The 72,089-nt window shown below is 42.6% G+C and overlaps 1 pseudogene across 1 annotated transcript; it reads left to right on the forward strand.

Moving 5' to 3' along the window:
- The first annotated feature begins 30,555 nt into the window (after window positions 1–30,555).
- Window positions 30,556–56,644, forward strand: LOC147898913 (magnesium/proton exchanger-like; annotated as a pseudogene). The gene is made up of 7 exons (XR_015541533.1): window positions 30,556–30,723; window positions 31,349–31,569; window positions 54,864–55,024; window positions 55,158–55,306; window positions 55,494–55,708; window positions 55,845–55,974; window positions 56,105–56,644. The product of XR_015541533.1 is annotated as a magnesium/proton exchanger-like (transcript).
- Window positions 56,645–72,089: the final 15,445 nt, after the last annotated feature.

Genomic DNA, 72,089 nt, shown 5'->3' on the forward strand with positions numbered 1-72,089 from the left:
TGAAGGTCTTACTCAAATATGAGCAGTGTCTAGTCACTTTATGTATTTTATTTAATTTTGTACAAGCGTCATGATGAAGGTCTTATCCAATTGAGGACAGTGTCTAATCACCATGACCGAGACATAGGACTTCTGGTTGTCCAGTATCAAGTGGAAGTAGTAATCCGCCATTGTGAATGTCCCAATAAGGTGCTCCTTCACAGGAGAGCATGTCTGGGAGCACATTTGAGGAGCCTTTTTTCCATTCTACTTTGAAATCATACATGGTAAAGAATTCCTGCCAGCGAGCTAAGCGTCCTCTACCAATCTGTTTATCAATTCGACGGGTACAGAACGTCTTGAAGTTCTGGTTGTCGGTGCGGATGAGGAATTCTTTATTTAAGATAAAGAGTTCTGGCTTTTGAATTGCCCTTTTGACTGCTAGAATCAGTGGGTGTCTTTTCAAGTAAGACTGCTCCCCAAAAATGGTCAGATGCATCTGTTTCGATTACCAGCTGTCCTGTGGCTGATGGAATGGTGAGAGATGGTAACTGTTGAACCTTTTCTTTGATGTGTTGCACTGCTTCTGTTTGGGGTGGACCCCATGTCAAACCATCTTTTCTGAGACAGAGTTGGAGAAGATGCCGATCTCGGGCCAACTGTTTATAAAAAGGGGATATGTAATTGAGACATCCCACGAACCTTTGGAGTTGACTTCGATCCCTGATTTCATCTGGAAATGCAAGAAGGCCCTTTAAGACATGTTGTTGCATTTGAATATTACCCTTGTGGATGTGGACTCCTAAGAACTCAATCGTTTCTTGGCCAAGGGTGATTTTTTTGGCAGAAAGGGCCAACCCTTTGGATTTGATGAGATCATACACAATTTGGAGATGGCGGAGATGTGAATGGACATCCTTGCTGTACACTAGTATGTCATCAATATAAACTAAACAAAAAGAATGATGCTGACTGAATATGGAATCCATGAACTTCAGAAATTCTACAGGAGCGGTTTTGAGACCGAAAGGGAGCACGTTCCATTGATAGAATCCCTGAGGAACGACAAATCCTGTCTTATGACGATCATTAGGATTAAGACCCACTTGCCAGAACCCTGCCTTGAGGTTGAACTTCGAGAAGATTGTAGCACCAGAAATTTTTTGCATAAGATATTCTTTGTTGGGAATCGGATAAGAAACGGACAAAAGACATTTATTTAGTGGCTTGTAATTTATGACAAGGCGCTTCTTACCCCTCTTCTGCTCGGAGTGTTTATTTACATAGAATGCCGCTGCTGCCCACTCAGAGCGAGATGGTTCAATGAGACCCATATCCAAGAGTTCTTGGATTTCTTGGTTGCACAATTGTCGGTCGGCTTGGGTAAACCCATATGGACTTTCTTTGAACGGTTTGGAGTTTTCCCGAAGAGGGAGGTCGACTTGATGCTGGAACACTTTCTTGAAAGCCGTAGGTGAGTCACTGCTGCAATCACGAATGAACTTCTGTTGCATATCCTGCAGTGCTGTCATCATATGAAGAGTATGAACAGTTCGGCGGAGCTGCTTACTGTTTTCTACCTAGAGGAGGCTGTTGATATAGTCGTCGAGCTCAGCTCCTTGAAGGGGTTGTTGGGCATCTTGAGGAGAAGGTTGTGGGCTAAATGACTCGGCAAGATTTGGAGAGGAATCTGGAGTAGAATCATATTCGGGCGGAGCTTTGACATATTGGAGGTCAACTGGGGAAGAACACTGTCGGACAATCTCTAGGTCCTCTTCAAATGGCTTGAGGACACGCTTGAGAGATTCCCTTGCAGGGATATGTACCAAGACATTATTTATGGTAAGGACCATCTCTTTAGTAGAAAATCCGAATGGGAGATGTTGGTTGAGAAAAGCATTACCAATGACCAGATCTACCCCTTGGGATTCCAACTGATAGAAACTAATATTGGTGGAATACCCAGCCAAAGTGATAGGAATTTCTGATGCATACCTCTTACATGCAATAAGCCCACCACCCATTGTCGAACCACGCATCTGATCCTGGGTCTCAAGTTGTTGCCAAGAAGAAGCAGGAAGAGCCCGATATTTGCAAATGTTGAATCCAAACCCTGTGTCGACTAAAGCAACCAAATTATAAGGAGGTACCCCCGGGGGTTTGAGCTGAACTTTTACCAACCAATTTTTCATAGGATTTCGGACTGCTGGTGCTGGTGACGAAAAGAAATTTTGAAGAGATAACACATTTGGAATTGGTTCAGTGTAGAGCTTGCACTGAGTCTAATGTTCACCAACCTTACGATCCAATGATTCAATGGAATTTTGAAGCTTGGCACAATTGTCGGTGATCGTCTTTAGGTGGATACGAAGCCCATCAATGCTGATGCCAAGGCTCTCAAATTGGTCAAAACAGGGGGGTCGTTGAGGAGATTGGATCATAGGAGCAGGGGCAGAGAGAGTGGTGACTGGGGATTTCCAAAAAGGGGGAGGAAGAAAGTTAGGGGAGGAGTCATGTACACTGTGGAGAGGCCGAAAGACCGAAGGTCCGGAATAGAAATCTGCTGAAGGTAATCTTCTACTTGGAGAAGGAGCAAAGGAAGAATCAGAAAGATCTTCGGACGTATGTAAATCACAAGATGGAAAATTTCAATGGGAAAACCCAGGATGTCAGCCGCAACCTCGACTGTGACCTCGGAAATTGCTACAACCGAAAGCTGGAGCAAAAACTTCTGGGAGAGGAGGTTCTTCTGGGGGCTCTCCATCAGAACTTCCTGAGGAAATTTTGATATCAACACGGAAAGGTTGTCGTCGGTGAGGAAGATTCATCAGGCTATATACATTGGGGTCGTCATCTTCGAATGCTGGAGAAGCATGTATCTGGCAATGAAGACATTCTGGAGTATCTGATTCAGGACATTCTAGAAGAGACTCATCAGACTCACCTTGGGAAATGACCTCCCATTGTTCGGGGTGTGCTACCATTGCGAAGAAACCTTTCGGTTGCTTTTGCTGTGGATTGCGGGGTTTCTCATGACAGTCACGAGCAAAGTGGCCTTTCTTGCCACAGATGAAACATCCTGTAGATTTGTTTTGTCGGAAAGAGCGGCGGCGAAGAAAACATTGAGGCCTTCTAAAGTAGCAACGACGCCATTGGAGCTTTCGAATTTTGGGAAAGTTCGAGGACCCACATGAACATTTAGAAGGGCGAGATTTTGATGATTGGGAACGCCGGGAAGGACGACCATAACTAGAACCTGGAGGGCAAAAATTCTGATGTCCCACAAACTGTTCACATATGGCCGGAGAAACAATACCAACCTTTTTAAGCTTGTGCCGGAGAGTGTATTCTGTACATTGTCGGCGGATGTATACTTGGACCATCTGGAATAGGTTAGCAAAAGTATAATCTCTGACTGTCTTTTGGATTTCAGTCAGTTGATTGTCAATGTTGACAATCTTCATCTGCACTTCGATGACCGTCATGACTGCTTCTCCAAGTCGGTGTGGTAAGCTGTACAGGTAATGACGCTTTGCTGCGGTGTCAGAAAAAATGCCAGCTCTATAAACCAGCTGTTGCACATGTGCATTGTAGGCTTCCAACTGAAAAAGATCGCATAGCTTGAGAGCAGAAAATTCATTTGCTGCTTGGGCACGATCATCCGTGAAAGTAGGAAGAAACTGATTGGAGATTGCGGCTATAAGGGAATCCGGGGCATTAGGTTGATTATTAGCGTCAGCACTTGCAAAGATTTGCTCTTTGGATTCATCTAGTAAGAACTCCCACCAATTAGCAATAACACCGGTGAAACCTTTGGTGGTTTCAACTGCTGCATCTCTTGGATTCCATCTATAGATCGTGACTAATGACATCATGTGTCCGTAGAATATTTTGAGAATATCCTTCATTGCATGTGGTGAGACCGCATCAATATTTAAAATATAACCAGGGAAGGATTTGTGCTGAAGCCGTTTCTGCAGATCAGTTTGCTCATCAAGGTCACCATCAATGAAGTGAGTTTGGAATTCACCTCTCATGAATTCAGATCCAGGCCCGCCAAAAAATGCTGTGCGCTTGCCTCGCCATTGCTCCCGAGGGGGCTGTTGTGAGGTGGATGCTTGGGGTGGATCTTCTTCCATAGGCTCCGGTTTAATTCCAGAGTTCATGTAGAGAATGGGACCAAAGGAATTAACTGAGGAAGCTCGGGGAGAAACTGGCAGAGATGGAAATGGAGATTCTGGGAGCGGTGGTGGAGAAGGAGGCGGTGAAGTTGGCAATGGCAGAGGTATTTCCATATGAGGGGGTAGAGGTTGGAATTGGTGGAGGTCATCTCTGTCCTCCTATAGCATATCCCGTTCATCAATGCAAAATGCTCGATAGAAAGGGTGTTGGTTGTCAGCCCACCAATCTGTCGTTTCGAGAGGAGAATCAACTACTGCGCATAAGGAGAGTCAACCATCTCGATAGAATCAGAAAGCTGGGGCCAAAACATAAGACTGGGAGCTTTGGAAGGATAGCAGGGCTCTGTGAGGGGACTAGCCGAAGAGGGGGGTAATGATGGAGGAAATGACTTATATACAGACCGGGTTGAAGAGGATGCATGGCCCTTCCGAAGTTGCTACAGCTCATCTAGCACTGTGTGGATACTACGATCTAGTTTGCCCACAACAAGTTGTAAATCGTACAGGGCAGAGTGGCAAGCATCCAAACATACTTGAGTAGCAAGGTTGTGCGAATTGCACCAATTCAACTGCTGCTGCTCGACAGGCATGCTATGGTCATCTTTGTCTGTTAGGGCGTAAGGGGCATGAACAGACTTCAATGAACCATCTTCAGTTGTTACCTGAAACCCTTTAGACTGTGGCCACTTGACAGGTTGGAGCATCATCATTGGATATATGCGATCAACTGATGCAGTGATATTATCAAAATTGGAATGCGATTGTACAGGCGGATTTACGGCAATAGAGCGGCAATACTGTAGACTGGCATCAGCAGGAAATCGGGATGCAGCTGTAGAAGTTACCCAATCTCTAATAGATTCAACTTTGTCAGGGGAGAGATCAGGAGCAGTATCGGAGACACTAGTTCGGCTCTCATCAAGGATTCCGGCAATAGAAACATGAGAGGTTGATGGGAAAGATGAATGCATAACGTGCTTACCCTTTTCACTTGGGGTGCTACGGCGAACCACCGATTTTGTTGGAATATCCTCAACCTGAAACATAGGCATTTTGGAAAAGGAGGAGGCTTCATCCGAGACTTGCTGATAATCCATTTCCCACTCTGCTGGCATAGGCAGAGCGTCGAAATGGAACCTAGTCACTTCTGCATTAGTTTTGCCGTAGATAATACATTCATCATTAGCAGTGACATGGCGAGGGACGGGATTAATGGTAGACACTAAATAATTCATAGAACGGACATGGATAGCATAGTGCTCTGATTTTGGCTTCATGGCTAGACCTTTAATCTAGACGTACAAGCACAGAGCAGTGGACAAGTGGGGGTCCGTGAGAGACATCTTGAAATTAGGATAGACTACTGTATAAATAGGCTCTCGATTGAGGCTAGCATGGATGAGTCCTATGCGGGCATCTTTAATATTATAGTGGTGAGTATCTACCAAACTAACCATGCAAGTAGCATTTACACCCATGCGAAAAAGCGGTTCTATAGCTAGGATAAAGCATCCATAATGTATATATTTATATCCAGAAGACTGAAAAGAATCAATCTTGTGGGGGTAAAGAGAGGGAGATAAACACCGGTGGAACCCTCATCAGCCACATTGATCACTACTTCGGGTACCTTTACATTTTTGAGAGCCTTGAAATGGAACGCAGAGAACTTGTAAATATCATCAGCATTGATCATTGGCATATTCCATGCCGCCTTGTTGTCCATAAGTTCGGTAGATGAGGAAGCAGAGGAAAAGGGGCGGGGAGCAGAAAAACGGGAAGAGAGGGATCGAATCACCATGGCCATTTTGGGGTGGAGAACTTTGTGATAAGGAATCCTCAAGCAGGGCGGCTCAACCTCAACACGGCTTCTCTGCCAGCCTTTAATAGGGAGCTCTCAATACTCTCTTGGATCATCTTACACACAGGCTCTGATACCAAACCCTAAACCCTAAACCCTAACCCTAAACCTAACCCTAAACCTAACCCTAAACCTAAACCTAAAACCTAAACCCTAAACCCTACCAAAAAGGAACGGTGCTGGGTGGAAGAGGATGGAAGAGGATGGGTGCAAAAAGGAAGGTGGGTGGAAGAGGAAGGGTGCTGGGTGGAAGAGGATGGGTGCAAAAAGGAAGGTGGGTGGAAGAGGATGGAAGAGGATGGGTGCAAAAAGGAAGGGTGCTTGGTGGAAGAAGAAATAAGGAGATAGGACGACGTAGAGCAGGAAAGAGAAAGCTAAACGGAATAAGAGCGAGAACCCATGATGATGCCGAGGGGTAAGAAGAAGACGAAATCTGGAGATGAAGCGTGGATGAAACAGACGTAGACAGGAAAGTCGGTAGGAGGAGAGGTGCGTAACAGCGGGGAAGACTAGTCGGGGGCGAAGAATAGGACGTAAGAGATGGAGAACGGTGGAATAGACAAAGGCATGAAGGAAAATTGAAGGTATGAAACTGAGAACAAGGGAGTGTGAAGCAAGGTATATTGCAAAAGACTGAGGATACAAGAGCTCTCGGAGGCAGACTCTGCCTACAAATGAGCCAAGGATGCTCTTATATAGGAAAAAGCAGAGTGGAGGGTTGAGCTGTAATCCACTCTGAGCTCTCATCCATTTGTTTGTACAATGAAAAGATATGTAAAAGACATAAAAGTGAAGGTCTTACTCAGATATGAGCAGTGTCTAGTCACTTTATGAATTTTATTTAATTTTGTACAGGTGTCATGATGAAGGTCTTATCCAATTGAGGACAGTGTCTAATCACCATGACCGAGACATAGGACTTCTGGTTGTCCAGTATCAAGTGGAAGTAGTAATCCGCCGTTGTGAATGTCCCAATAAGGTGCTCCTTCACGGGAGAGCATGTCTGGGAGCACATTTGAAGAGCCTTTTTTCCATTCTACTTTGAAATCATACATGGTAAAGAATTCTTGCCAACGAGCTAAGCGCCTCCTGCCAATCTGTTTATCAATTCGTCGGGTATAAAACGTCTTGAAGTTCTGGTTGTCGGTGCGGATGAGGAATTCTTTATTTAAGATAAAGAGTTCTAGCTTTTGGATTGCTCTTTTGACTGCTAGAATTTCTTTCTCAATTGAATGGTAATTGAGCTCGGTGCCTTGAAAAGTTCCTGACCGGTACGCACATATAACTTCTTCAGTGGGGGTCTTTTCAAGTAAGACTGCTCCCCAAAAATGGTCAGATGCATCTGTTTCAATTATCAGCTGTCCTGTGGCTGAAGGAATGGTGAGAGATGGTAGCTGTTGAACCTTTTCTTTGATGTGTTGCACTGCTTCTGTTTAGGGTGGACCCCATGTCGGACCATCTTTCCTGAGACAGAGTTGGAGAAGATGCCGATCTCGGGCCAACTGTTTATAAAAAGGGGATATGTAATTTAAACATCCTAGGAACCTTTGGAGTTGAGTTCAATCCCTGATTTCATCTGGAAATGCAAGAAGGGCCTTCAAGACATGTTGCTGCATTTGAATATTACCCTTGTGGATGTGGACTCCTAAGAACTCAATCGTTTCCTGGCCAAGGGTGATTTTTTTGGCGGAAAGGGCCAACCCTTTGGATTTGATGAGATCATACACAATTTGGAGATGGTGGAGATGTGAATGGACATCCTTGCTGTACACTAGTATGTCATCAATATAAACTAAACAAAAAGAATGATGCTGATTGAATATGGAATCCATGAACTTCTGAAATTCTACCAGGAGCGGTTTTGAGACCGAAAGGGAGTACGTTCCATTGGTAGAATCCCTGAGGAACAACAAATCCTGTCTTATGACGATCATTAGGATTAAGACTTACTTGCTAGAACCCTGCCTTGAGGTCGAACTTCGAGAAGATTGTAGCACCAAAAATTTTTTGCATAAGGTATTCTTTGTTAGGAATCGGATAAGAAACGGACAAAAGACATTTGTTCAGTGGCTTGTAATTTATGACAAGGTGCTTCTTACCCCTCTTCTGCTCGGAGTGTTTATTTACATAGAATGCCACTACTGCGCCCACTCAGAGCGGGATGGTTCAATGAGAACCATATCCAAGAGTTCTTGGATTTCTTGGTTGCACAATTGTCGGTCGGCTTGGGTAAATCCATATGGACTTTCTTTGAACGGTTTGGAATTTTCTCGAAGAGGGAGGTCGACTTGATGCTGGAACACTTTCTTGAAAGCCAAAGGTGAGTCACTGCTGCAATCTCGAATGAACTTCTGTTGCATATCCTACAGTGCTGTCATCATATGAAGCATATGAACAGTTCGGCGGAGGTGCTTACTGTTTTCTACCTGGAGGAGGCTGTTGATATAGTCGTCGAGCTCAGCTCCTTGAAGGGGTTGTTGAGCATCTTGCGGAGAAGGCTGTGGGCTAAATGACTCGGCAAGATTTGGAGAGGCATCTGGAGTAGAATCATATTCGGGCAGAGCTTTGACATATTGGAGGTCAACCGGGGAGGAACACTGTCGGACAATCTCTAGGTCCTCTTCAAATGGCTTGAGGACACGCTTGAGGGATTCTCTTGCGGGGATATGTACCAGGACGTTATTTACGGTAAGGACCATCTCCTTAGTAGAAAACCCAAATGGGAGATGTTGGTTGAGAAAAGCATTACCAATGACCAGATCTACCCCTTGGGATTCCAACTGATAGAAACTAATAGTGGTGGAATGCCCAGCCAGAGTGATAGGAATTTCTGATGCATACCTCTTGCATGCAATAAACCCGCCACCCATTGTCGAACCACGCATCTGATCCTGGGTCTCAAGTTGTTGCCAAGAAGAAGCAGGAAGAGCCCGATATTTGCAGATGTTGAATCCAGACCCTGTGTCGACTAAAGCAATCAAATTATAAGGAGGTACCCCCGGGGGTTTGAGCTGAACTTTTACCAGCCAATTTTTCATAGGATTTCGGACTGCTGGTGCTGGCGATGAAAAGAAATCTTGAAGAGATAACACATTTGGAACTGGTTCAGTATAGAGCTTGCACTGAGTCAAATGTTCACCAACCTTATGATCCAATGATTCGATGGAGTTTTGAAGCTTGGCACAATTGTCAGTGATCGTCTTTAAGTGGATACGAAGCCCATCAATGCTGATGCCAAGGCTCTCAAATTGGTCAAAACAAGGGGGCCGTTGTGGAGATTGGATCAAAGGAGCAGGGGCAAAGAGAGTGGTGACTGAGGATTTCGAAAAAGGAGGAAGAAAGTTAGGGGAGGAGTCATGTACACTGTGGAGAGGCCGAAAGACCGAAGGTCCGGAATAGAAATCTGCTGAAGGTAATCTTCTACTTGGACAAGGAGTAAAGGAAGAATCAGAAAGATCTTCGGACGTATGTAAATCAAAAGATGGAAACTTTCGATGGGAAAACCCAGGATGTCGGCCGCGACCTCGACTGTGACCACGGGAATTGCTACGACCGAAAGCTGGAGCAAAAACCCCTAGGAGAGGAGGTTCTTCTGGGGGCTCTCCTTCAGAACTTCCTGAGGAGATCTCGATATCAACATGGAAAGGTTGTCGTTGGTGAGGAAGATTCATCAGGCTATATACATTGGGGTCGTCATCTTCGGATGATGGGGGAGCATGTAGCTGGCAATGAAGACATTCTGGAGTATCTGATTCAGAACATTCTAGAAGAGACTCATCAGACTCACCTTGGGAAATGACTTCCCATTGTTCGGGGTGTGCTACCATTGCGAAGAAACCTTTCAGTTGTTTTTGCTGTGGATTGCGGGGTTTCTCATGACAATCTCGAGCAAAATGGCCTTTCTTGCCACAGATAAAACATCCTGTAGATTTGTTTTGTCAGAAAGAGCGGCGGCGAAGAAAACGTTGAGGCCTTCTAGAGTAGCGATGACGCCATCGGAGCTTTTGAATTTTAGGAAAACTCGAGGAACCACATGAACATTTAGAAGGGCGAGAATGGGAACGCCGGGAAGGACGACCATAACTAGAACCTGGAGGGCAGAAATTCTGATGACCCACAAACTGTTCACATATGGCCGGAGAAACAATACCAACCTTTTTAAGCTTGTGCCGAAGAGTGTATTCTATACATTGTCGGCGGATGTATACTTGGACCATCTGGAATAGGTTAGCAAAAGTATAATCTGCGACTGTCTTATGGATTTCAGTCGGTTGATTGTCAATGTTGACAATCTTCGTCTGCGCTTCGATGACCGTCATGACTGCTTCTCCAAGTCGGTGCGGTAAGCTGTACAGGTAATGACGCTTTGCTACGGTGTCAGAAAAAATGCCAGCTCTATAAACCAGCTGTTGCACATGTGCATTGTAGGCTTCCAACTGAAAAAGATCGCATAGCTTAAGAGCAGAAAATTCATTTGCTGCCTGGGCTCGATCATCCGTGAAAGTAGGAAGAAACTGATTTGAGATTGCGGCTATGAGGGAATCCGGGGCATTAGGTTGATGATTGGCATCAATACTTGCAAAGATTTGCTCTTTGGATTCATCTGATAAGAACTCCCACCAATTAGCAATAACACCGGTGAAACCTTTGATGGTTTCAACTGCTGCATCTCTTGGATTCCATCTATAGATCATGACTAATGACATCATGTGTCCATAGAATATTTTGAGAATATCCTTCATTGCCTATGGTGAGACAGCATCAATATTTAAAATATAACCAGGGAAGGATTTGTGCTGAAGCCATTTCTGCAGATCAGTCTGCTCATCGAGGTCACCATCAATGAAGTGAGTTTGGAATTCACCTCTCATGAATTCGGATCCAGGCCCACCAAAAAATGCTGTGCGCTTGCCTCGCCATTGCTCCCGAGGGGGCTGTTGTGAGGTGGATGCTTGGGGTGGATCTTCTTCCATAGGCTCCGGTTTAATTCTAGAGTTCATGTAGAGAATGGGGCCAAAGGAATTAACGGAGGAGGCTCGGGGAGAACTTGGCGAAGATGGAAATGGAGATTCTGGGAGCGGTGGTGGAGAAGGAGGCGGTGAAGTGGGCAGTGGCAGAGGTATTTCCATATGAGGAGGTAGAGGTTGGAATTGGTGGAGATCATCTTTGTCCTCCTGTAGCATATCCCGTTCATCAATGGAAAATGCTCGATAGATTGGGTGATGGGTGTCAACCAACCAATCTGTCATTTCGAGACGAGAATCAACTACTACATAAGGAGAGTCAACCATCTCGATAGAATCAGAAAACTGGGGCCAAAACATAAGACTGGGAGCTTTGGAAGGATAGCACGGCTCTGTGAGGGGACTAGCCGAAGAGGGGGGTAATGATGGAGGAAATGACTTATATACAGACCGGGTTGAAGAGGATGCATGGCCCTTCTGAAGTTGCTACAGCTCATCTAGCACTGTGTGGATATTACGATCTAGTTTGCCCATAGCAAGTTGTAAATCGTACAGGGCAGAGTGGCAAGCCTCCAAACATACCTGAGTAGCAAGGTTGTGCGAATTGCACCAATTCAACTGCTGCTGCTCGACAGGCATGTTATCGTCACCTTTGTCTATTAGGGCGTAAGGGGCATGAACAGACTTCAGTAAACCATCTTCAGTTGTTACCTGAAATCCTTTAGACTGTGGCCACTTGACAAGTCGGAGCATCATCATTGGATGTATGCGATCAGCTGATGCAGTGATACTATCAAAATTGGAATGCGACTGTACAGGCGGATTTACAGCAGTAGAGCGGCGATACTGTAGACTGGCATCAGCAGGAAATCGGGATGCAGCTGTAGAAGTTACCCAATCTCTGATAGATTCAACTTTATCAAGGGAGAGATCAGGAGCAGCATCGGAGGCACTAGTTCGGCTCTCATCAGGGATTCCGGCAATAGAAACATGAGAGGCTGATGGGAAAGATAAACGCATAACGCGCTTACCCTTTTCACTTGGAGTGCGACGGCGAACCACCGATTTTGTTGGAGCATCCTCAACCTGGAACATAGGCATTTTGGAAAAGGAGGAGGCTTCGTCCGAGACTTGCTAATAATCCATTTCCCACTCTTCTAGCATAGGAAGAGCGTCAAAATGGAACCTGGTCACTTCAGCATTAGTTTTTCCGTAGATAATACATTCATCATTAGCAGTGACATGGCGACGGACGGGATTGATGGTAGACACTAAATAATTCACAGAACGGACATGGATGGCACAGTGCTCTGATTTTGGCTTCATGGCTAAACCTTTAATCTGGACGTACAAACGCAGAGCAGTGGACAAGTGGGGGTCCATGAGAGACATCTTGAAATTAGGATAGACTACTGTATAAACAGGCTCTCGATTGAGGCTACCATGGATGAGTCCTATGCAGGCATCTTTAATATTATAGTGGCGAGTATCTACCAAACTAACCATGCAAGTAGCATTTACACCCATGCGAAAAAGCGGTTCTATAGCTAAGATAAAGCATCCATAATGTATATATTTATATCCAGAAGACTGAAAAGAATCAATCTCGTGGGGAGTGAAGAGAGGGAGATAAACACCGGTGGAACCCTCATCAGCCACATTGATCACTACTTCGGATACCTTTACATGTTTGAGAGCCTTGAAATGGAATGCAGAGAACTTGTAAATATCATCAGCGTTGATGATTGGCATATTCCATGCCACCTTGTTGTCCGTAAATTTGGTAGATGAGGAAGCAGAGGAAAGGGGGCGGGGAGTAGAAAAACGGGAAGAGAGGGATCGAATCACCATGGCCATTTTGGGGTGGAAAACTCTGTGGTAAGGAATCCTCAAGCGGGGCGGCTCAACCTCAACACGGCTCTCCCGGCCTTTAACAGGGAGCTCTCAATACTTTCTTAGATCTTCTTACACACAGGCTCTGATACCCTAAACCCTAAACCCCTAAACCCCCCCTAAACCCTAAACCCTAAACCCTAAACCCTAAACCCTAAACACCTAAACCCCTAAAACCCTAAACCCTAAAACCCTAAACCCTAAACCGGTTTGCAGGCACCCTAAACCCTAAACCCTACACCCTACACCCTACACCCTACACCCTACACCCTACACCCTACACCCTAGACCCTAGACTCTAGACCCTAGACCCTAGACCCTATACCCTAAACCCTAAACCCAAACCCTAAACCCTAAACCCTAAACACTAAAACCCTAAACCTTAAACCCTAAACCCTAAACCCTAAGCCCTAAACCCTACCTAAGCCCTAAGCCCTAAACCCTAAGACCCTAAAACCCTTAAACTCTAAAACCCTTAAACCCTAAACCCTAAACCCTAAACCCTAAATGTCACTTGTTCATATGCCTCAAGTAAACCATCATATCTGAGCTTGAATTTTACTGGCATTTTCCCCAGTTTGGTGTTGAACATCAACACTAAATCTCCCTTTACAAAAAGCTTAAACTTTATGTTTCTATTCCATGCTTCTCTTCTTCTTTGAATAATGTCAACTGTGTGAGAGCTTGTCAATCTATCCTCATCCAATTGTAAAAGCTGCTCCAATCTTGCATTGATGGAGTCTTATGGGGAAAGTTTGTTGTCAATTGCTACTCTGAGACTTCCTGCAATAAATTCCATGGGTACTACTACCCTGTTAGATGCTATTTGTTGACCAAGTAAATTAAAGCCTGGTGGTCAACATGAAAATGTACTTTGTTAGCCAAAAGATAATGTCTAAATTTATTCAAAGCATACACCATACCAAGTGCTTCTCTTTCTGTTGTTGCATAGTTCTTTTCATGCTTTGTCACAGGATTCTGCTTGCATAATATATAAGGTGATTGTTGTGGCATGAGGATTGCTCCCACTTCTAAATTTGATGCATCCACAAAGACTTCAAAAGGAAGAGACCAATTAGGAGGAATACAAGAGCAACCATTAGTATCTTCTTGAGAATGTTGAAAGCTTGTTCTTGAGGAGTGTCCCAGATGAATGGTTCAGTATCCCTTATGAGTTTAGTAAGAGGATAACAGATATCAGCAAGGTATCTCAGAAATTTGTAGTGCCATTTTATTTGGCCAATGAATCTCTGTAGTTGCTTGACATTTTTAGGAGCTTTAGCATTTTGGATTGCTGAGACCTTGTTAGGGTCAATCTCCATGCCTTCTTGTGAGATAATATGTCCCAGTAGAATACCTCTACTGACAGCAAAATCACATTTTGCTGGGTTTAATCTCAACAAATTTGCATTTAGCAAAGCATAATGACAACAAATGATCCATCCTTTTTCCAAATACTGAGAAGTCATCCAGAAATACCTTCATGAATGAGGTCAGATACTCTGCAACATACCTCTTGTATATGTTTTTGGAAAGTGGGTGGTGCATTTTTCAATCCAAAGGTCATGACATTGGATGCAAATACACCCCATTCTGTTACAAATGCAGTTAAATATCTGTCTTTTGGAGCCATTCTGATCTGGTTATACCCACTGAAACCATCTAAAAGACTGTAAATCTCATGTCCAGCCACAACATCAAGCAATGAGTCACAAAAATGGAAGAGGGAATGGATCAGTGATGGTTGCTGCATTCAACTTTCTGTAATCAACACATATTCTCAGTTTCCCATTTTTCTTCGGAACAATAACAATTGGAGATAACCATGTCACATGTGTTAGGGGATATATAAAACCAACCCTCAGCAACTTGTCAAGTTCCTCCTTTACCAACTTGGGGATTCATTCTATATCTCCCTTGAATGATTGGTACTGCATCCATCTTTAGATTTATTCTATGTTGACAAAATGATGGATCTACCCCCTTCACATCAGTGTAATGGCATGCAAAAATGCCTTGTACTATTCTAATAACTTTCTGAGAGCCACTTTGAATGGTGGGGGAAAATTTGTACTTACCATGACTGCTTGTGGGTTATCATTGTCTCCCAAATTCATTTCTTCCAAGTCATCTTGTCTTACCCTGGCACTCCTTTGCATTTGCCCTTCAAACTGAATTTCTGCCTCTTGAATTGCTTGTTCTGGTGATGTAGAAGTAAGAGATCTTTTTGCATCGTTGTTGTCTGCATTAAGAGATCTTTCTGCATCGTTGTTGTCTGCATTTATATCCTTTTTTGTAGATTCTCCTGTCAGAAACTTTTTGGACTGTGTTCCGATTCTGGTCTATCCCACAGTAGCTGGAAGTGTGTCGGACTGTTGTTCTTGTTCATCTGGGTCAATATATCAATCAATAATATTCACAACATCAATTTCAAAAATAGGGAAGATAGTGGGGTTCCTTTTGAGAAAAATTTCTTCCTCATCTTCATCAATATCGGAAATCATATTGATGCCCTTTGCTTCTAGTGGCTGTGTTTTTTGGGAATACTTTTTGTAGAAGATAAGTTAACTTTGATTTTCTTTTTTCTTTTCTTGATAGTGATTCTCTCTGAGCCCCAATCTTGCTTGACTTTGTGGAAGCTCTCAACCATGGCCTTCCCAAGAGCATGTTGTAAGTAGAATCTTTTTCCTCCATTCTGAGTACCACAAATGTAACTGTGAATGTCATACCCATTCAATGTTCTTCCCAACTCAAGATTCCAAGAGGTTAGATTCTTTTTTGGTTAGCCATCCTCACTTGGAATGGAACTAGCTCATTACAGCAAAAAATTTTAAATATATCCTTTGATAGGATATTCACACCTGAACCTCCATCAACTAAAACTTTTGGCATTTTTTGCCTTTTGTATATGACATCAATGAGTGGCACTTGATAGTCCACATCTTCAATTGTAGATGTATAAATATCTGGAGTCTCTTCTTTATCATCACTTACTTTATAATCTTTGCATGTATCTGGCTCTTGTGTTAGCAATCCCTTGCAAATCTGATGTTTGAAGGCTGGGACCAAGTTCAATAACTGGTCAAGAGTGATTTGAACTTGGGACTCCATAAGCTTTTGGTAAAAGAGTGTATGGTCTTCTTGTTTTGTATTGATTCCTTCTTTCTACTCATTGTCAGTCGTCACAGGCATTAGACTTTTTTCTACTATGATGGAATGTAGCACATCTTACGGTTCTGCTGTTATATCTTTGTTTTGCCTTTTTGGTGTTTCTGACTCCATTCCGACTAAAGAATGCATATGTTGTTTTGCAAATGTGTCTTGTTCTGAGGAATCTTTTTCTGTGTAGTATCTATCTATTATAATCTATTATGATAGCTTTTGATTGCTTTGAGGAGCTTTAGATTGGTTGTCATCTTTGGTTTGTTGTGCAGACATATTACTGTTGGATCTATTTATATTGACTGATCCCCTTGCCTTTGTTAATGTGATGCTCTTTCTTGACATCCTGGGAAGCATTATTGGCAAGTACTTGTTGCAATGCTTTGTTTCTTGTCTCATTTTGATTAGGCCAATTTATTGCCTTGGCATTGTCTCTTTGTGTTTCTCCCAATCCTTGTAGAGGCTTTGTGTTTTGTGACCTTGTAATTGCTAATGCATGAGTAGTATTTGGACTTTGCTAATTGTTGTAATTGTTATCTAGATTATGAGGAGCTATATATACCATATTCACTCTTGGAGGTTGTTGTTGTTGACCATTTTGATTGTTTCTTCCATCTTAATGGATGATTTGCATACCTCTCTCCCCATAGTGTTTACACCAAAGTTCACATTGTGGGCCTTGCTTATGGCCATCAATGCCACAATAAGTGCATGCTTGGGTTTGTCCTTGTTGTTGTTGTTGTTGATTGCCCCATTGTTGCTGAAATTGCCTTCTAGGGTCTACATTTAGATATCTTTGTTGGGTTGGCCTTGCTACTGCTACTTGATTGGCAGGTACAGCTAGCTCTTGATTACGTTGTTGTTGTACATAAGGTGGTACCATCCCTCTGTAGTTTGGGTTGTACCAACATCCTTCTTTGTCATGGTTATCTTTCTTGCAAAATTCACATGGAATCTTTTGGGGTTGTGGTTGGTGGCTTCAAACTTTGAAGCTGCTCCTTGAATTTTCTCCAGCTTGGAAATTTTATATGCTGTCTTTTTTGCTGTGGATTTTTCATTATTCTTTTGCTTCTTCTCTTTCTTTTTCTTCTTCGAATATTCTTCATCATCCTCATCTTCTTCTGATGAGGTAGCTTCTTCTTCATCAATGTCTTCTTCTGCTTCACTCTATCAGTGTCCGTATCTGAATCTGATTGTGAATCTGAATGCTTTTTCCTCTTTGTCTTCTTGGACTTTGATATTGTACCAAGTCTCCTTTCTGCCCGTTGGGCTACTTATACCATATTATTAAAGTCATTGGCCCCTCCAAGCTGGTCCCGGCCATCTCTACTGTAGTTCTCAGTTCTTTGTTTAATCCTTTGCAAAAGTAATCCCCTAGTTGCTCTTGGGTGGGTTGTTGGTTTGATGTTGCTGTTAGTCTTCTGTTGAGGTTTCTAAACATCTGAGAATAATCTTCAACCATAAGATCTTTTTGTTTCATAGTTCTCAGTTTCTTAAGGATATCCTCTGGAGTTTTCTCTTTTCTAAAACGACTCAAGAATGCTACTTTTAATGTGTCATAGTCAACAAAATGAGCAACACTGTAATGCATAAACCAATTCATTTCTTTGCCATTGAAGGTTGCTACAAATTGTTCTTTCTTGGTAGCATCTGGCAATTGTCCAAATCCGCTAGCTGTCCATCTTGTCTTAAACTGTCCAACATGACTGTCGGGGTCTTCTTTATCTTTGCCAGTAAATTTGGATGCTTTGACTAGTGGGTTCTGCATCTTTGGTTTTATTGGTGCACTAGCTTGCACTTGGGAGGTCTTCTTTTTAGGAGGTTTGGGGAGGGGATTAAAATTCAGCCTCTGTCTTGTAGTCACGAATACATTAGTTGCAATATTTGCTGCAAGTGCTCTTTGTAGGAGTTCTTGTGTAGGACTGGGCAACATCAATTTTTGTAATTCCGCTTGTGCTTCATATAGTTCCCTGCTATGTAATGAATTATCTGAGGAACTTGTGCCACTTGCAATATAATCAGAGTCGTGTAGAATGTCGTCTGGATCTTCTGTTTGAGATGCAGTCTCTGCTTGACTTCTATTTCATGTGAAGTATGCAATACCAACGTGACATGGAGAGATATCTTCCTCAAGCCTATTTGACATGGACTGTGCTTTCGATGAAATAAATGGAGAAAGTTTTACTCACGGGATTTTAGTCGATTGATTGCTCTTGAGTTTGAAGCCGCGAATGCTGCTCTACCTATTGCAACTCCATGTTGATGTTGGATTGTATTTGTTGTAGTTACTTGTCGTTGTTTTTGATGTCGCCTCTTGCCTATCGTTTTTTCATCCCAGTAATCCGATTGTTGTTGTCTTGATTTGTTATCATCTGTTATTGGTCTTCTTTCCGCCAGTAATCCGACTGTTGTTGTTTTGATTTGTTGTCATCTGTTGTTGGTCTTCTTTCCGTCGGTAATCTGACTATTGTTGTCTAAGGAATTTTGTATTAATGCAACCTAGCTTGTTTGGCTGTAGCTTGCATCAGTGGTCATTTGCACCTGGCTATTCGATGTGAATGAATTGTATGCAACTTTTATAGTAATGCAAACTACGTAGATTTGGTGTGTGAACAATGAATGATCGTTCACTGCTCCAGCCTCGCTACCATATTCGGTTGGGCTATGGGTTTGTATGAGTGGCATACTCGCAAACGAAGATTATCTAGTACAATTGTTTTTGCTTTGACTTGGTTTTGTTTTTGTGGAGTTGTCGCTTTGATATCTCTGCTATTGTTATCAACGTGAAGCAGCATGAACCAAAGGCTTTAGGAATGAATGCTGTGAGGATCACCAAATGTGTTTAGGGTGCATTCAATAAATGAAAACATAGAATACACGTCAACCAAATGCAACAGGTACAAGGAGTTGGACAAGAGACTTACAAGAGTCAGATTGCATGTAGACTGAACTAAACAATGAAAGAATAGTAGAGAACTCTTGAATTTGCAAAACAGATATATTGTATTATGCTTCGGTAGAGATAAACAACAACTCAACCTCAAAATGGGTTGTTATTGGAATTTTATAGCTATCCAGATCCCTTCCGACTAGTATAAGTCTGTAGTCAGTTATGTCTTTTAGTAACAACCCCTATTACAACACATCATACTATTGCATTAGCCCACTACTTATTTATCAGTTACAGAAAGTGGTATCCACTACATGCTTAGTAATTGCCTTATGCCATGGGACTAACTTATCCTAACCTACGCTGACCCTGGGTTATTGGCCACATAGGTGGAGACTAAGTCTTCAACACTTCCATTTCTTTCTGGCTGTTGCTTTTGTTATTGCCATAGTCTATTGTGTTCTTCTCCTGGACAGAAACCCAAACATAATAAGGAAATAAGCCACCCAAGATTTTGCTTGAAAATGCGATTTGGTGCAAAGATATGGGCAAAATGATGAAATCACATTTTTAAGCAAATAAAATCAGCAACAAACTCCATGCAAACCATTTGCTAGAAAATGCAATATGGAGGAGAAATACAAAGAAAAAGGTGAAATCGCATTTTTAAGCAAATTTCTTTGAAGCATATCTAATCAATCAGTTAGACTCCACCATCCTCCTAAACACTGGAATGCAGATGAGGTGCTATGGAATGGCCAAAAAAACCGTAACAACAATAAAAAACCAATAACTAGTGACAGATTGCTTACCTGGGCTTGTGTGCCCTGATGACAAGTAGGTCAAGGTGGTGGTTCAGAATAGAGCTAGAGCTGGAGCTGGGGAGGTGTGAGATGAATCTAGGGAGGTTGGGGCTGGAGTTGCAGTGGGTGGTGGAGCTAGTGAGGTTGGAACTCGAGCTATAGTGGAACTCTGTGATGGAGGTGGTGAGGTAGTGAGGTTGGAGTTGGGAGCTGTAGTGGGACCTAACTGCACCTGTGCAAGAGCCACATACAAGTCACCAGGGCTAGCCATGGACCAAAAAAATCCATGTATTCATATATCCCACTTATATATCCCACTTTGGAATCTGCTATATTTGTGGGCAATAGTGTTTTATTGATCTGTGATTGTCTAGACCTCACTTTTCCTTAGATCCCACTCCTTGCTCCATAGAGGACAGGAATATTTCCCAGAAAATGCAATTTGAGGCCCTCTTTGCATAAAAACACCTTATCGTGTTTATCCACAAAAAATGCTATGTGTTCTAGTATTTGATTAAAAACGCGATTTGGAGCAGTTTTCTTGAACAAACATGAATATCGCATTTTTGAGCAAATTGTTATGCAAGAGTTTGTAGAAATGTAAGAGTTTGTAAAATGCATTGAGAAAGACCAGTTTACAAAAGGCACTAACCTTATTATTAGTATGCAGATAACAAGAGCTTCATGGGTGATAGCCTGATGGTTGTTAGCTTGATGGATCTAGGTCAATGTGATAGAGCTGGTGAGGTTGTGGGTGACAGTTTAATGGGTGTCAGCTTGATGGGTTGAGCTAGAGCTGTAATGGAGCTTGAGCTATAGTGGGTCAGTGTCATAGAGATGTTGAGGATTTGGGTGATAGTTTGATGGGTTGAGATAGAGCTGTAGTGGGTCTGGGTGATGGAGCTCGAGCCATATTGGGTTAGTGTGATAGAGTTATTGAGGTTGGATAGCACAAGCCTGTAGGGAGGAAGATGAAAGTTGAGATGGAGATGACAAGGGGGATGATTAAGTTTGGCGGCTTGGTCTAAAAGTAGGTGCATTCAATCACTAGATACTTAACTCACTAGTACCTTGAAGATCGTTTTTGCATGTGTAGCTGACAAGTGTGACTTGCATAGATATCTTTGCTATCTCCTCTTATCTTCACTTTTCTCCATCCATTTAACAGTTTTGAATCTTCATCTTCTTCCTCATCTTTATCTGGACAACACTTTAGACCTTGTTTTGTCTCCCACCATCATCCTCACCTACCTACACTTGTGCAAAAGCCATGGAGAGAGAGGATACAAGTACTTAAATGCACCACAGTCTTGATCTACCTTTCCAAGTGTTTTCTTGATCTATCTAATTCTACTGCTTCATCTTTTGAATGATCAAGACAAATATCTTCAAGATTTACCTGAATTTGTCTGGACCTTGATGTTTTTATATGAAGCCTGGAGATTAATACTATGTGGCCAAGGAGTTTTCTTGAAAACATGATTTGAGCCTTCTTTATCTTAGGATTACCCCATATCGCGTTAATGAGAAATTTTCTTACTATTACTAGAACTTTATTTGCATCAATAGAGTTTTTTGCCAGAAAATGCAATTTCAATGTATTTAACTAGAAAGATAGTCATATCGCATTTTTCTGCAAACTTTCAAGAGGAGGAGCTAACCATCCAGGTGATGCAACAAGACCTATCAGGAATACCATTGACCTATCAACAGTAAGACTTTTGTACATATCAAGTACATTGCCCCAAATGACACGATGAGGTATCAAATGCACAAGCTATTTGATAGTTTTGAAGACTGCCACAAGGGAATCTGCATTGTACACAAGGGCAACTGCAAAATACTTGAAGACTCACTTGCATTTGCCATGTATGGACACTATGCTGATGGATCAATTGAGGACATAAAGGATAGCGATGAGGAAGAGGAAATAGAAGATAAGTCAAACCTACCAGAAGCGGAAGAGAAGATTGACCCAAAAGAGGAGGAGCTTGCAGTCATAGCATTGGACCTAGTGGCCTTAAAAAATGAGACCCTACGAAATGCTGTCTTAGTGGATGACATTGAGGCTGAGAGCTCCGACCTCACTGTGCCCATTCTTCCCTCATTCAATATTGAGGGAAAAGAGTATGTCTTGTTGTATGACATACAGTGCCTATTTAATTTAAGAGAAGATTATGCAATTGCCCTTATTGTACAATCTTGTAGGGTTGACAAGGAAGTAAGGATTAATGACGACCTTGGTTAGAGCTGGAGGACAAATTCAATCCTTTGAAAGCATTGTCCATCTGTTTTGAGCAAGCCAAAATGTATGAAGAGGTGGATGAGACAATCTTCCAGGAAACCCAAGCACGAATGAACCTCACAGCAGCAAGCTTGGATATCACTCAAAGCTCCGAGGGGAAGGAGGAGATGGGTATCTCCTTGTTTAACAATGATATACTAGAGAAAGACGAGAATATTGAGTTAAGGCACCTACCTTTCTTCAATTTGGAGTTTAGATATGCAATTTGATGGTTTGTTTTAAATCTAAGTGCATTTCGCATATGGCAGTTGTTCGTTGAAGATGACACATTCCTCCTCAGGGCAGTTGGAAGTAGAATTCCTGGGCTTGGTAAACTATCAAACCTTTCTTATTATATTAAAGACCTATCTGCTACTGCAAAGATACTGATTTTTAGCAAATTGCTTATAGCAACAACGATGGAGTTGCTCTTACTTATTTTTTCAAGTGTTTGTCAAAAGTTTTGGGTGGTCATCCTATATCGTGGCAAATAGATAAGATCATTCTGATAGAGAAGCGGTCTGCTTTAATTATTTTTGGGTGTTATGCTAGAAAGCAAGGCTCAAGAGCTGGTTACTTTTTGACATATACTACTTGGGCACTATCTTGTGGTGTAAAGGATCCCCTCTCCTTGGAAGCTTATGGAAAGCATAAGCTCATAAGGAATCGAGAGCCTTCTTTGGTGGCCCTTCCCGACAAAATAGATGAAGAGAAAACTGCGACCACAACAACTCTTGCACAAGATGAGAAGAGTTACTCACAATATCATGGGTTCCTAGGACAACAAGTGTAAAAGTAAGCAATTAATGCTACTTTTTGAACATAAAACATCATACTAGAATGTCAAAAGTTATGAAATTCCTCGCTCGAACCATCACCTCGCTCGAACGCAGTCGCTCGAATTCTGGTAATCCTCCACATTGAGTTATCGATTCAAGATAGTTGCACCTTTGCACTCACATGCAACCTTGTAAAGTCACTAGTTAACTATTTGGAATCCTACACTACTTCTTCAAGCCTTGTAAAGCCTTTAGCTATCATGGGCACTTGGTTGCTATTTGTATACAGGTTTTGATTCTTGGTGCACCATGGCAAAATCACATGATGATGTCATATTTGTTTATTAGAGCACAGGCCTCAGCTCTATTTGCTTGGAAGACTTTTGAAAGAAGGTATAAGGCCAACAACATGTCACATATTCTCTTGTTAGAGAATCAGCTGAACAACAATCCAATTCTTCCAAATGAATCAGGTCCAAACTTGTTACTTAGTTTGAAGGATCTTGGCGATCAACTCAGATCACTTAGACAAGAGGTCAAAGAAGAGAGACTAGTCTAGCTTGCCATCAATGGACTTGGACCAGATTAAGGGCAATTTATGACTAATTAGTCACTTGAGATGCACCACCAAAATTTCAACTCATGTCAGACATGCTCATGCAGGAGCAATTGGGACGCGTCTCAAAATAGATTTGAAGAATCATGACACCGCCTTCACAGCAAGAGGAGGTGTAAGAGGTTCATTTAAAGGAAAAGGCAAGAAATTTGGATGCCCTAGCAACCAAGGTAGAGGTCAATACCATGGTAGACACTCTCCATTTTCATCGACTCAGAGTCATGGTCCTCCTGTACAGAGGGGGACATGGAATTCCAAACGTAGATCTAACTCTGGAAGAGGAGGAAACCAATGAATTACTCCTAGACGAGAGGGAAATTGAAACTATTATGGCATTCCAAGCCATTTAGAACCTAAATGCAAAAAGAAACAAAGAGAGTCTCATAACCCTCACCGAGGCAACCATCATCAATGGCAATCTGCCTGCTATGTCTATGATGAAGACAATTCTTAGGACTATCAACACAAGCTTCTCATATCGCATTCCACATCTCAGATACAGAAGGATGAGGATACATGGTGGTTTGAATTTGGTGTGAGCAACCACATGACACTTGAGAAAGAATGGTTCTTTGATCTCTGCCCCAACTGGAATCCAAGTGAGGACATCATGATAGGGGATGACACACCCCACAAAATTAAAGGGATCGGTAGCATACCCCTACACAGTAATGTAGGCACCATAGGGAGTACTAGAGATGCATTCTACGTCCCCACAATGGCATAAAACCTTCTCTCTATTGGATAGATGAATGAGAGTGGTATGGAAATTGTCTTCAACAAGCATGGATGCACTGTGAGAGAGCTCAAGAGTCCTAGATCCATCATTGCTCGGGGTGTCAAGATCGAAAGAATGTTCAAGCTTTCTTGTGCTATTCCAATCCAGAGAGTCCTAGCAGCTCATCATCAAAATCAAGATGCTTATATGAGTACATTGTAGCACGAGGTATGGTCACCTCAACTTTAGGTGCCTTATATCCCTCAAAGATACATGGTACAGGGGCTTCCACAGTTGTACTTTCAAAAAGATGTATGTGAGGTTTGTTGAATGGGTAAGCAACACAGAAACCCCTTTCCAACATCTTCAACTCAAAGTATTGATGTCCTTTAGATCGTGCATTTAGATATATGGGGTCTAACTTCTATACTATCTCTTGGCAAGGCTTTGTACTTCATGAGATTACTCATGGAAGACTTGGATCTACTTCCTGAAATAGAAGTCTGATGCATTTAACACTTTCAAAGACTTCAAAGCCTTGGTAGAAAAGCAGACTAGCACGTGCCTAAAGGTCCTCCATTGTGATAATGGAGGGGATTACAAGTCCATAGAGTTTAATGCCTTTTATGAAATCATGGTATCGCATGTCAATTCACATGCAGATATACCCCTTAGCAAAATGGGGTTGGTGAACAAAAGAATAGGGTGACTGCAAGGTCATCTAGATGCATCCTTGATGAGAAGAATGTTCCAAGATACTATTGGGATGAGGCCTATGACACAACTGTGTACTTGATGAGTCCCATTGCTTCATTGCAAAACATGACACCAAAAGAGGCATTCACAGGAACTAAGCCCTCTATTGGTCACTTGAGAGTATTTGACTCTCTTTCTTATGCTCATGTTCCTGATGCACTTAGGACTAAACTTGATGTCAATGAATTGAGTGTGTTTTTCTTGGATATGTTGTAGAGTTGAAGGGATACCGACTCTATGATCCAATCAAGCAAAGTTTATTAAATCCAATGATGTTATCATTGATGACACTTCATCATACTTTGATAGTCTGACTACAGTTTCTACTCCGCCTTAGCCAGAAATGTTAGTGATACATTGGATTTCTTTTCCTGTAGAATCAGATAGTAGAATCAGATAGTATGCAGTCCATAGTGACCACTTAGAGTAAAGGCAAAGAGAAGGTCCTTGACACAGTGGATATAACAACTACCCATTCATCGCTTAGATTCCAGAGAATTCCACTTCCAATCTAGTTCTAAAGTTTTTCTAGACATAGTCTTGTGTATTTTGTCGGTAATAGAGGCTAGTGAAGTGCTGAATGAATTGTTGATCCACCAATGTTGTATGCGGCTTTACCTGTGTATGCTAGGAGGAGGACTCTTGGTTTTCCAACATCATTTGTCTACTTGTGCGACGAGTGGTGGCTTGTACTATTAGTAGAAGCACATATGTCTTTCCTATTCCAACATTTCTTGAAAGAAACAGTTTAATTTGTTCCTGAGGTTTGTTTCTTTTGTTTAGGACAATGTCCTCAACGAGCAACCATTTTTCCCTATTTAGCTTTCGAAATATTTGTTGGTACTTGTTAATTGGCATTACTACATATTTCTTGAAGACCCTGTTACTATTGCCTCATGCTTTTGAGCAGCGGGCATGTCAAAAACTAGAGATTGTAATGTTCGAATTGCCGTTATTCGTTTTACTAGGAGTTGATGACATCATGGATTCAGTACTGTGGTAGTCATTCTCATTTAGTACCTCTATGTGTTGATTGAATTTGTTTCTGTCATGGTCTATTATGTCTTTGTTTTGAACATAGAAGTTGTGCCAGTTGTTGCTCGTGGCACTTAACGTGTGCTCTGCAAATTTGAAAGGTAAGTACAACAGGTAGAGTTCTCCGTAAGGGTTATCGAGGTCTCGTGCTTCATTGTAATTATTGAATCTTAGGTTTTCTTATTCTTGTTTTTTTTTGCCGTACACTATGAAGTTGCTAGTATGGTCTGCAAGACAAATGTGTTCTATGCCGGAAGGTCTCCTTTTGTATTTTGTGATAATGTCAAAGCACTTCAGTGTTTGTAGCATCAATCTTTTCTAGCTCTAATCGGTGTTTTAATAATAGGGTGCGTTCATTTGTTGCGCTTGTGTTGATATATTTAAACTCTCTTATGTTGCTTGTAAGCGGCAACGAAAGTGCCAGGTAAACTGCTTATTGCACACTAATGTGTTGTGTGTTAAGAATTGCATTTCCCATTCTTCGTACTCTTTCATTTGCGGGTGCTCCCATTTTAATGCACTCTGATTGCGCATCTTTGACAACATTGGATTTTGCTTTATCTGCTTTAGTCATGTAGGATGTATAGTATGCCATTGCTCCGTGAGGGTTCAATATGAATTGTATGTCAGTGTTTGCTTCCCATAGCCATGATAGTTTCGGGTGGAAGTTGTTTGTGTATATGTCTTTGAGATTGCATCGCAAGAATATTGTTGGTTGTTTGTTCTATATCGCAGAGCACCTATGTACTCTTCTTCATTAAGGCCCAATTTTTCGATGAATGATGCAAAATCCAAGTGGATTGTCTCAGGTTCTTGTAGCGCTGCATCAATTTTCTTCAAGTTCTTTTTATGTGTGCCATTGTCTAAATCATCAGGAAGAGGCATTAGGATTGTAGTTTTTTTCATGGGTGGTCTTGGGAATCCAAATCTGCAACGTTTTCTTTGCCTCTCGCATGTTTTCCTATGCTTGTGTGTTTGAATTTTCTTTTCGGGTAACTCTGTAAACCATGGTAATAACATGATTGTCTTTTTGAAGTAGCCTTTTTAGCGCTTTTAATCTGTGGACATAGTATCATGCTATTGTGACAGGTAGGTACAAATGTATCAAGTCTTGTATTTCTATGGGCAATGTCGGGTTTTGAATGGTGGTTGTTGAACTTCTTATACATTGCAAGAAATCCAGTATTGGGTGCCAAAAGAGTCGACAAAGAGAAAAGCTTGACAAGGAAACTAGGAATGTCTATGTCAGGCAAAGCAATGCCTACCTTGTTCATAAGTAAACTTAGCCCCGCTGATTGATACTCCCTCTTGAAAGACTTCCTTTTGCTCTTTTTGGTCGACCAATCTTTCTGGTGGATAGGTTTGGCGTGTCAAGAACACCCACCATCGTGTTGACCAAGGGGAGCAACCACATCCGCATATTGGCCCGAATCTACGTACGTAAAACAACTTAGAACAACAAAAAACAGTTAGACCAATAGGCATCATGAATTCTCATATTCACAACAAGATACGATGCTGGGAAAACGTCACGATGTTTTCATGCATGCCTTGCATAGTCGCTTTGGAACGCAAATCAACTCCTTCATTCACAACTCTTTTACCAAGCCATACTTCCATATGACGACGTGCTATAAGGGGAGAAGAAGCTATATATGAACCAAACCATAAAGTGACACATCAACAACCAAAATCACAATCGTGATGGAACACAGACAAGTTCAAACTGCAAAAGAAAATCATATATCGTAGTGATGCGCATCCTCCACTGTGTCCGATATGATATTAGAATTAGATTGTGGACACTCTAGCATAGCGAAGTCTGAAGTCTTTACCTCCCCCTTTGTTTTCCCTGAGCATGCATCGGCTACCAAGAGAAGAAACACTTCGTTAAGTAGATCTAATCGCCAGACCATACTATCATGGACATAAAAATATATCGAATCCTACCAATCATGTATTTCCCATTCTCGTCAACACCTGCTACAACGCTTCCATCAAATAGCTTCTCCAATTTTGCAAAATATAGAGGGCGGGTGAATGTGGAAAGGCGACACACAACCGAGGAATGAAGAAAAACTATACTTACAAAGTGTGCAATTGAGTTGTATCCAAAGGAGGGAAGGAAGTAATACAAAATAGCATTTCATCAAAGTCTTGGCAAATAATACCATGCTCGAAATTAGTGTTGTCACTTTCCATGGACTTAGTTGAGGCATGAGTATCGTAAGCCCTTGCTATAGCGCACATGAAATAGGTTGTAGTGTTTTTGTCATCAACAAAAGTGCGTAACTACTAACTCAAAATTTAACTTGATCCCTAGCATATATCAAAATTTTTGAGAAAAAAATAACATGAGGGCGCAGAACTGATCCTTGTTGCAATGTATATAATATTGTGAACATGGAGTACAACCATATGAATAAAGGTGTCATCGTGCATTGATGCTCCCTTTGGCTTGGATTTCTTGCTCCCTTGCATCGAGAACATGCATCAAAAGGGTAGAAATATGAGAATTCAGATTAAAAACAAGCAATTTTGAATATGAGCAATTAAAAACATTTTTATGATAATATATAATATAATTACTATAACCAAGGAGGCAACACACTTCCTTCCCCAAAGAGTTATAATCCGAGGGAACGGGCCCTTCCCTAGGTGTCGAGAATATTAACGGGCCCTTCCCTAGGTGTCGAGAATATTAACGCCAAGAATATTAGCACCGAAAAAGTCTCGCGAATGGATAAGATACTGGCATGTTACCTGAATGTCAATAGTCGTAGTCATAATTGAACGCCAATAAAATCACAAGTGATGCGCTAGGAGAAATTTAAATTTGCATCATCTTTTGGCAATTTATTTGAGGCAGATAAAAGGCAGTGGAACAGCTTGCAAATCGTGTTGTGCACCTTGGAAGCAAGTTTTGCAGAATCGCTTTCTCGTGCTTGAAGGTTTTATTCACATATGGTTGGCAATCAAAGAACCCTACCATTTAGGTCTACATCCCATGCAATTCATCTGTCGAATTTCCAAATCGAACAACACTAGCAACCATCATAATTTTGGAAGTTACAATTACTACCTTACACACCATTGAATAGAAGTGATAAGGATCCTGGAGACATCTCCAATCCTTTGGACATCCTTGGTTAGGTCTTTGGTTCAGAAGAACCACTAAATTCGTAGTAATGATGATGTACGTCTATAACCACAATGGCAATTGATATAAATCACACTTTGTTAAGCTGCGAGAAGGCACAAATCACAAAAGAAAAAACTAGCAATGAGACGATCAAATTCAAGCTGCATGAGAAGGTAAATGGAGCGCCCTTTTAAAAGCCTAGCATTCATGATCAGAGCTTTAGTTTAGGGTTTAGGGTTTAGGGTTTTAGGGTTTAGGGTTTAGGGTTTACAATTCCAGATTAGTATCAAACTAATCTTGAGAGCCGGTAATACCTTCCTTAACACAAATCTGGAATTGGATATACTTGATAGAATTGACTCAAGTCTGGAATACAACTCTCGGTAGGATAAGTTATACCTCATGTATAGAGGCTTTTGGGGTCATGCCGGTTGTTGCAAGGGCAAGAAGCCAAGTGCCAAGAGTTACTCAACAACCAAAAACCGACCAAGAAGCCAAGTGCAAAGAGTGGCTTGCATCCTTTGACCAGTCAAAGGATAAGTACCATAGTTGTTGGCATATTTGTCAACTTGTAATACGTGCAAAGTGTTCTTCCTTCTTCTGTGTCATCATTAACCTACTAGAAAACAAAAGTGGTGTGAATCATATCCTTCATAGTTTCATGGGCTCATGTGTCTCGATTCAGTGTGTAGCTTGAAAACTCCTTTGTTGAGTGCAAGTTTATTAGGAGACATTAAAAAAAAAAAGCTTTAGCACAAATCGATGTTACCATTGATATATTCATGAACTGATGCATAAGATGATCTTCTGAGGCACAGATATGGTCACAATATTGACATAATGGATATTAATAGTTTACTAGCCCCGAATGTTACTAATTGCCCCCTAATATCAATGTCTGCTCCTCCTTCACTTGACATGAAGCTCCTGGTATAAACTCCTTGGCTTCCGACCACCCACACAAAAAATGGTGCCTCCAAAATGCCCCCTCGAGTGTTTCAATTGCGATGTGCTCATGAAAGACATCAAACCTGGTTCTAGTCGTGCCAACATTTCCTCCGTCATCCTCGGATGGTTCTCCGAAATTAGTCCAATGTGGACGTGCTCTTACCTCCCCTCATGCTTCCCCTTCCTCTCCTCACAATCAATGCCTTCTTTCTGTTCTTCCTAGCTCGAGTCACGCATTTATCTTTGTGCACTCAGAGAATATCTTCGGCAAGGTTGGCTACTATCATACTTGCTATGCAACCCATCCTAGAAACATTGTAGGTTTTCACATCGTCCGTCATCTTGTAGTGGTTAACCACGTGAGCCGTCAAGGAGGGTGCCGGAGAGAACGTGCTTACAAAAAATCTGTAATATTTGCCTGTGCCATAGCCAGAATGGGAATGCCTTTGCAGCGGTCACTTCAAAGGACATCAATCCGCCACTACCCTTGTGGCAATTGACATTTGCTCAGCTGCCTTCTCCAACCTCTTCCGATTCTTCGCTCATGGCCACGAGGCCATGGTTGCCAAGCTTCAACAAGCTTCAGGCAAATGTCGTGTGTCTGCTGGCATCGAGGCCAATCACCTTGGGGCTGCTGAGCTCCGCCGGCTGTGGCTACTACGAAGGGGGTGGGGAGCAGGACGACGAGACAGAGAAACCCATGATGAAACTGGTAGTTACTTGGGTTGGGAGAGCCTTGCTTTGACATCTCGGCACAACATTCCCTGTATGAGGTCAATGGCACCAGGAGAGACGTTTCTCCAAGCTTTTTGCATGAAATATACCCTGCATGGTCTCGTCCTAGGTTTCATAGTTGTCTTGTAGAACAGCTTGTCCAATGCACCGAACATCACGTTCTTCATCTCTTCTCGAGTTCCATCCAAACAATGTTTGCCATTTGCCTTTATTGAACCTTGTAAGGGATACCCACATGTCCACATCATTCCTCTGCTCTAATCTACGGGGAAATTTACTCGTGCTTGTTTTTGAACATGTCTATGAAGTATCTAGCTTTGTTTCTAGGTTGCCATTCCCTAGTAGTGATTTCTTAGCTTGAAATAGAACACCCAGCATCCAAGTATGTTTATATAACACTCTGAAAATCATTTTTTTGGGATAAAAGTTAAAATCAATGGAGACAGTTTTTACGCTTCTTCAAGGTTGAGATTAATTCAAATCAATCTGGATCAAGGGCTAATCGCTGGGAGAACACCAAAACATGGCTTTAGGCTCTCGGCCCAACCATTTTCCTCCATAACAAGCCTTGCCAAACATACAACACAACCGCCATGTGACAGGACGACCACAGAGGATACACAAGAGACACGTCATCTCTGCACTCTCTTTCCTCATATTCTGTCGCGACCCCAACCAGTGACTCTCTTCTTGTGCCAGCTTTGTCGACTTCCGGACTCTCTTCTTGTGCCAAATTTGCCAACTTCTGGACCACAACCAGTGACTCTCTTCTTGTGCCGCGACACCAGTTGCCTCTCCTTTCCAGCTCTTTCAGCTTCTCAAGGTATTCTTGCCCCACAACGTCTTAATATTGCAATCGTCCTCAAACGGCCTATCCTTTACATACTGTCAGATGTATTTTACTTTCATATTTAGAGTTATGAGCGGATCATTTCGGCACGAGAGTGCATGATACTTAGATCAGTCGCTTGTTTGGAATAGTTTGTGTGCTAGGACACCTCAACTACTGTAACGGTTGAAAATCGCCATTAGAACCCGAGAGATCGACCAGAAACAAACAAGGCGAAGAGGTTGCTTTTCTTGGGGGAGGGGGGTTTCGGATGCGACGAGCAGGCATGCATGGACGGTTTCGAAAGTAGCCTGAGACACTCTGGCAAGAGCATGTGGCGACGCTGGCTATAGGAAAGGGAGACCCTGCAGAGCTCTTCCAGAGATTTTGACTCCGGAAGTTAAAAAAAGAACGAGGAGGACGGGAAAGGAAACTATGAACGTTTGACCTCAGTATAAGGAGGACTTTTTTCCTTCCAACAGGTTCTTCACATATGCTAAATTCACCATTGGCATCTATCTTTCGCCAAGGTAGTTCACTCAAGGAATTTATGTGTGTAGGAAGGAGGAAGTAATGATAGGGGAAGAGAGCGAGGGATGAATGGCCCAAAATGGAGAAGCTAGGAGGGAGAACTAGCTGGCTATGCAAAACAGCCAGCCCAGGCTTCCCAAAACCCCAAAACCCCAATCTACCACAGAGGGAGAACTAGTTCTGATAGACTTTTGGTAGACTACAAAAGAAGAATAAGCATAGTGTTTGCTGACTGAATTCAAGAAACTTAGAAGTAATTTTCCAAAACTCCTTGATAAACGTATTTAGAGGCTTGCCACCCTTGTTCAGGGGTTGGAGCTTTTGAAAGTTATCAAACTCATTAGGCTCCCATAAAAATTATGCCGTGAAGGCTTGACAGAATGCTGTCCAAGTTGTGGGCACAAAGGGCTTCGCCTTCAAATCTTGTCACCACAAGAAGGCCTTCTCTCAGAGATACATCTCCATAAGGGTAGCATGAATACGATTCGGGGCCCAAAGAACCTTAGAATTTGAAGTTTGTCATTGGTTTGGTCCCACTAGAGGGGGCAAGGGGCAAATGAGCTTTAAGCTGGTCATTGGTGTTGACCAACTATGGCTTAGGGGCAAATTAAAGCACCTAAAACGTGGTTTGCCAAGTGGCAAGCCCATGCAAGGGAATTTGGAAAGGAAGGCCTTAGAAGGCCAGCGCAATAGGATCACGTACGGGACGATGGGATATCTAGGGCTCTTTTGCGCGGACAAATGGAGTAGCTTTTGTCGTTCGACCCCATAGAAGGGGGATAAGAGGAGCTAGAGCGCTCCTGCTCAAGTACAAAGACACAAAGTGGCCCCAATCATTCGACCCCATAGAAGGGGGATAAGAGGAGGTAGAGCGCTTCTGCTCAAGTACAAAGACACAAAGTGGCCCCAAAGCCTTGGCGCCCCTTTCGGTATTTCTTTATTAATTGAAGATTCCCACAAGTAGATTACACAATGAGTACCAACTCACTCGCATTCAGTGTTCATCCCTCTCTCACTAGGCATCAGTATCACAAGCACTAGCCTTGCGGGGCATTGGTCTCACACCCATGTGACCATAGGCATCCATACTCAGTGCAAACACCTGCATTTGAACTGGGAGCTATTACTTGCAACCCAAACAAGGCAACCCGCTCCCCAAACAATCACAAGTGCCCACTGACTCACTAGAGTACCCAAACAATGGGTGAACGCATAATTGAAATGCCCTTGGTGCTCAGAAGCACGAACAACCACTGCAAGAATTCATTGTGATCATTGTGCCAAGCCTCTCTCTTAAAAAACCAACCCAGTGCTCATGAACAAACACAAGAGAGCATGTGTGAACCCTTTACCAGCTTGGAGTTGGTTTTTGGTGCTTTCCAGGCTGCAGGAAACAAGACGATTTGATTTTGGGCTGATTTCTGTCAGTTGCTGCCGATTTTGGGCCATTTCCAGGTGGGGCGACCTGTTATGTGTTGCTTTCAGGCTGTTCCAGGATTGAATCATCAGCTCTTTGCTGGATTTAGGGTTTTCCAATTCAAACAACGTGATTTTTGTGGATTCTGGGTAGATGAAGGCTAGTTTTTGCCGGCTTTTGCCGTTTTCGGACTGGTTGTTGGCTGGTTATTGTCTTTGGTATTGGTTCTAGGCAAAAGAAGGCTGATTTATGCTGTTGGTCGTGGCTAGGGTGACTACAGATAGGGGTGACCTGTTTTGGAAGGGTTTTCCTGGTTGGATGTGCCAGAGTTTTGGCTGTCTTTGGCTTTTCTGCAACTGTTTAGCAGTGCTTGGCTGGTTGGGCACTTGGCTATGCAGGTGCAGAGGACATAGAGATAGTTTATGGCTTTGGAATCTGTTGCACACTTGGTCGGAAGGAAGGATGCGTGATTGCCTAGTGATTGGATGCATATTCGCCATATAAAGTTGAGCAGGCATTGTAGGGTGTGCAGGATATTGGAAGTCTGTGGGCAGTGGTTTACCCGTGGTGCAGCTTTCAGGAGACCTTGTAATCAGCCTCTTGGCATTATATGAATATTAAAGAAATACCGCAAGGGGCGCCAATGTTTGGGCCCAATCGGTGTCTTTGTTTTTGAGTAGGAGCGCTCTAGCTCCCTGTATCCGTGGTGATTAATAATTTAATTATTTACTGTGCATGCTGTGGTTAAAGTGGATTCTACCACCCTTTGATTAGTGAAGGCTGGTTTCAAGCAGCCTCTTCCTGTTAGAAATGACCCAATAGAGGGTAAGCATAGCAGAAGACTGATAGAATAGCCCTGGAGCTCACACAGTGTGTGTGTGGGGTGTGGAATCTCAAACCTCTTAAACTTATGTGCATAGGATAGCTCATCAATAGACAATGAACCAGCCAGATATAGAAGACACCAAAATAATATATTTCTGTCCAAAGCTATGGACACAATACAAAAGAGAGAGATCCAGAGTCCCACCAATGGTGTGGTCCTCTGATCTTACCAGAAGGTACTTCTACTATCTCGCGGATATCTCTAGACTTGTGCCCGTGTGCTCCACCTCGAGCGTCTGTAGACTTTCTGTCCTGAGTGGTTCTCTCTACCTTACTGCCTGTAGATCAGCCTAGGTAGGCAGCACCTTGAGCTAGGTCTGCAGCTTCCTCAGCCTTCTTGGTCCTCCAGGATAGGCTCCAATTGCTGGTCTTTTACTGCTCCTGTTGCTCCTGCTTGCTGCTCCAGAGAATGAGGAATGAGGGCCTGGAGGCCCTCCTTTTATAGCCGCCAAGGGCTGCTGACAAAAGACCGACGAGCATGCACATCCTGGCCAACCAGTCTGTTGCTGGTCCAGCCCTTTAAGGGCTCCAAAACCGGGGTTGACTGCCCCATTTCTTCATGCAGGTTCCAGCCTTGGTTTGGCCCTTCAACCAGGCCTGGTTGGCTGGCTGTATCCAGCCCAACCAGCCTGTCTAGTCAGGCCTTCTCCTCTGCTGTCCAGCTGTCATCTTTGCTGCGCCTTGCAAGCTGTGTTGCAGGTCATATACCTGCCCACAAGCAATGCCACGTGGCTTGCCTTTCAGTCGCCTTTCTCTTGGGTATTCTCCGCCATTTGGTGCTGCTCCAAACAAGCCTTTGACAGGCCATATCCAAGGTAGACCTCCATAGCCAACTTTCCGTCCATTTGTTGCAGCCACCATGGCTCCTCCAGGTTCTTCTGATCTCTGCCCCCATGGCAGCCATCTTGCTGCCCATGTGGCCATCCCTTAGGACCCAGGTTCATCCCCCCCATGCTCTCCTCATATGGGGGCTTACATATGGGGTCCACCCCCCCTCTCACCGACACATCTCGACCCAATGCCAACACGTCGATGACGATGCTCCAATGACTCCAGTCGTAGTCCTCTGGAACACTTTGATGAAATCTTTTCTTGGCTTTTCATCCAGTGGCTCTTGCTCCACCAGGTCTGGTTCCGCTTGCGCACACCATCTTGGTACACAGATCCATCTCTGGTAGCACCTCCTGGCATGACCACCTTTAGTCACGTTCTTGCCTTCGAACTTGAGCAATCCAGCTGCCACGATCTTCCAATTGTCCCCCTCATAATGAGTGAACAACTTGGCGTCTTTCAGGCACCATGCTCTGAGGGTCTGTTTCAATGTGTCCTTCCTTTGGCAAGGTCCGCAACAAATGAATATCTGCAGATAACCTAGACCATGACCTCTCACTGAGGTCTCAAGCAGGTACTCTTCTGGCTTCAGTACACCTTGTCCATCACCTTCCAGCAATCTGTGTCTGAGATTTGAAGAAGCACCCGCACTTTTCCCCTTCTCCCTTTGAAGAAGGACAATTCCTTCCAATCTCGCATTACCTGAGACAAATGAAGAGCAGATTCTCTCCACAGCATGCTATAAAGGCTCAAATGAAGAACATCAGGTACATACCGTATTGTCGCACTGCGTGTGTGCTTGCTCTGAAAGCAAACTATGCACCTCATCGAGGCACATACCAATAGCCTGTGTAATCCTGTAGTGTCCCCTTCTGAAAAATAGCCTCCATCTAAACATGAAACGCCATGGCACTCCATGGAACCCACCCTCGTGTCAGTATCAATAGCCACACACCTGGAAGATACCAAGCACTCCATGCTGTCATTCACCTTCACAAAGGCGTTTGACTCCTCGTCGACTGACATCGCAATGTCAGACATCATCACTGTGATTTCTAGGTCAGCATATGTGACCTCAGTAACACACGGAGATGTCACCAAGAACAACTCTTCGATTACCACATTTGCTTTAGCTTTTGTATCACCCTCTGAATCTGAGTCGGACTCCTTATTTTTCTGATTTGCCTTCTTCTTTCTGCAGTCCTTCGCAAAATCACCTGACGTGTCACAATAGAAGAAATTCTTCTTTTGATTCCTCTTGGAAGTGTCCTCGTCATCAGAGTCATCCTTCTTGGACTTGCCCTTTCTTTGCCAGCTTTATCCTTTTCCAGCTACGCCTTGTCATCTTTGTCGTTGTTGTAGAGCTTCTCAATTCCTCAAAAGTCAGAGGCTTGGTCCTCTATCTTGCTATCACAGTCGTAACAAAGCTTTTGAGGCTCCGAGGTAGGCTCCTCAGTACCATCAAGACCAAATGGCACGAGTCCACCTTCTGACCAACTGATTCCTTACCACCTTGACCTTCATCAAGTGGTCATGTACTGAATCTCCCTCATCCATATCAAGGTTGTAGAGCTGATGCTGAAGAAGTAAGATCCGGGATGTGTTGTCTGTCTCGTACAGATCCTTTAGTATGACCCACGCCTCTATTGACGTCTCGACCATCTGGATGTGAGGAAGCACGGAGTCCATCGTAGTCCCTATGATCAATACTAGGGCATGGGCATCTCTGTCTTCCCAAGATTTATAGGCATGAGTATCTTCCCCTCCTTGTTCACCATATCCTCCCGCTTCACCTCCACTCCCATAGTGGCGTGTATCGTTTTGGTGAGTACAAAGTATAGTTGTATTGTTGTCAATGAATTGGGCTGCTTCAGTTTCATCAATGATCATGTCACCTAAGTAGTTGTGAATCTCTTCTATGCTTGGCTTTTGCATTCTAATAATGTTGAGGAATTGGACATATACAGGATCTTTGCTCAAGGCTTCATAAGATGGTGGTGTGTAAGAGGGGCCAAAAGTTGTAGTAGCCCTCACCATATCCATAAAATAAGGATTATGGGCTTGATTCAAGGCAATGTCACCACCATAAAGAAAACTTCCCACTGCATCGTCTACCTCTGCTTTCCTACCAGGGTGCCATGTGGGAGCTAAGGAAGCTTGTCTCTTGCCATTTCCAAGACTAGCAGATATAGAAGGCATAGCAGAAACTAGAATACTAGTAGGCATTGCATTTCCAACTGCATGTGGTGCAAAGACATGACCCATTGCTCAAGCACCATGCTTGCTACATGATGAAGGTACATTTTGTTGGAAAGGTCACCTCCCCATCTGTAAGCCCCCAAATGAGGAGAGCGTGGGGGAGGGAGACCTAGGGCAGGATGTGCCCAAAGAGAGATTACCTGGATGTGTGGATCTGGGACAGATCTAGAGCATTCATGGTTGGTGGGGTATCCCAAGGATGAAAGGCTGCATCAGGAGCAGCTCATGTGCAAGAAGATGGTGGGGACACAGTGTCTTGGATCAGGCCTGGCATGAGGCACTCAGTGGACTGCAGCAGGACCCTATGAAAGGCGTGCTGACATCAGCATGTGTACGGAGAAGGGTGCAAAGCTGTACGGATCTGTACAGGCTGCTGCAGGGCAGTGTACGGAAGAGGTACGGCCAGGACAAGGCGCCGGCAAAGGGCTGCAGCAAGGCGCAGTATAGTGGGGGTCTATGAGCAGGTCTATGGCTTGCAAGCAGGGCTGGCAGGTGGCAGGACAGCAGCAAAGGAGCTGGACCCTGCATGGAACAAAGGGCCAGCAAAGGGCCCTTATATAGGGCTGGTTGGGCTGAGCCAACCAGGTCGGTTGGGCCAGCCAACCTAGTCTGTCCAGTCGGCCCAGTCAGGGCAGACTGGTCGGTATTTTTGCCAGGCCTCAGGGCCTATAAAGGTAGAGGCTTCAGGCCTCATTTCTCATCCAGCAGAGCAGCTTTGGAGGAGCAGACAGGAGCAGCAGATAGGGCTTCCTTGGGCCTTTTCCTAGGAGGTGAAGGAGACCTAAAGAGTGCTGCAGACTTAGCTCCAGGGAGAGGCTGAACCTAGACTGTCTTCTAGGGCAGAAGGTTGCTGAGATCATCATCTTCTGGAGCAGCCATTTACAAGCAGGTTGGAGCAGTGGAACAGGGATCTGTGTGCTGCAGACAAAGCTTGGCAGGGGCTGCCCACCTAGGCTGATTCACAGGCAGTAAGGTGGAGAAGAACACACTAGACGGAAAGTCTACAGACGCTTGAGGTGGAGCACGTGGGCTCGAGTCTAGAGATAGCCAGCTGATAGGAGAAGGACCTTGTGGTAAGATGAGAGGACCACATCATTGGTGGGACTCTGGATCTGTCTCTTTTGTATTGTGTCCATAGTTGTGGACGGAAATATATTATTTTGGTGGTTTCTCTATCTGGCTGGTTCATTGTCTATTGATGAGTCTGCACATCTATTGAATGCACATAAGTAAAGAAGTTTGTGATTCCACACTGTCACGATCTGTGACGTATTCCTTTCTCTAGTTCTAGACTTATGGATGGTTTGATGAATGGACACTTGTGGAAGGGTATGCCCTTTCGACGGGACACTTCCTATGAGGCACAACCCTTCACAAGAGACACTCTATTGAAGAGACATTCCTATTGTAATGTATCCTCTCATCAAGGGTCACACCCTTCACAAGGGGTACACACCTCTTCATGCACATACCCTTTGGAGAGTACACACCTTTTCATGTGTGACTTTCACTCTCTATATAAGAGAGGCCCAATTGTATGGATGACACAACAGATACACTATAGACATTCAAGCAATACAATTATTCCTTGTTCTCTGCTATTTCAGTCTCCTTTCTGTTCCTTAGCACATTTCTAAATATAGTAAATCTAGGATTTCTTACAGTGGTATCAGAGCAAATCTTGCTCCTGCCTGTAGGAAATGCCCCCCACCTTCTAGCGCCGATCTGATACATCTTTTCCGCTAGAAGGATATCCGTGCACATTGTGCATGGAAGAGATGGAGAGGATGAGCGTAAAAATTTTTCGCGCCAACCTTGCCTAAAGTCATCTATGGCCTCTCCATCTCCCACACATCACGAGTTGATGTGAATGGACACGACAAAAATCGTGTCTTTTCAGGTGCTTGGGCTGTCCCAAAACCAAGGGACGCACCTTTTCCACCATCGGACACACCTTTTGATGAAGAGTCTCGACTCCTCACCCAAGGGACACACCCCATCGAGACTCCTCACCCAAGGGACACACCCCATCGTGGACAAAAGGACACATCTATTCATGTAGGGACACTACTTTTAAAAACAGGGACACACCCCTTCATGAAAAGGTGCACCTATTCCAAGGGTCATACCCCTTCGAATAGGCACACCTTTTAGGCACCAAGCACTTATAAAAAGGGTACCTAGAGGGGTTAAAATGGGAAACCCAGCCCCCAACCTTAGGGTTACCCTAGCTACCCTAGGGTTAAATAAACCCACCCTTTAATTTTTGGGCAACCACCACATGTAGGCAGCCCAAACAAAAAAAAAGGGACGTACCTTTTCAACGCCTACAGGTTTTTCGTCAAATCAGGTTAGTTTCGCAGCCAGCCCCTGCTTGCGCCATCTCGCTGCCAGCCCCTGCTCGCTGCCAGCCCTGCTTGCGCCATTTCGCTGCCAGCCCTGCTTGCGCCATCTCGCTGCCAGCCCCTGCTCGCTGCCAGCCCTGCTTGCGCCATCTCGCTGCCAGCCCCTGTTTGCGCCATTTTGCTGCCAGCCCTGCCTCGCCATTTCGCTGCCAGCCCCTCGCCATTTCGCTGCCAGCCCCTCGCTATTTCGCTGCCAGCCACCTTGCCATTTGCAGCCCCGCTGGTTTTTTCGGCCCTGTTCCTTGCCAGCCTGTAGCGTGAGCACAGCGCCAGCCAGCCATTTTGTCGCAAATCAGCCAGCAACCAGTTTGCGCCATTGATAGCCTGCTCTCCTTGGTTCGCTACCTTTTCCTGCCAGATCAGCAGCAGTTTCAGCCTCCTATCGCGATAAAGACAGCCTATTAAATGCCAGGCCCAGATCTGCTCCTCGCCACCCATTGCAACATGGACCTCCGGACAGAAATCTGCAGGCCTCTTCTACGCAACAATTTGGCAGATTAAATCATTGCTAGGTGGAGTCTTTCCATTCTACTTCTAAGGATTCTCTTGTCATTATCAAATTACAGCAAATGAAATGAAAGACGTTTCCTTCAAGCATGGAAACCCCTGGTAATTCACCCGGCCTTTCAAGGACACCTTAGGCATCATCTACCACACAATATCGTGTTCAGATTGCACAACCAGCCCATTTCGGAGCTATTGCATCGTGGGTCTTCTGTGTCACGTGCCCTCCTAGTGATTTGGACCACATCCTATATCTTCTGCGTGAGGCACCTCAGTTACATTACTTCCTCAGCACAGTCTAGGTTGTGTTCCACGAGACATGAAGATACCCAGAACCCGATATTCCTCGAGAGTTTGCTGTCCATCTTTGGAGAGAATTTTACCCCTCACCTTCGGCATCTCCAGGGTACTCTCCACCTCCTTCAGCTCCCAAATATCCTCCTATACAGGTTGTACCTTCCCCAAGACAGTATTTACACTCTGAAGGCACTCCTTCTCCTGGATATCCTCCATTTCCGACAGCAGCTCCTTATCCCTTCTCAGATCCGTGGACTCTGCAACCTACTCCTGTCCTCTCACGAGCAATAACACCACTTTCGGCATCACCAGTGTTACCTCAGACAGGACCTTCTTTACTAGACTTCCACGGGTGGTTCCATCCTGCCTCGCCTGCCCCCTCCAACATGAGCAACCTTGGGGAGCAGCTCGAATCTTCTTCCAGGAATGGTATAAACTAGAGCGCAAGTTCACGCTTTTCTCATAGGGATCTCCGATATGTCGCAACGCTCGCGTGAAGCCTCTCCAGAGATCAAAGACTCAAGTCCAAAAAAGACCCCTGAAGTCAACGTACAAGGCGAAACACTACTGCAACTTCAAATTTTTCAGCTTCAGGACAGCATCTCCGACTTGGTCCAAAAAGTTCAACAACTTCAAGATTCTCGCAGTACCACACATACAGAGGATGACGTGATGCAACCAGACGACTATGCGGATTCATTCCCACCAGAGGTAGAAAACACTGAACTACGTGCCCTCTACCGTTTACTTCAAGCTTCCAAAACTAAAAGACTTGACATCAAACTTCCGGAAGCCTACACTGGTCAACGCAATCGCCGAACAGTTGACCAATGGCTCGCAAAAATGCGCATGTATTTTGATACTGTTGACCTCACTGAAGGCAAAAAGATCGCCTTGGCTGCCTCCCTCCTCAAGGATACGGCTTTTCTATGGTGACAAAGACGCTTAAAGGACGGCAAAAGTGTGTTAACATGGGAACGTTTTGAACACGTGCTCCGTAAGCAGTTCATACCTGCCAATGTGGACTTCCAAGCACGTTCAAAACTCCGACAGTTGGAGCAAATGGGCTCTGTGTCTTCCTATATCTCTCAGTTCACCACATTGGTGCTGGAGATTGATGGTTTAACTAAGGATGATTGCCTTCATGCTTTCATCTCAGGCCTAAATCCCTCGTTACGCATTGATGTCCTTAAAGCAAACATCACCACCACAGCTGGCGCTATTGCTTATGCAGAGCGCATTACAGATTTCCAACACACAGGGAAGCAGAGTGCTAATCGCACACAGAACTCTACTATGGCCAAAGGTGCTCGCCCTCAAGATAATACCAGGTTTCGCAAAAACTCCGGTAATCAAGGTTAGCGATAGTCTCAAGATCCCTAGAAGTCTCAGAAATCATATGCTGGATTCCAACAGAAGCACTCCTCCAAGGATCGCGCCTCTTCTTCTTCACAAAGTCATTACCGACATCCCCAACATAAAGGTGCGGCCACTGACAAGAAGAACAACTCCAGCACAAAAGGACTTTGTACCATCTGTACAGGCGACCATAGATGGTTCGATTGTTCCAAGCGACCAAAGCAAAATTCCATTATGGAACCTCGCACTTTCCAAACAGAAGATGCTACCTCAGCACAAGACAAGAAAGGCAAAGCTGTTCGAACGGCAAATACCATCCACCTGAGCCTTGCCAGCAACCCCGAACCTTCCCTGGCCACTCAAGTACTTTGTGTTTAAGGATCGATTCGTGGAACAACGGTCACTATCCTCGACAGTGGCTGCTCTCATAACTTCCTAGCTAGTTCTATGGTCGACAAACTTAAGTTGACCACCAGTCCTAGTCTCATGGACTATCAGATTGAACTCGCAAATGGAACTACCTTCTTGTGCAACACCAGAATAAAAAACTTGTCTTTTCGCATCCAACATTATACGGACAAGTTGAACTTCGACATCATGCCTCTTTCTCGGTACGATGTCATACTTGGACAACAGTGGCTCTACGACTATGATCCATCAATCAATTTTCGCAGCCATACTATCCAGTTTGTCCACCAGGGAAAACTTATTGAGCTAACTGGTTCTAGGGACTCTCCTTCAACCCCAGTTGCCTCTGCCTTACAAGTAAAGAAGTGGGTTCGTAAACGTCAAGTAAAGACTAGTCAATGCGCCTCTGCATCGACTACCGAGCCCTCAAGAAGCTCACTATAAAAAACAAGTATCCATTGCCTCGCATCGATGACCTCTTCGATCAACTTCTACATGCAACACAATTCTCAAAGATTGATCTTCGTTCAGGTTATCATCAAATTCGCATACGAGAAGGCGATGAGTACAAGATAGCTTTTCGAACAAAGTATGGACACTATGAATGTTTGGTCATGCCCTTTGGGTTAAACAATGCCCCGGCCACATTCATAACACTAATGAACGACATCTTCAGGCCTTTCCTCGATAAGTTCGTCATCGTTTACCTCGATGACATCCTCGTTTTCAGGAGATCCCTACATGAGCACAAACAACATCTTCACCAAGTTTTTGAAGTTCTCCGCGCAAATTCTCTCTACATCAACATTGAGAAGAGTGAGTTCTTCAAAACCCAACTCGAATATTTGGGACATGTTATTTCAGCTCAAGGCATCTGTGTGGATCCCAAGAAGGTCGAGGTAATCCGAAACTGGCCTACTCCTAAGAACGTTCATGATGTACTTTGATATTGTTGGCCTCACTGAAGGAAAAAAGATTGCCTTGGCAGCCTCCCTCCTTAAGGATACAGCTTTTCTATGGTGGCAACGACGCTTAAAGGACGACAAAAGTGTGTTAACTTGGGAACGTTTTGAACACGTGCTCTGTAAGCAGTTCATACTCGCCAATGCAGACTTCCAAGCACGTTCAAAACTTCGACAGTTGGAGCAAAGAGGCTCCCTATCTTCCTATATCTCTCAGTTCACCACATTGGCGCTGGAGATTGATGGTTTAACTGAGGATGATCGCCTTCATGCTTTCATCTCAGGCCTAAATCCCTCGTTACGCATTGATGTTCTTAAAGCAAACATCACCACCACAGCTGGCGCTATTGCTTACGCAGAGCGCATTACAAATTTCCAAAACACAGGGAAGCAGAGTGCTAATCGAACACAGAACTCTACTATGGCCAAAGGTGCTCGCCCTCAAGATAACCCCAGGTTTAGAAAAAACTCGGGTAATCAAGGTCAGCGACAGTCTCAAGATCCCCACAAGTCTCAGAAATCGTATGTTGGATTCCAACAGAAGCACTCCTCCAAGGATCGCGCCTCTTCTTCTTCACAAAGTCATTACCGTCATCCCCAACATAAAGGTGCGGCCACTGACAAGAAGAACAACTCCAGCACAAAAGGACTTTGTACCATCTGTATAGGTGACCATAGATGGTTCGATTGTCCCAAGCGACCAAAGCGAAATTCCAATATGAAACCTAGCACTTCCCAAACAGAAGATGCTACCCCAGCACAAGACAAGAAAGGCAAAGCTGTTCGAATGGCAAATACCATCCACCTGAGCCTTGCCAGCAACCCCGAACCTTCCCTGGCCACTCAAGTACTTTGTGGTCAAGGATCGATTCGTGGAACAACGGTCACTATCCTCATCGACAGTGGCTGCTCTCATAACTTCCTAGCTAGTTCTATGGTCGACAAACTTCGGTTGACCACCAGTCCTAGTCTCATGGACTATCAGATTGAACTCGCAAATGGAACTACCTTCTTGTGCAACACCAGAATCAAAAACTTGTCTTTTCGCATCCAACATTATACAGACAAGTTGAACTTCGACATCATGCCTCTTTCTCGGTACGATGTCATACTTGGACAACAGTGGCTCTACGACTATGATCCATCAATCAGTTTTCGCAGCCATACTATCCAGTTTGTCCACCAGGGAAAACTTATTGAGCTAACTGGTTCTAGGGACTCTCCTTCAACCCCAGTTGCCTCTGCCTTACAAGTAAAGAAGTGGGTTCGTAAACGTCAAGTAAAGACTAGTCAATGCGCCTCTGCATCGACTACCGAGCCCTCAAGAAGCTCACTATAAAAAACAAGTATCCATTGCCTCGCATCGATGACCTCTTCGATCAACTTCTACATGCAACATGGGATTTTGCTGAGGAGTGTAAGGCACAGTGCATTGACGATGTATGCCGCGTGAGGCCAAAAAATCAGCAAATTCTTTGACATACATTCACCCCCCCTGTTTGTATTGATGTGGGCAATTTTCAGCCCGCTTTCATTCTCAACCAAGGCAATAAAATGCCTGAAGCATGCAAAAACTTTAGATTTGGTTTAAAGAAAAAATCCAAGTATACCTGGTGAAGTCATCAATGAATGTGACAAAGTAATAAAATCCCCAAGAGCTGCAACCGGCATGGGTCCATAAACATCACTATGAACCAAGTACAGCTTGCATGAGGCACCAACTCGCCCATCCTTGGGAAATGCAGAACGGTGCATCTTACCAAGCAAACAAGGTTCACAAACATGCTTTGAAGGCATATGCATTTTTGGAAGATCAATAACCATACCATTCTTATGTAACTTCACCAAAGCCCCAAAGTTGAGGTGTTCAAACCTCCCATGCCACAAATGGGGATCTGCCATGGTAGAACAATCAAGAGCATAGGCATCTACATCTGTAAGTCCAGCATCATCAAAGCATCCATTATAGGCATCAAGTCTATATAGCTCTTTAGTCAAGGCCCCAGTCAACATCATGGTAAAGGCATGTGTAGCATCATAAACGGCACACTGAACACCATCAAAGAGAACCTGATAGCCACAAGTAGCTATGGTTGAAATAGAGATGAGGTTCTTGCAAATGCCTGGAACATAAAGCACATTGTTTAGAGTAACTAGACTACTAGAAACAGAATTAATGGCAACTGGCCCAATGCCTTTCACTGTATATGATGCATTATTGGCACATGTAACTGCCCCCCCCCTTAGATGCTTGCTCAAGTGAGCTGAATAATTTCCTGCAGGAAGTAATGTGCTTGCTAGCACCACTATCAAAGAACCAGGCATCAGATATATAAGAAACTATCATGTAGGCATCATGAACATCATGAACATAAGGATTATACTGACATGTAACAAGAAAAGCCTTGTGTAAAATTAGCTGACTCATGTCGTTTATCTGGACTAGGAGAACCAGATCCTTTCTTCTTCTTCTCAGATATGCAATTCTCTTCCTGCACTCAGAAATGTCATGCCTTGGTTTCCTGCAATAGTTGCATCTCTTCTTCTTCTTCTTCTTCTTCTTCTTCTTCTTCTTCTTCTTATCCCTCGAAGAAGAAGCATCATGGGAGTGACCAGCATGTGAAGAGGGGGTTTACCAACTGAAACCTTGCCTTTGCCTTTGTTTTTATGCTGGGCAGCAAAGGCTTGATCACTAGCCATAGAAGCATTGTGGTTTGCACGGCTTTGTTCTTCTTGAAGTAAGAGGGCAACCAGCTGGTCAAAGGAATAATGGTTGGCATTGCCACTTGCAACCAACCTCAATGTAGTAGCAAAGCCTTGATAAGAGTTAGGCAACCCATCAAGGGTATTAGAAACAAGCTGAGAATCAGGCACGACCTCACCAATGTTAGCCAACTGCTCTTTCAAATCCTTCACACTGATAAGATAGGCATCCATATTACCACCCTCTTCAAGCTTCAAGTCCTTCAACTGCTTGCAACCCTCGTCTCATTCCGCACCTTATATAAGGATGCAAGGTGATCCCATGCTTGCTTTGCTATCTTGCAAGACCGGATATGAGGGATAATGACGCTTTTAACTGAAAAAGCAATCAAAGCATGTGCTTTGGCATCACCACCATCCCACTGAATCTGCTCGTCCTAAGTAGGAGACAAAGTACCTGTAGTAGAAGATGCAGGTGCTCCAAAAGTAGCATTAGACCCATCATCACCAAATGAGCCTGAGGCAGTACCTGTAGTACCAAAGGCAGTAGTTGTAGCACCAGAAGCAGCATTATGTGTAGGTCTAACCTCAGCACCTGAAACAATATTCCACAAGTTCTTGGCAATCAAAACATGCCCTATCATGTATGCTCACATGGGGTAATTTGTGCCATCAAGCTTGTCCTCAGCCCCAAGCATCCCAAACAAATCATCTTTGCTGCTAGTCATGGTGCTGAAATTCAAGGCAAATGAGAGAGGGCAACCTCTCAAAATTAAAAGGTAAAACTCTACTCAAGCTTCAAAGCTTTTCACTGCAAAAGACTCTGCTGTCTCAAGGTGTACCTGCTACGAAAAATTCCCCCAAAGGTAACACGAGGCCTTTCCAATGCAAATGAAAGCAAAGAAAGGACTGTTTTGTAGAAATTGGAAAGAACCAATGCAAATGAGGCTTACCCAATGATGTAGCCAAAAAATACAGCAAGGAAAAGGCTCCAAATGTGAGCAAAGGGATTCACCCTTGAAAGAGAGGTGAAAAGAACGAATGATAGTGAGAAATGCCAAGAGATGGCGGAAATGAGAGTTACAGCAAGAGAAAGTTCTCCCACGAGGAGGAGAGCACTTGGAAATGAGAGGAGAGTGATCCAATGGAGGGGAACTCGTAGCTCAAGGAAACAGGATGCCAAGTGAAAAGGAAAGGGCTCAAGGAGAGGCCTCCGGATCGCAACAACAAGCCCCAAAAGTCTTCAACCACCGGCACGCAAGCACGAGACAACACCAAAGAGCTTTGAAATGCTTAAACGAGCCTTGAACGAAGTGAAAAGAGCGTCAAACAGGTCCGTAGAGCAGTGAAAGTGGCCGTACAGCAGTCTGTACTGTTTGTGATGGACCACATGTGTGAATCTAAAGCGCTGAAAACAGCCTGTACAAATCCCATACAAGCATTAAATGCTGTACAGCAGGTCCGTACAGCCTTCGAAATGCATTAAACGGTGGCACAATCTTTCGTACAGCATTAAATGCTGTTTTGACAAGTCCGTATAGTTCGTACGGCTGTACGGATTCACATGTGTGAGGCGGCTGTAGCAGAAAATGCTTCGAAATAGGTATTCCTTAGCGGCAAATGTTCCAAAATGCAATCTTCACACGCCAAATGCGGAGTTCTCATGATGGAAGAGCTTGGAGAGGCCACAGATGCTCACGGGTGTATAGAAAACCAGCAGACCAGCAAGAATGAGGGCTCAAGAGGTAGCCAAACAGTTTGGAAAAGCAGTCAATGGCTGAGGGGAGGGATCCCTAACCTGCTCTAACACCACTGTAGGCTAGGGCAAGCAATGGAAGCTCAAGAAATGAGGGAGAGAAGACAAAAACGAGCTGCTGTAATGAATTGCTGCAAAACTGAGAGAACAGCCACATGTAATGATTAAGCATTCTTGCCGAAAAGCCTCAAACTTAGGTCGAGGTAGAGCCTTCGTAAAAAGATTTGCCAAGTTGTCTTCAGTGGGAACATAAGACAACTCAATATCACCTATTGATAATCGCTCTCTGACATAGTGATAGTGAACCTCAATGTGCTTTGTGCGAGCATGGAAAACTGGATTCCGTGTAACAGCCAAAGCACTCTGACTATCAGTGAAGATGACGGTAGGAACAGTCTGACATGCACAAAGATCTGCAAGTAGCTTCTGAAGCCAAACACACTCCACTGTAGCTGTAAAAGCCGCTCTGTACTCAGCTTCACAGCTAGAAGTAGCAACTGTACTCTGCTTCTTGCTGAACCAAGAAACACATGAAGTACCAAGCATAAAACAGTTGCCACTATGTGACACACGAGTGTCAGAACAACCAGCCCAATTACTATCAGTGAACCCATGCATGACAAGTGAAGTATCAGCCCCATAAAGAAGGCCTAAATGCTGAGTGCCTTTAGGATATCTGAAAACACCTTCACGGCATGCCAATGGTGCATAGATGGGCTGCATAGATGGGCTGTGCATATATCTACTCAACTGTGAGACAACATACTGTAGATCAGGTCTCGTATGGCATAGGTAAATCAAACAACCAACTGCCTGCTGATAAAGAGTGACATCACATGTACCGCTACCATCCTCAAAAGAGAAGTGAAAACCAGTTTCTAATGGTGTGGATACTGGCTTGCAAAGTAATAGATTGCTGCAAAACTGAAGTGTGGAGGCTCAAGGGAGAGCCAACATAACAAAACCCTAGGGCTAACTGCCCTAATTGGACTAAGTGTCCTAACTGACCTAGATGGTACATAAACTAATTGTACCAATAGTCCTAACTGACTATAACTAGGCCTACAAGGCTCATACCAAGGTATAAGTGGCATCTATGGATAGCCCATGAGATAGCCTACATGTGAATAGTAAGCCAAAGAAAGTGTGAGACTTTATTTGCCTTAAAGATCCCCTAAAAATGAGACCAAAACCTCGACAGATGATGCACTGAAATCCACACAGATGATGCCAAACAAACTTGCAGGCTGTCATACAAGTGGCTCTTTATTTTGCCTCCTTGGAAGAGATTGCAACTGTCGGTTGCTTCTTGCTAAGCCATGACATGACACTTGAAGTAAGCATGAAGCAATAGCCTGATGTCGAGCACCGTGTGTCCCAATTTGAATCACAGACGTGTCCGAGCTCGCTCCCGATGCAATACTTGATTCCATAACTGAATGTACCTTTTAGGAACCTCAAAGCCCTAAATACAGCCTTCATGTAATTCCATTTGCTTTGATGAGAACTAACAGAGCAACCCCACTGCAAAAGATATATTTGGTTGAGTATTAGTCAGATGCAACATGTCGTATGCTGCACCCCTGCACTAGGCTGCATTGCGACACACAAACCTCATCATCAAGTACAGCATTAGTTCCTAAATCAGGATATTTTTTCGTATGCCATTGCTCCATTGTGAGCTCTAGTCCAAGGATGAGTTAGACATGAGCTACATAGGTCCATTCCCAGCCCTTAGATCCAGAGTGTAGGTTAGTAGGTAGGCCAAATGGCCAGCCTAGGCTGACCAAACTAGGTTGGACAAGGTTGGACCAGGTCGGCTGGCCAACCAAGTCGATCGGTCAATTGGATGACCAATTGGCTGGTTCTAGGCCTATAAAAGGGGCCTCAGCCCCCTCATTTTGGGCATTCAATCATCAATTTTAGCTCACGTATTAAGCCGTCAGCGTCGGCCTCCATCGCCTACCATTCGCGGCTCCATTCAGCCAGCATATCGCTGCAGTAGCATGGATATTAGGGCATCTCCTCCTCAGCAGTCATTCCAAATCCGCAGTAACCCATATGGTACATATTTGTATCCGTTTTGCAGTCATGTACACCAGTCATTTAGGGCATTTTCGTCATCCATTTATACATCATAGATAAAATGTGTACAATAGTTAGGAAGATATCCGGTGTCCTTCATGCTTGAGTTCGCTGGCACATCTTCATGTACACACATTCAGTTCGCTTCTGTACAGGACAGTCATTAGTCTTGCTTACTTCATTGGACTTCCGAACATGTCATGGCAGTAAGTCCTACATGTTACATTGGTATCATAGCATTGTGATTCCTTTGGATTTGAGGAAGGTTCGGGGGAGTCCTGGTAGGTCCAATGAGACTTGAGTGTTCTTGATGGATCTCGAACTATGGAGCAATCACACGAATTGGTGTGCAGTCAGCAAAAGGAGGAAGCATGTTCGGGACATTTCTCAAATTTGTATTTTATAAGGGGGAATTTTTTCTCTCTACTAGTCAATGTCGTAACAATTGATGGGTCTAGCCATCTTCCATCATGGACCCATCTAGCAGTGTAGCTCTCATGCGAGTGTCCTCCATAGTTCCCCTTAGTTCTTTAGGGAGGCAACAGTTGCCAATATCATTCAGTAGAGAGGTTAACAACACCTCACCTTTATCGTGTACTTCGCTCCATGAGGTTAGTCATGCAGGTTCCTCTTCATCAAATGATTCAAGTCCCGAGCCAGCTACAGTAGTAGTGACCAATGTCCACACCGACAATTCCCTTGGCATTGGCAGGAGTTCAGTCGATTCATTGGAGGTGTGCCATTAGTTTTATCCCTCTCTCCATTCCTCCGAGAGGCATCCTCAGTTCTAGTTAGTTCTTCATTCTTCCGAGGAGCATCTAGTCCATCCATCTCTTAGGTCTTTCAAGATGCATCTAGCTCAATTACTTCATTCGAGGTGTTTTCAGCAGTTCTAGACATCTCGTAGTCTCTTTAGGCAACATCCCATTTAGTAGATTCATTAGAGGGTTACCCATCAGCTCCTCCATTCCTTTGAGCAGCATCCAATACAATCTACTCTAAGAGCAGCATCCAATACAATCTACCCCTTAGAGTTATGCTCCGCAGTGCTAGTCATCACCTCTCAGCTCGTTTGGGATGCATCAACAGTTCTAGCTCTCCCTCAATATCTCAGGGAGACATCCACAGTTCCAAATTCCAGGAGAGTGGCAGGTGTATTCCAGCTTTCTCTCACAGCAGTTATGCGGATAGTAGTACGTCAGTTTCCCAAAGTGCATTTGAGTATTCTAGAGTTTTCGGGCATTCAATTTTGGTTACCTTGTCTCAGCAGCTTCGTCACCCCAGCCTTTTTTTAATTATCACCATCAGTTCTATGTGGGTTGTGGTTCCTCCCCTATGGGGAAGATGCATACCAGCATTTGGTAGCCAAATTTATGCCTTAGTTTTCCAAAGCTCAGCGTCTAAGCATCCAGCATTCAGTCAGGCCTCAGTAGTATCAGAGGACATCATGGAGTCTATATTTTATGAAACCTATCAGAGTGCCATACCACCCGCAGGAGCATTCATTTATTGACAGTTTGCGTTAGTAGCATGGTGGGATGATTGGTCACTGCAGCTTGGCTTCCAGTCTTCACGGCAGTATCAGTTCTCACGAGTTCTCATCGAGCCATAGTTTTACTGCAGAGCAGGCAGGCGTGTCTAAAGCAATACAGCCACATCTCCAGTGCCAGACTATTATTCCCCATTTCTTTGGGAGGACAGTTAAGTTTCTCACAGCAGTTAGTGGTCATCGTGATCACATTGGGTTGGCAAACATGTTCAGTTTGTCAGCTTCTACTGCCATCCAAAATTTAAACAAAAGGGAATGTCACATGCAGCCCCTGCACTAGGGTGCATTGTGATATGCGAAACTCATCATCAAGTACAGCATTAGTTTTGTTGTATGTTGTTGCCCCATTGTGAGCTCTAGGCCAGGGGTAAATCGGGCATGAGCTATGTAGGTCCATTCCCAGCTCTCAGATTCAGTCCAAGTTAGGTCTAAAGCGTACGTTAGTAGGCAAGCCAAATGGCCAGCTTGGGCTGTCCAAACCAGGCCGGACCAGGTCGGCCTAGTAGGTCGGCTGGTCGGATGGCCAACCATGTTGCGGCTGACTAGGTCGGTCAATTGGCTCACCCAGTCGGCTGGTTCTAGGTTTATAAAAGGGGCCTCAGCCCATTTTGGGCATTCAGTCATGAGTTCCAGCTCGTGTATTCAGCCGTCAGCATCAGCCCCCATTGCCTACAGTTCGTGGCTTCATTCAGCCAGCATATCGCCACATCAGCATAGACATCAGGGGATCTCCTCCTCAGTAGTCATCCTGCATCAGCAGTAGCCCACATGATACATATTCATGTCCATTTTATAGTCATGTAGAGTCAGTCATTTAGGGCATTTTTGCCAGCATTTATACATCATAAATAAAGCATATGTATAGTAGTTAGGAAGATGTTTGGTGTCCTTCATGATTGAGTTCTCTGGCAGACCTTCATGTAGACACTTTCAGTTCGCTTCAGCACAGCTCAGTAGTTAGTCTCGCATGCTTCATTGGACTTCCGAACATTGCATGGCAGTAAGTCACAGCATTTTATACAACAAGCTACCGACCATCCTTCGATGCTGCTGCATTAACTGACTAAGACGTCCTCGTTTCTCATCTTACTCTTCTCCTAATTGAATCATGGCATGAGTGTAACGACATGATTAACAATAATTCAAGGTCAGCAGTACAGATGATGTAGCACTGCTATATAGTTCATGTAGCATCCCTGCACAGTCAGTTTGACATGGACTGGTGGGCAGTCCACATGGCAGTCTGTCCATGTGGCAATCAGGCTGATGTGGCAGGTCATCCAAGCAACATGGCAAGTTGGACTTACTTCAGACTAGGTTGACCTATTTCTGGCCCTATCTCACCTCACTTCTAATCACTTGAGGAGCTGAGAGGTCAAGGACAGTAGTAGGAGAGTTGCTACTTGTTGTATTGGTGGAGCTTCTACTTCAGCCTGCTTGTGCAGCACCTATTCAGATCTACATGTTCATCTTCATGCTCTTCATGTGTGCAAAATACTCTTTAGTTTAAATTGCTTCCGTTGTCTTTTAATGGTGCATGGTGATTTCTCTCATAGGAACATATCCACATAATCACATCCTGTATCATCGTGCACATCTCATGGTGTGTTCCTCCATGGGCAACACTAGGTTGGATGATCTGTAATGATCACTATCCATACAACCACATCCGTCATGACACATCTCAATGTGTCCCCCTTGTTGTCTTCCTCCATGGGCAACACTATGTTCAATGATCTGTAATGATTGCCTTGAATTACGTTTACCATGAAAGTAGGCCTTAAATCATCCAAGTCTTACCTCTTTTTTGTTTTCATTTAGCTTTTGGAATTAAGCAAAAACCACCTTACGAATCTCTTAACGCATTCTAGAATGGATGAAGGGTTTCCAAAAATAGTAGCTTCCCAGTTAAACACTAAAATTTTGGAGATTCTTTTATCCCAGATTAAGCACCTACATCCTTTTTTAGAGCTTTGGTAACAATTCCCCATCTAATATCTAGTTTGATTGGCAAATGTCCCTAAGACTTACGGGATATTACAAAGGTCCGCCAATTTTGGTGTATCTATCGGCTTGAAGAAGCCCAAGGAATGGAGGAATTAAAATGCAATAACACACACTGTAGGGATACAATTATGTGTACCATCGAGCTGAAGCATACATTGTAGCTTCATACTAGGCTGATTTCCATTGATTTGGAATAGGTGGCACTGCAATTTAATGATTTTACTTAGGAAATCGTGTCTCCATTCCTTCAATACCACAATTGCTTTATCTCACCAAGCAAGTGTGCCATAGGTTTGGGTTGGCTCCACTGCATTTACAAATCTTAATTTAGTCAAAAGTAAGGTGATTACCTTTATCTGTTTGGCAATTGTTGATACCCTCCACTAGTCACATCTTAACTAGATAATCATATAGTGACTACTTGTGAGATAAATGAAATTCATGATAACGTCCATTATATCCTTTGAATCTGTTTGAAATCTCTTCAGACTTACATTTTACTCTTCTGAAAATGGAACTGTCCCCATACCAATCTGTAGGGCTGGGTCTGTAGCCCAATTGCTTCCAGGTTTTATCCTGATGTTACACATCAAGGCAGTTTACCAAGACTGTGATGCATCCCTTGATAGAATGTGTGGCATTCCCATATCCCTCTTTGGTGCCTCATGTGGTGCGGTAGTTGACACGTTACAAAGTCAGAATACGAACGACTAATATGAATTTTATGGATTCTGGGAAGTTTTTGCTCTCAGATGGGGGAAGACAGTGCTCTTACGTGCAAGAAAGTTTAAATAGTGGGACCTGATTAATTGCACAATGAAAGTGTGGCCTCAGAGCCTTATGGGGGAATCAGTGAGTTATCTTGATGCAGCCAAATGTGTTATATTCATGCTCTACATTGATAAATATTGATGCTTGTTTCTCTCAATGATTTTATGCAAGGAACTTTTAGGTGACCATGTGTTTAACTCACTCGCCCTCCCGTTGTCTATAAATAGTTTGTATGCATTCCAAGAGTCAGAAAGTTCATGCTGATGACAGCTGAGATTCAAATGCATCTTTCTTTGTGCAAGCAGCTTGGGCAGTGCTTCAGCATTTTATCACTTCAAGGACAGTAGGCACAAATATTAAGCCTAATATGTTCGTTCTGTGGGGTATGGTGCCCAGTAGGAGACCTCTGAGAGAAGCTACCAAAGCTTATCAATTGTCTGAAGGGCTTTTAGACCACTTTTAACACATCAAAGGATTTGAAAATGCGTCAAATCTTCATAAAATTGATTTTGATTTTGAATATCTAAGCTTTTTTTTGTGATTGATTAATCTTAACCAGCTTGGACCAGAAGAAGCGAGAAGACTGGATTTCTGTTGATACTGATAATGATAGTCAGGTCCTCAATTCACCATATGAGGGTCACTTGAAAGATACACCTGTTGCATTGTACGACGATAGCAGAGGTGTCGCATTTTCTTCTGCACATCATTACCATGGAGGTCAGTACAGATTCCTGTTTTCTCCTGGTTTTTAGAAGAGATGTTGGTTGGTTTTTTTTAATCAACATTTAGGACGTAGAACTTTAGGCTCGATGGAGCGAGCTTGCGTACTGACCTGACATGAAAGTTGCAGAGAGTTCGGAGACTAGAGAAATGCCAATGCATGATGATCTGGCTCATTTTATTGGTCGTGGTTGCCCCCAGAGTTCTGAAGAACAAGAAAAATATACATGGACTTGCACAAAGCTACTCTGGAAGAAGCAGTTTTATGATGTTGTGACTGTAAGGAAAATTTTGAGGAACTTCTGCTCTACATAGCCTCACTCCAGGGTCATAATAGTATTCCATAATGCTTGTGTTATCATATATAGTGAACAACATATGTAAAGGCTCAAGATCCAGAAGCGTTTCTTTTAGGGCTAAGTATTGCTAAGGAAGTCAATAAACATCTGGTGAATGATGGTTGCAGCTTGATGGATGCCATGATTCAAGTGGGAAATGGTTGGCTCCCTTGTGGTTGCACGTCTGCCATGAGTTGTTGGTCTTTCCCTGGAAATTTTCTTTTGCATTTGTACCACCCCACTCTTGGCCATGGCTGGGCCACCTTCTGCAGCTCCTTGGTTTTCATTACAGGCATAAGCTACATTATCACACAACTCACTGATATTATAGGTTGTGTAACTGGTAATTTTATGACCATAGCTGTTTGCATACAACAGATTTCTGGGATTACGTACATGTTCTCTCTAATTTGCATCCCCCCCCCCCCCCCCCCAGCGTACTTTCTAAGGACTGATTAAAATTAGTGGTATCATGGCAGGCATCGACTCATACGTGATAGCACTAACAGTTTTAGCAACTGGAAGCTCCTGGCCTGATCTTGCAGCTAGCATGATAGCAGCTCATCGCCAAGCTACTGCTGATTCTGCAATTGCAAACATCACCTGCAGGTGTGCCCCATCCTGGAATGTCAAAAGTTGGACACATTGAAAGGCATCTCTTAACACATTTTTCATTCATTTTTATTGATAAGAATGCACCTATATTCTGTTCTAATCGGTTTGGACGTAAATGCTGCAGCAACTCTGTCAATATTTTTATTGGCATTGGAGTACCATGGGTTATTGGTTCCACCTACAACAACTTTTTCCGTAAAGAGCAACTGAGGGTTCCGTCTCTTGAGTTAGGTTTCATTCTCATTGTTTACTTCATTACTTTTGTTGCATGCATCTTGGTGTTAATCGCAAGGCGATATTTTTTAGGTGGGGAACTTGGTGGGCCTCGTAATTGGGCTTGGGCAACTAGTGGGTTCATTCTATTTTTATGGGTTATATTCCTTGTATTGTCTTGTCTCCGAGTGTACAATGTCATATAGAGGCCTCTAAGCTGAAATTTCTAGGCCCACAATTTATTGCCATCCCACATCTTCCCTAGCCATAATCTATCATGCAGCTTGAATAAGCACAATTGCAAGTACATGATATACTATTGTCTTAAAGGTTCCTATTTTATAAATCAATTTTTGATAATATAGTTCATATCAACTCAAAGAGAAATAATTTGCAAGCCAATTGTTAAAAAGCTAAAGGTGGACCTCTTGTGGACAAGAAAAAGGACTCAAATTTTGAAATGCCACTAAAGAAATTGGGAAAGGAGAAATACAAAGTCTTTCCCATAACAAATGCGATGATGAGTTATTATCCTATAATGGCAATTATGTGGCATGTAGATTCCAATCTTATTACTTCAATGGCCTATCTTGAATGTGTGGCATACATTTGCCATCGTTCATCGCCCTACAATGGATAATGTTCTTTTCTTTTCTCTCTTCATACTTTGGTTTCTCCATTATGAAGTGCATGGCTTGCCATTTGCAGCCTTTTTTATGTTTGAAAACTCGTTTCACCATGGCCAAGTGTGGGGTCCGCATTGGATGGCCCTAGTCAATGGTAAAGAAATGTTCATTTAAAGAACACTTTGAAGAAGGGAAGTGAATGATGGACCATCTTGACGCAAGATCTTGAATGTGAGGTGATACCAATTAGATAGGGGAAACTAAGATAAGAGGATAGAGAACCATGTATGGAAGTAAGCATGAGTGGTTGGTTTCCTTGCTAGGTAGATGACTAGACAATGGAGAGGAACATAATAGCATTTGCATGGTTGTTAATGCTATTTTCCTTTTATTGGCTAAAAGGAATTCTAATAATGAGAGGTTCAAGGCTCTGTAGTATGTCAATGAGGTCTCAAAGATGAAAGCATCGTATGTGTTTTTACCGAGCTTTTGGGTTTTTGGACCATCGGTAGGTTTTGACTTTAATGCTTTCTTTTTAGGCTCACAAGTGCATCTGTAGCTTAAAATAATCTACAATAACAATGTGTTTTGTTGTAAAGTAAGGTTATTTATAGTTGGCTTGTTGGGTGCTTCTTAGTGAGGACTATACGTTATGTTGCCCTTGCTCTTTTTGTTAACTCATGTATTGCATTTTGTTGTCTATCCTCATTTCATTTTATCATGTAAGAAGTAAAAGTATTGCCTTATTAAGCAATCTATTTATGCTATTTCCAACGTCTTTGTAAGCAATTGTTTTTTTTTCTCGGTAAATTATCCCAAGTTAGGCTCTAAAATGAGATTGGAGGGAAAAATTAGGCTAGTAAGGGCTCTTTTTAAGCTCCCTAAGTCATAAACACGACCTAAAATTGTTTAAAAAACAGTATGTTGAGCATGGGAGTTGCTAGATTGCTTTTAAATGTGGTATAATAGATGGAATTCTATTGAAATATAAGAGATAAAAGCACATATTATGCTAGAATACCAATATCATTATAAGAAGGTATGCCTAATTGTAAATAAGATGTCATGCCTATACATATGATAATGTCAATGGCAATCAAGACATACACTACACCCTTCTAACTGGACTATGTTTAGGCACTAATCGTACACACTAAATATATAATAATAAAATAGAATAAGATAGTTAAGATCTAGCATTATTAAATAGGTTCACCATATCCATTTCATCTTATGGCTCATGAAGGATTTTCCAATTAGGCTTTTGCTTTTCAAACATTGTTGTAAGTAGAGGGATTAGGGGCTACACTTGGAAGGGATACTCTAGTTTTAAGGCTTCCATAGCTTTATGCTTTGTAATACAAACCGTCTCGTGGTTAGCCACTTCCTAGCTTTGAGGAAATATCATGCATGTATTTGTATTAATTGGAGGATTGTGGTATTGTTGCTAATGTTGTAAAGAGTTTTATATGCTCATGCTTAAGTAGTTGTGTCAAGATTGTTTGGCTAGATAGAGATGTGCTTTAAGGGAGACTTGAAGATACTTAGCTGCATGCCATGCTCTTTTCTTAGCCTCACACATTGCCGGGCTCTTCCTTAGGCTTAACCTCTCCACTAGCTTTTGAATGATCATCACAATGATGCCACGTCATGGCTTCCATTCTTCCCATGGTCTCAAAGTTTTTTTTGGGGCATTAGTGTTGTTTATATATATATATATTTTTTGGGTATTAGTGTTCTATTTATGATTATGGCTATGTTGTATTCGTCTTAGGTATTGATGCCCACTTAGAGGCTCCACCCTTTAAGTTTGTTATATTAGGTTTATTTTAGTCTCATAGACCCTTTTGTCTTTTGAAGACTTGTAATAAACTCTCTCTCTCTCTCTCTCTCTCTCTCTCTCTTTTGGTATAGCTTAGATACTCCTGATCCCCAGGTTTCGTAAGATGAGATGAGTTGTATCATACGGTTAGATTTACTTCAGTTTTATACATGACGGACTTGGGGAAGGGGCCAGAAGCTCCCCACCAAGATCCAATTCTACCGTGACCATTTCTTGAGAGTGTCCAAGGAAGGAGTGATCATCAAACTACAGTATCTGGAGGGCAGGCGAGTTTCACATTCCCTTAGGATTGTCATTGGATAGATGCAAGTCTCGTCGCATCAGCTAAGGATTGAGACAAGGAGAGCCACAAGTATACCTAGTGAGCAACGAGTCTATTGGCTGTGCACTTTAGGGAAGATAGAGACAAAGAAGCTTTTCTTATGTATCTGCCTGGTTTACTACGAGATTTGAGGATGTTATCAGTGCCTCTTCGAGGAGGGCCATGGATTTGGACCTCTCTCTTGATTGATTCACTTCCAGACCAAGTCTGTGTTGGCCTATACCTAATGGAGATGAGATGTCAGACAAAAATTCTTTTGTGTCACATTATAGAGCAGGAGAGGGTTGCTCAGCAAGAGACAGGAGCGGATTGAGCTCAGCAACATGTCATAGGTTTTTACACATTCGAGTGAGCTCCTAGGTAGATCGGGGTAGAGAAGGAGAAGATCAACGATATGAGGGTAGTATGGACCACAGAGACAAGATGACGACGTGGAGGGATGCAACAAGAGACACAGGAGCCACACATGATGCAATAAGACGGACCAAATGGAGGTTTAGTCCAAAAAACTCTGTCTAGAGGAGACCTCCCATCACTATAGATATGGCCTCCCAGAGACATCTCGGAGACTACGCCTCCCACCACAGCATGAGACGACCAGACGAATACAGATTGGATATATTTTCGTAGCTCTTAGGAGAGCCAACGTGGCACCTTGCTATGTCTTCTAACTCCTACTCTGAGTTTGAGTATAGCTATTAGTTCCACTTTCAAAATCTGAGTTTGTGTTTCGTATTTTTTATTTTAGTCTAGTATAGTACTTAGCCAATGGTCTAAGACCCTTTGCATCATCCCATAGCGGCTTGTATGAGCATGAGTCACTTTGATAATGTACTTTTTTCTTATAGGGCAGCGAGGCCTCATGAAGATTGTCTCTCTCTCTCTCTCTCTCTCTCTCTCTCTCTCAACAAAGTGTATCTTTGCCTCTCTTGATCACATATAATATTTCCTACTAACAAAACATTAAGTAATGCCCACAAGTATTGATGCTCTCTTAATGTTGTAGTACTTGGAACTATCAAGAAGGATCTCAATGGAAGCGCATCATGCGACCTAGCAATCGTGCTTAGGTGACATGTTGATATATGTAGTGCATAACTCTTAGAGAACAAGTTTCATAGAAATTTTATAAGAAGCTTAGTAGTGTGTAGCTCAAGCAAGAGCTTTTGAGTGACAATGTAGCAAGGAAGGAGCTAAGATAGCTTGAGAGCTCAAAGAGTAGGAACCTTGGAAAAATAGCTTTATAGAAACTTGGGTGGCTAAGTTAAGGGGAACAGAGAGGATGAGCAACATGATGCAAGATTGCAGTGTAGAGAAAAAGGAGAAGTGACAGTGAAGGTGAGGAAGATGAAAATAAGTAGTGGCTATTGCAACTTGTTTTTTCCTTAAACTAATTTCACACTTGGGGACCTCATGCAAAGCCCCTTCTACTTAATAGTTCTCCCCTGCATAAACAAGGGCAAATGTAGCCTTATAACATATATTCTTCCTTTTATACCATGTGGCCTAGTGATAAATGGCCTTTCATGTAGGAGATTGTGAGTTCAAGTCTCCATAGTGCACTTGGCAGAATACTTTTTACAAAAGAAAAAAAAAAATCATGAAGAAAGCTTCTTCATGGGCGATGTTTGCACATGGCGTAAATGAAGTAAAGGTGCTCTCAAGTCAAAATATGTGTTACTAATTTCTCCAAAGTTTTGAACTTGAATCTGTTGGAACGAGTTAGAGAGCACATTTTTCTTCAAGGTGTTTTTGGAAATTTTCAATTCGCACTTCTGAGCGATTTGGTAGGACTGTAGGACTAGTACACTGATTGTCACGTGCGCATGTCTTATGCACGTGACATATTTATGCAATCCAAGTGCTTCAACCATCACCAAGATCACATCAATGTAGAGTTTTGTGTGCTAGACACTCTAATGTTCACATCTAGAAATGTCAAATAAATTATCTCATTTTGGGAGGTAAGTTTTGGGTACTTGTTGATGAAAAAGTGCTTGCTTTAGCACAAATAGCCACATAAGTAGAGGAGGATGCCTATGATGATTTGAATGCCAAAGCTATAGATATATTTATAGCATGTCTCAAGAATATAGTGTTTGCCTAAGTGATTCATTTTCCAAAAGAATCTAATCTATGGACCATGTTGATCTCCATCTATGAGGGCAAGACATTGGTCACACATCTCAATTCGAAGACACAATTGCCAAACTCAGAATGGGAGAGGATGATGCAGTGATAGATCATTTGAACAAGATAAAGGTCCTCAAGGATAAACTAACTTAGAATGGATGTGAAATAAAAGACTCAGAGTATACTTCGAACCAATTGATGTTGATTAAGGTGCAAGTCATAAATTTATCGCATAAGAGGTATGGGAAAGCTTGCAACAATAGGTACTTAGAGTAGAAGTGATTGCTAGAGGCATAGCTATCAAATTTAATGGATTGATTATCTCTTGATCCAAGAATAGAAGCAAAGAAAGGATAAGGGAAATAACATGCTAAAGACACTATTGGCAATGTAGCTCAAAGGCAAGAAGCCTTAAAAGAATGAACAGCAAAGTGGGAGTTCCTAGTCCAAGCCTAAACAAAACAAGAACAATCAACAAAGCCTAAGTGGAACAAGAACCTAGTATGTAGGGATCTATAAATGGACAGCACCTATCAAGAGGATTGTTTTCTTTAGGGAGTGGAGTGGATCAGAAGCCTTAAAAGAATGAACAACAAAGTGGGAGTTTCTAGTCCAAGCCTAAACAAAACAAGAACAGTCAACAAAGCCTAAGTGGAACAAGAACCTAGTATGCAGGGATCTATAAATGGGCAACACCTATGAAGAGGATTGTTTTCTTTAGGGAGTGGAGTGGATTCTCAGAGTCCACATTGTTGAGGCGGCACTTAATCTTTGTTTATTTCTAGCTCTCTTACAGGAGTTTGATATTGACCTATTTGGAACTATTTTATCATACATGCATGATGTACGTTTCCCTTTAGCTTTGCTTTGGGAGTTTCTTTCATACTTAAATAGAAGTTCTTTTTTTGGGGGGGGGGGGGAAGTGAACAAGAAAAATCAACAAAGAGAGCAATTTATACCAAAACTATAAAGAACAAAATGAACTGTGATAATTTTGGCAAGCTAGGCCACATTGCCAGAGAATCCACCATCAAGCTAGGAATGCAAGGCAACGACGGTTTCAAGGCATATGCAACAAAAGAAAAGCTTCAAAAGGGTCAGAAACAAATGAAGCCTCCCATAAGATGTGTTGTGAAATGGCAAAAGGGCCAATTGTTCCAAATAGGCCATGTCAAGTTTTTAGACATCTCAAGGGGACTAGACTAGCATTGCTTTGATTGCATTAAGGAAATTTGATCGTCACGTATGGATAGTGGACTAAGGTGCATGAGAACACATGTTGTAGACATGATTCCTATCAAAGGAGCTCCATATATTCTTCTTGGAGACAATGGTTCACTTTCGATTAAAGGGATTGGTAACATACCAATTCATGTTTCAAATGGTGAGATTAACTCCATTTGTAATGTACTTTATGTGCTTAGACTTGCCATGGATCTATCGCCAGTTCTACAAGTTGTTAAAGATTTGGGTTCTCTTCGATGATAGGAATGTGACCTTGTTTCCTTAGAAGGAACCATTGTACACACCCCTTGGACAAAGAGCATGCATAATTACACATGTTGACTCTCAACTATGGCAGTGAATCTATGGACACCTTCACTTTAGGTCTATGTATGTGCTTGAATCACATAACATGGTCCATGGACTCTCAACTACTGCACCATTGTTAATTGTGCAAGTAGCATGATGTAGACTAAGGTTGGAATGATAGTTTTTGTTGTATGGCCTTTTGCTTATGTGGGGTGATTACTAGCATGTTGCTCCCATGTGGTAGCTCTCTTGGGCCCCCATTGCAGATTCTTGGATCATTGGTGGCGACTTCAACATGGTTGAGTTGCCTTCAGACAAAAAGGGAGGCAGACAGGGTGGAATTCATTCTTTGGAGAGGGCAGCCTGGGATGCATTTCTCTTTCAATTAAGTGGCAGAGACAGTTGGTTGGATGATGCCTTTCATATTATGCCACTGTCACTCCTGTACTCTTAGTCGAATAGTCGAACAGAAGAATACACATGCCCATTCATGCACGGATTGATAGATTTTATGTAGACGATTGGGCACTTGACAGAGGAGGATCTGTATGCATTTCTACTGGGGTTTCCACCTCAGATCATTTTCTAGTGGTGTTGCAGATTCTTGAGCCTCATCGGAGAGGACGCTCTGCCAGTGTCAGGATTCCGGATGCTTTTTATGCAGAGGAGAGCCTCATGGAGGATATTTTACAGATTTGGGTTTCTCACATACAGGGTGGAGCTGTCCATCCATCTCAGGTAGCTGCAGCCTTATCCGGAATTAGTGACTATTATCATTCAGTCGCTGATTCTAGGAGACGTGAGATTCTTAGATCTGAGATTGGTATACGCCTGTAGTTAGCGTCCCTTCAGAGGGAAGAGCAGAAGAGGCCCACAGATGCTTGGATTCAGGAGCACCTTGCTGCAGCAAGGGCTCATTTGCAGACATTGTTGGATCAGAGAGCAGAGTATGCCTTTCATGCACGGGAATCCTTTTGGATTCAGATGGGTGGCAGGGTCAACAAACACTTTTTCTCTAAACCAGGTTTGATCAATCTTCACGTTGTTTTCACGGTAGAGGGGGATGTCAAGCAACTCTTGTAGTGCGCATTGTCTTGGTTGGATGCACAAGGCCTACTTTGTAGTTGTGATCATGTATTGCAGTCGTTGTTTGATTGCCACAATGATAGAAGCGCTGTCATGTTTCACTACTTTAGAATCTAGGTGTCTTGCCATGTTCACTCTTAGCCTTCTAGCAAGTTAGGCATTGTTGAAGTAAAGTAGTTACATCCTTTCTCAATCCTCACGAATAGGAATATCTTTCAATAATATCAATATTTTCTCTAATACCTCAATGTCTTGCATAAGGACTATTGTGCATCTAATTTGAAAGTGAATGGTACACATATAAAACATCCTCTATAAGAAGGTATCCATCATGACTTGCATGTCACTTTGGAGGGTCACCTTGTGCTTGAAGTAATAGTCCCAAATTATTCATCACCTTTGTAGGTGTTCTTCATGGATGTTTTTATCAAAGCTATACTTTTACATTAATTTAAAATCCTTGGCAAAAGTTTATCAAACTTTTTTTTAAATAAAAAGTTTCACAATATTGAGAAAACATAGTATGATTATACATTTTTTCTTTTGAATTCCTATGTAAAATATGTAAATCCTAGCAAAATTTTTAATATTCTTGCATAAAAGTTTCAAAACTTGGAGAATATTTTAGAATTTTACATTTATTAGGGCATATAGACTTTCAATGCCAATATAAAAGTTTCACTTCTTAACAAAACTAACACAAAAAAATCATCCCTGGTGTTGTTCATCACACAAAGAGATTCTTCTCTCACTATTAAAACATGATTCACATGACTTGATCTATAACTTAGTGCAATCACACTAGGATGGAATTCTAATTCATCTTATTCAATCCCTTGAAGATGTTCATCCCATGTGATTCACCGAGGTGAAACTATATGTTGGGAAAGTGAATGCTTAATACTTTGATGATTAGGTTTAATTGTAAAGTCAAACGCATGAAGATAATCTCACCATAACTTCAAGGAATGAACTATGGCTAAAAATTATTTCTCGTACATGCTATACTTAAGTTCAACACTTGAAATTTTTGGCTTCCAAAGGCTACAAGATGACCCTCTTGCCTTAGTATAGCTCCTATAAATGAATCACTGGTATCTTTACATACAACAAAGAAATACTTCTCAAACTTTGGCAACAAAGAAATATTCTCAAAATTTGGCAAGGCTAACAAAAGACTAGACATTAGATTAGCCTTTAAATTCTCAAGGCACTCGTATGGCTAATATCACAATGATACATAGATTGCTTCTTTAGAAGATCAATAAGTGGTGATATAGTCTTGGAGAAGTTCAACATAAACCTTCTATAACAACTACATGAACCAAGGAAAGGTCTTAGTCCATGTACATTTGTGGGGATAGGTTGTTTCTTTATTACTTTCACTTTGGTTGGATCATCTTGAATTCCAAGTTCATTGATAACATGGCCTAAATCTTCTATTTCATATTAAAGAACTCACTTTTTTAATATTCAAGAAGAGCTACATTTCATGCAACAACGCCCATTTAAGCAAGATGTGTGTTCTTTGTCCCTTTGGTTATAAACCAAAATATCATCAAAGAACACAACCATAAACTTGCCTATATGTGATTGAAAAACTCCCCTCATTAGCCTACAAAAGATAGTATGTGCATTAGTCAATCTAAAGGAAATAACCATAAACTCATAGTGTCTCGTTTGCATTCTAAATGTAATCTTATAAACATATTCTTCCTTCATCCTAACTTTGATGATAACATGACTTCAAATCCAATTTTCTAAATACCTTGGCACATTTCAAAGAGTCTAATAAGACATTAAATCTAGGTATAGGATACCTATTTTTTATTGTCAACTTATAAGGGCTCTATAATCAACACATTTTGAAGATCCTATCCTTCTTTTTCACTAGATGGAATGGATCTATATGAGGAGACCTATTTTATCTAATCACTAGATGGAATAGATCTACAAGAGGAGAGCTTTTTCACTAGATGGAATGGAACTATGAGAGGAAACTACTTTATCTAATCACTCCTTTCTCTAGCAACTCTCCTCTAGCTCCATCTTATTCATTCAATAAGAAGCTCTACATGGAGGTGATTTCTCTTTGCATTATTTACAAGTTGTTGCACCCTCTTGCTTAAGGTGAGATGCTTTACATACATTTGTCTATCCCATCTTTTTCTTAAGCTTTGGACACTCATCACAGAATCTATGATTACTTGCCTTCTTGCATCCAAAGCATTTCTTCTCCCTAAACAATCTATCTATTCTTGACATGGACATAAATGGGGTCTAATCCACCATTTGGAGTAGATTTTCTTGCTGGTCTACCAATAATTGTTTGAAATACCATTGACTAAGAAAACTTTGTCCATTCTACCTAATGACTTGATCAATTTAATTTTGTACTTCTTAATGTTGACACCTTGCTTGTTGCATCTCTCCCTTATGATTTACTTTTGTTCCTTCTTTCTCTTGCCTTTGCAAGTCTAATTGCATCTTTCAATGTAATTGGGCTTAGGAGTTATAATTAATGTAAAATATTTGGTTTGATGCTCAATAGTATTTGTATAATTTCTCCTCTTTTGTCTTTGCCTTAAACTCAAGATACAAATTCTAGAACCTAGTTGTGAATTGCTGTAGTCTTTCCCATGTAAACAACCAATATTCCTTGTACTTGAGTAAGAGAAACATAGATTTTAATTCTTCTATGATTTAATACCATTCCCTCATCAAACTATTTTTTAATTGATGCACAGATCATAAAACTAGCATTGTCCTTTTCTAGATGTAGCATGGCTAACATTAACATTTCTTCCTTTGATTGCTCAAATCGTACAAAGTAAAGTTGGTGCAAAGCGTCGGAAAATTGTCGATATATGCATCCGTAAATGAGTGTCGATATTAGTGTCACAATATATTGACACTAGGAAAGCGTTGATATATACTAACACTTATAGAATCTTTTTATAAAATTATGGGGAAGAATAGGGCTTGTTTGAGCCCCATTACGCCCCACTATTGTATGTATTTCATTAAAAGATAATAGTTAAGGCATGGTCGTGCAAAATTGCCTTAAACTCTCCAATCATCATCTTATATATTACAAAATTTCCCTTAGGGGAGATACAAAATGTCAACATTGCCAAAGGTATACTACTAATCTAACTCCAAACTACTAGAATTGACCCTTGTTGAGAGTTCAAGCTCAACATCATGTGCATATCATATGTGCATAGAATTAACCCACTAGAGTGCTATAAAGCAAAGGGTTAGATTCCCTAACCCTAACCCTAAATGGGTTTGTATATATTCTACATTTTCAACTAAATCTAGTGTATACTTAGTCATTTGTGGTGTGCTCTCTAGCTATGCCCTCTCTCCATCTCCACTCTTCTCCTCTCCCTTCTTCATATTTTGTCATGGTATCATAGCTCCCTTGCCTTCCGCTGAGGCATTGCAATTCTTGAGAGTGCAAGAGAGATTGTGAGATCGAGAGTTCTCTTGAGTGTTCTCTGTGACAGTCCAATTCTGTTGAGAGAACTTCCAAGAGAAAATTTCCATTCATTGATAGAAAATTATGTCCATTGATTCCTTCCATTGCATTGAGGGAATTCCATCCTTGAGAGAGTTTGAGAGATTCAGGCTATAGTGATCTTTCTTATGAGTGTGTTGAGAGATTTCCGTCCATAGTTTTCTATTCATTCCACTTGAAAGAGAAGAAAGTCTTAAGAGCTTTGACTGCTCTAAGAGAGCCTATCCCATCTAGCTCAAACACTTGTGTGTAAGAGAGAGTTCATTCTTCAAGTGAAATATCAAAGAAAGAGATTCTTTGAGATTGAAGCAGAGCTAAAGGCCAGCGAGCCTCTAGCCATGAGCTCCAAACAACACAGCAGGCTCCTACGCGACTCCAAATAGTAGCTCCTCCATCTTCAACGACCTAGCTCCAGGCAAGGCTCCGTAGAGCTTGAACGACCGCCATCTTCAACCACCTACCTCCTTCATTGGCGAGCGACTGTGTTGAAGCCTCCAACACAGCCAAGCTCCTTCAATCGACTAAAGTGCCTCACGGGACTATAGACTAATTGCAGCGCTTCCTCAATGACCCTCACTTGCATAGTTTATGGCAAATCCAAAACAATCTCATTGGAATGCATCCAAAAGAGTCTTGAGATACATCAAAGATACAATAAAATTTGGAATAAAATACAGAGCAAGTCATCCATGGCTGCATGGATACTATGATAGTGACTATGTCGGAGATCATGATACCAGGAGATCGACACAGGGGTATGCATTTTTCCTTGGTCAAGGTGCTATATCATGGTTTTTCAACAAACAACCAATTGTTTCTTTGTCTGACTGAAGCAGAATATAGGGCACTCACTACAGGTGCATGTGAGGCTATATGGCTCAGAAGACTATTGTCAAAAATAGATTACTTTGATGAGTCAAAGCCAACCACAATATACTGTGATAACCAATCGGCTCAAGCATTGGCCCCAATAATCTAGTATATCACTCCAAGATAAAGCACATTGATGTCAAAGAGCACTTCATCAGAGAAAGAGTGTTACTTGGTGACATCACACTGTAGCATTGTGATAGCAAAGAGAATGTTGCAAACATCTTTACCAAACCACTTGGTAAAGAGCTTTTCGAGAAATACTGACTAGCTCTTGGTTTGACACAGAGGAAGGACATTCCCATTAAAGGGGTGTGATGGAATGTAATGTTCAGTCCTTCTTCGATTCCCTAGAATCATCATCTTGAGGGAAGGCCTACTTCATGATGTTGATCTTGAGGGAAGCTGTTGAGAGTTCACACTCAACATCATGTGATCATATGTACATAGCACCATCATGTGATCATATGTGCATAGCACTAACCCAATAGAGTGCTATAAAGGAAAGGGTTAGATTCCCTAACTCTAACCCTAAATGGGTTTGTATATATTCTACATTTTCAACTAAATCTAGTGTATAGTCAGATTCGGAGCCGACCCTACTTGCCCTCGTTGCCTTTCTGCTTCGGAGTCTATTCAGCATTGCTTATGGGATTGCAGACAGGCGAGATTGATTTGGATGGGGATAGCCAGGCTCTTCAGTCACTTTGCCCATTCCCCATTCTTTATGACTTGGGGCTCGGTGGCTTGGCTTTCTCTTACAGGACCTCAGGTTTTCTATGAGGGACTTGACTCCTCCCGGGCCATTTCGGTTCGACGTCATCGGGTTGAGCTCTGCTCGTTGGATGTGGTTCCACACCGTCCTTTTACAGCTGTACATGCCTCTGTGGATACTTCTTGGGAGATTATAGCGAGCATAGCAGCCTGGCATATCTGGAGATCCAGATGCACATAGGCTATGGAGGGTACTCAGGTTCATCCCTCGCACACATTGGCTAGTATCTGGACAGACATCGTACACACTCTGATGGCCGTATGGACGGGTATGCAGGGGGACTCCCGTGCAGCCTCAGCTAGGAGGGCTTCTTTCTTCAGGGAATGGAAGGATTCTCCTTTCTTCTCTGAATCTACTACAGGGTTGAGATGGCACTTTCAGCCTCAGCCTTGGTTTCTTTCCACCTCACTCTGAGGGGGTTTTTTATTATCCTCATGATTTCATGATGTATTCCGCTTTGAGCTTGCTCTCGCGGGTTTTTGTTCTTACTTAATAGAAGTCTTTTTCATGGAAAAAAAAATCTAGTGTATAGTTAGTCATTTGTGGTGTGCTCTCTAGATGTGCCCTCTCTCCTCATCTCCACTCTTCTCCTCTCCTTTCTTCATATTTTGTCAACCCTGCCTCTGTGTGATCGCTTTGCCTCCACCTCTACATGATCCCTCAGCCTCCTCGAGTCTCCACTTATAAGCTCCTCCTCCTCTGTGTTGCTTGAGGTTCCCGAATTGCCACCCTAAGAATGAAACAATTTAAAAAAATAAGATTATAGCGTAATTGTAAAATCAATGAAACAATGAAACATGCTTGAGAACAATGATGATTGGAGTAGACGTACATGCCAAGCAGCCCCACTATAGTCCAATTGATTGCATACCCTTGACGCTCTGGCTCTTAGAAAAATGTCCTCACCCCTACGTATCGTGTGAACCTATACTCCTCATCTGTAGGCATATGTGACTTTCTTTGAATCGATGCGTTCCACATGAAAATGGCATCCATATGACCATAATGCATTGTACTTTTTGTACTACAAAAGAATATCATTAAAACAATGAGGAGGCATTCTATTAAAGTGATTGTAGCCACTATGAATAAATTAATTGAGTCAAAAGGTAAGAAGCTGTATCATACATCCTCATGCAAATTCTTGCTCTTGCTTGGTTACTATCTCCCCATATCTTAATATCTATGAAAATCCTCTTGTAGCCAATCCATTGACATGTCTTTGGGGAGAAGAGCAAGATCTCATGGATACGGCAAGCTTTATTTTTAGAAAAAGCCAGCTATTCTAGAAGGTGGATGGGCTTTTTGTAAAAGGGTGCATGGAGGAACGTTTACAACTGGAGGATTGGACAATGACTATGTATGAAAATCCCCATGGGTCCAACAAGGTAAAACCTCAAACAAAGGACTAACAATCATTTAAGGATGGACTATCCATAGCAGAGAACCATTATTGACTCCATCACACAAACTAAAAATCTAGAAGGCAGGGCCAATGCCCTCTTGGATGAAAGTCTCCTCATTGATAGAGGTCTTTGCAACATCTATGACTTTCTTCAATGCTCCTTTTTCTTGTAAAATAAACTTCCAAAAGAACAGCAATAGTAGCTTCTAGTCGGTTGGCCTTAGAGACATATGCATGCCTTTTTTTATCAATTTTATAGGTATCCTTACATAAGGCACTCATGGTAAAGAGGGTCTTACCACTTGGTATAACAAGGGCAGTGTCTACTCTTGTACTACATAGGAGCTCATGATTGTATGGAAAAGTATAGTTAATCAAATAGAAGTTTATTTCATACATCATGAAAGATGCTGAAACCATAACTAAGGCATCCTCAATCAAATAAGCAACATAATAGTTGTAGTTGAAGCCTTTTGAAGCTATCATTATTGCAATGATAAGCAAATGAAGTATCAAACCATCTAACCATTTTATCTCCATAATCTCTTAGGTGGAACCCTCCTCACCTATAACTTTTCTCTTCTCTTGACATCCTTTATAACATCATCATTTCAACACTACCAAAGCTTTGGCATTACTTTCTTGATGACTTGGTCAACCCAATATAAGTCAACAAGTCAAACTCATTCGAGATTAACTTCAAAGTTTAATGACATGGCCCAAGCATCAATGCAAAGAATAAAAGTACATTCAGCCTTTTCAATACTGACAGTCAAAGTTTAGTTTGGCTGAGTTTTAGTCAACATATAGTCAAACTTTGACTATCACTTCCAAATGCAACCAAAACCAAAAGAAGAGAGATGCAGCCCAAGTTTTAGTCATGTATACAGCAGCAAATCAAAGTGTTTAATAATGATTTGGAAGCATGAATCATGGGCAAACATCACCAGGAAAGGAAGGCGCAGTTCTTACTGATGTCGCCCAACATTGGAGGTAGAAACTTGACTAGTTTTTCAATCACCACAGCTTGAAATCAAGACCAATGCTCATCAAACTTTGCAAGGAGCTTAGCAATAGGGTCGCCTAGCCTCTTATGAAAGCATTTTGACAATGGTTGAGGTAGTGAGAAGAACAAGCACTAGTTCTCCTTCAGCTTGCAAAAACTTTGTAGGGTAGAAATAGGCAACGGCACGGCGATATGGCGACGAATCTGGAGGGTCCCTTTGGTCCAAAGGGTCGCCCTAGCATGGGGAGTCTCCAGCTAAAAGGATTTTTTAGTCCATTGGTTGGATGAAGAGAAATCGCATTTACAAAAACGTGGGCAAAGGGGAAAACTCCATGGAAGAGAGAAAGAAGCTTGGTAGGGATGACCACGTGGCAAAAAGTCAAGGCTCAGTCAACTTGCTCTATTAGCACATGATGGAACACCAGCAAGGAGACAATGGAATGAAGCAAATGGAGAGAGTTTATTGAAGAGTGGAGAGCCCAATATATAGGCACCAAAATACATCCAGTGAACATCATAGATGATGTCATAATAGAAGCCACCAAGATCCTATAATCATGCCACCATCTCCATGAATCTCTCAATCACACCTAGAGCCTTCTACAACCAAACCTAGTCACACTAGCCAACACACAACCCTTGTATCCCTAGGTACACCCCATTACATCAATTTGTCCTTCACTTAACAGAAGCCACAATTCTTGGTAAAAGTTGGATCCCAAAGGGTTGTTTGGTAATGAACCAACCCACCACGATGCTACTAAATTGACCAAC

The sequence above is a fragment of the Dipteris shenzhenensis genome, chromosome 9 (assembly GCF_047967505.1).
Source record: "Dipteris shenzhenensis isolate YYH24624 ecotype China chromosome 9, Dip_SZ_1.0, whole genome shotgun sequence".
NCBI classification, from domain to species: Eukaryota; Viridiplantae; Streptophyta; class Polypodiopsida; order Gleicheniales; family Dipteridaceae; genus Dipteris; species Dipteris shenzhenensis.